Raw genomic sequence first — 72,089 nt, 5'->3', positions numbered from 1 at the left:
GGCGGAAGGAGATTTGGGGGAGTCATTCACACCCAGATTTTATTTCTGACACCTCTTTCCTGATCGAGGCCACCCCAGGGGCTTCGCCGCCTGAGGCCGAGGGGCAAACACCTCTCTTCCTTAAGGGCATTGAGTTTGTTCAGTCTGTTCCACTTCCTATTAATCTCACATCGTAATGAGTGAAGAAGATCTCAGGGCCCGTCTACATTGGTTTAGCACCACTCGAACTGTGGCGGCTCAGTGTTGTGGAATCATGTGGACTTTAGTTTGACAAAGCCCTGAGCCTCCTGCACCAAAACGTGTTGATGCCTCGTCAAACCACAGATCCCAGCATCCTGTAGAATGGAGCCATAACAGTTTAACTGGGGTAGAACTGCATTTATTCCACAGTGCAGATGCATCAAACTGCACAAATTTTACAGTGTAGATCAGTGGTTCTCAACCTTACTAATGCCGTGACCCCTTAATGCAGTTCCATATGTTGTGGTGACCCCCAACCATAATATTGTTTTCGTTGCTACTTGAAACCTGTCATTTTATTACTGTTATAAATCGTAATGTAAATATCCAATATGCAGGATGTATTTTCATTCACTGGACTAAATTGAGCAGAAATACCCAATATGCCCAAATGTGAATGCTAGTGGGGTTGGGAGGGGGGGAGGATTGATTTTGTAATTTGGGAGTTGTAGTTGCTGGGATTTATAGTTCACTTATAATCAAAGAGCATTCTGAACTTCAGTATATATATATTTCTATAAGTAAAATGACTGTTGTTTACTTCAACAGCGAGTTAATTCTATAGCACAAATGCACTGTAGGCCACATCGGCACTGACCTTCTCGGTCAAACTATAACTGCCAGGATTCCATAGCCTTGAGCCAAAGCCATTCACATGGGCTCAAAAGGCCTTCGTTCGACAGTGTGGAGTCACCCTATGACTAGGGAAGGCACATCTTCATTGCTCTGCCCTTTTGGGGTGTTTGCTCAAAGAGACTGGCATTGGCCGGCTCCAAGCATCCTGTGCATTCTTCCCTGGGATGTCTAGTTTGGCTCTGAAAAGAACAATCTGCAAACAATCTTTGACCCTTTGGGTGGCCCTTCCTTCCCTGGACCCTTCTGCCTTTCCCTCTCCTTCTTGGATTGTGGTCGCCAGAAACGGGCACAGAATGGGACTGTCACTTCCCTCCATCGAGACAAGCGATTCCTGCTGATGCCGTCTAGAATCACATTGGCCTTTTTAGTCACAGCTTCACACCTTGGGCACATTTTCCATTTTGCAGACTACTAAGAACAGGGTTCGCTACTATCCACACTTTTGCATTTCCACAAGGAGCAGATCCCCCAGCGAAGCATTTTAAAACACACACACAAACTATTCTTCTTAACAAAATTTAACAAACTTTATTGGCACAGCCATGTCATCCTGGTCACAACATGATCTCAACATGACACAGTTTAATGACACACACATTTGCACAGACTACGATCCCTTCCACACGGTCCCATTTCCCAGGATCCTATACCAAATAATCTGTTTATCCCAGATTATCTGGAAGTGCAGGCTCATATAATCCAGTTTAAAGCAGATAATCTGAATTTGGATCCTGGGGAATAGGGCAGTGTAGATCCAGCTTACATAGTAGCATTGTTGTCTTCTCTCACTTCTTTCTCGTAGGCCCCCATCTACACTGCCACATCATCCATTTTGAACTGCAGTTAACCTGAATTCTAAAACTGGATTATACGGCAGTGCAAATGAGGCCTTTGGCTCCATCTATACCGTACATTGTATGCAGTTTGAACTGGATTATATACTCGGTACAGACATATATGGATGAGTCTACATTCACCATACAGTGCAGATCAACCTGCATGAAAGGGTCAGTGTGGATGGGGCTGAGTTGCAGGTCCTGGGCAGTTTGGGTCTCCCTCCCGAAAGGAATCTAAGGAAACACCACATTAAAAAGAAATGGGTACATTTATTCTAGTCAGACATTAAAGGATACAATATTAGACTATACAAATCCACAAGATAAAACTACAATACACAGACTAGGGGGCCTCTCTCACTGCGCTGTCCAAGGGCGTCTCTTCCCCTCCAGCGGCTGGGCTGTGAGTCCTGGGATTTGCAGAGGAGGGAGGGGGGCCTTGGAGACCCTCCTCTGCCAGAGAGGCCTGGGCCTCCCTCCCCTGCAAGCCCCGGATCCACAGGAGGCAGCCAGAGCAGCCAAAGGGGAAGAGCAGCGCTTCCACAGGGCAGGGGGATCCTCTCCTATACAAGAAAGACAATCATATTACATGGTAAATAACAACAAACATACACTTTAACATTTTACAAGAGAACGAGATATACAAACACAGTTATCGAAGTCCTGTCTTCTCTCTTCTTGTTCTTACAGGCGCCAGTCTGGGTCCCTCAAAGTCAAGCGTCCCACAATGGTTAGGGTCCCTCGCTGATCAGTGTCCCTTGATGTTCATGTCCCTCGATGGGTCACTGTCCCTTGGTGTCCTCCGTCCAGGAAGGCCCTGCAAGAACCACAAGCGGTGTCAGTGGGGAGCACTGTCCCTCCTCCTCCTGCTTCTCCTCCATGGCCCCCATCAGCTAGGCCTCCTTCCACGTGAGTCCAGGTGAGGCGGGGTGAGTGGGGGGCCCAAGGTGAACCCAAGGGGCATCAAGGCCCATCGGGAGACACAGCTCCAGAGGAGGGGGGATGGCCACCTGCTTGACAGGTTTGTCCAGGCAACTGGCAGCCACTAATGGGCCGGCCTTCCTCAGAGGCTACACTGGTAAATACAAATGCAATTCCAATGCGGCTCCTGGGGAAAGCTGGCCCATCAGTGGCTGTCACTTGCCTGGAGAAACCTGTGAACAAGGACAACCTCAAAGTAGTCACTCACAGTCTAAAGCAGTGTTTCTCAGAGAGTTCCAGACAGCAGTTTAACCCGGAACAATGACATTTTAAAAACGCGAATGTTCCCCTGTTCTAGTTCACCTCCCCACTTCCCCCAAAGTGTGTGCTTTCCTGGAGGGGAGGGTCCACATGCCCTGCCAGGTTTTCCCACAGGAAACCAGGACAAAGAAGAAAACTTCTTTAAATATCCCTTTAAAAGGAAAATAACTCACCCTGCCACCATTTGCCCTTCTCTGGAGTTCTCCTGGGTCATGCCAATGGTGCACCAAGGGGGAGGAGGCAGGACAGGAGCAATTTTCCTCCCCTTCCCCCTTTGTGCATTCTCTGGAGAACTCCAGAGAAAGGAAAATGGGGGCAGATTGTTTTCCTTTTAGAAATGCAGTTTTAAGAGGTTTGGGGAGGGTGTGTCTTACATTTCTGGGGCTCCAGGAGCCCAAGAAACCCGAGGTAGATTGTATAGAGAGGAACTGGTTGTCACGCGGCGCAATCCTCAATCCCTTCTACACAGCTCCCTCAGCTGGAAAGACGCAGGTCTTCTGAATGACCCATGTCTTTCCAGCAGTTAAATTATCTCGGCACAAAGCAATCTTCATTTAAACCCGTCTCTTTTGTGGGATGTTGTGTGTCTCCAACCCTTTTATTTGTCAAATTTGAAGGTGCTGCCCCCTATACAGTAATCTTTGAACAATCATTCAAAGATTACTGTATAGCTTTGGCAGTGAACTGAGGCTGGTATGGGTCTACACTGAGCATATATATGAGCATATATATTTATATCTAGAAGTTCAAACTGCATTATTTGGCAGCATAGACCCAGCAACAGGTAACATCTAGAGTGATTGGATCAGGTCTTCAGAGGCAGCTTTGGCTCCTTTCTTCCTCCCTTGAGCCCTGACTCTGGATATAAATACCTGGGGATGAAGTCCCTGGTTCCCTTGGTTGAATGGTCCATTCCTTTGGAGAGTATCTTATAGGATCCCAGACGTTTCTGTGCAAAGGCATAGGCTTGCACTGCGTGATGCAGAAGGATGCCTTTAGACCAGAGTTTCTCGAACTGCTCCTCCAGATGTTTTGGGGCCCATCCAGACAGGCCCTTTATTGCGGAAACTTCCACAATAAAAAGTGGACCAGATGACATTCCGGTCAACCCGCAATTAATTCACCACAAACCAGGAAAAGCTTGGTTTCTGGTGAATTAATTAGATAGTGGATTTATTCCATGCCTTCTTGGACGGCGTGGAATAAAACCACTTCTTCCGGTGTCTGGACTGCAGTTCTTGGAATCACATTTGTCCAATCAGTGCATCCCACCAAAAAGGCCAATTCCATTAGCGGTGCAACCGCCTTTCACCAAGTGGAGTGTGGCCTCTCGATTTCCCAGGACAGGTGGGGGCTGTGACCCTGTGACTCTCCTCTTGACCCCTGCCCTCTTGACCCTTCTGACTGGGTGGAGACAGGGGACAATGGGGTGTTTGAGGGGAGGAGCTCAGGAGGAGGGAGGCCTGGCTGCGCCTCGAGGGCAGGGAGAGGAAGGGCGGCACCCCTGGGCTGGGCAAGGGGAGGGAAGTAGGGAGGTGCCCTTGGGATGCCACCTTGGGGGGAGGAAGGAAGCGGTGGTGGCATCCCAGGTCGAGAGGGAGGGGTCAGGGTGGGGGAGTCCGGAGGTCAAAGGAGGCGGGGCCCAGCCCAAGGGTTGGAATGAAGGCCCAGGGAGCAGGTGGTGGCCCCTCCCCTCCAGGTCCCCCAATCCCCCACAGAACAGAACAGAACAGAGCTCAACAGAGGGGCCTGAGGAGGCCCAAGCTGTCTTCCTTTTCTGCTCTGCTCCAAGGGACCCTGGTGGCAATGGGGCCCAGAGCGGGGGTGGGCCTTCTGCAAAGGGGCAGGGATTCCCTGGGCCAGGGCTGGGCAGACTCCCACCTCCTTAACGCTACTTCCCTTTGGGGCTGCGGCAAAGCTGGAGCAAAGCGGAGGTCTTCCTGTGACACGCGGGGAGATCGTGATGTTCCTGCAAAGGACAGAGAAAGGAGCTCTGGGTGAAGGAGACTCCTTTCTTCTTTCCTCAATTCCTTCCTCCTTCTCTCCTTCCTCCCTTCCTTGCTTACCTGTCCATCAGGCGGGTGGGCGCTTGATGTACTCTGGGGGGTACCTTTCTCGCCTGCAGCCTGCCACCAAGCGCCGAAAAACAGCTCGCAGCCCGTGTCGGGAGTGGAGGGCGGAGGCCCTGGCGAGGATGGCCTTGGTCTGCCAGCCAACTCTCCTGACTTCAAGGTCATGTTGGGCAAGGAGATCAATCAACCCTGGAAGGAAGAAAGGAAGGGAGGAGGTCAACAGGTGAGGGACGGCACACGGCCTCCCCAGGACCCTCTCTTCCAAGGCCCAGTCCCTCTTGGGCTGACGTACAGGCCTCGTAGGTGCAGGTGTTCCTCTCAGTGCAGGTGTTACTGTTCTTGTGAAGCACGTGACCTGGAGAGAAGGAAGGAGGCAGAGAAGAGAGGGACCATCTCCCTGAGCAAAGACCATTCTGGAGCTCCCTGAACCCAACACTACACTCAAGGGAGGGGGACGCCCAGGAGGAGGCCGGGGAGGGGGCTTTGCAGGCGGAAGGAAGGGAGAGAAGGGGAGGGAAAAATGGGAAGAGGAATCTGATCTTTGCTCTCCCCTCAAAAGGCTCCAGGTTCCAGAATGAGCTTCAAGAGCCTTCTGCATCTCCCAAGGTGGAGGGAGAGAGGTCTTCTGGGGAAGAGGGCACTCCTGCTGCCCCAGAGACTGAGCCAGGAATGGGCACAAAGGGGGCCAAGGCCTCCCCCCCCGGTCCCTTACCGAGCAACATGGCCGCTGCCTTCTTTGCCGAGGGAAGCTTGCTCTTGAAAAAAGGCAGGCAGCCATATACCTGCTCCTCCAACTCACTCCTGGAGCTGCAGTGCTGGATCTGGAGGAGAGAGAGATGAGGCAAAAAGAGGGGTTCCCTATGCCTGCTGGGCATAAGGCCCCCCGAATCCCCGGCTTCAGTACGGGAGCTGACCAGGTGCTTGGAGATCTTGTGAAGCAGCTCCTGCAGGATGAAGGTGTCTCCCGCCAGAACGCTGTCCTCCAGGTGCCATTGCAGGACCTCCGCCATCTCCCTGAGGGTCTCCCTTGCAGTCTTCAAAGAGGAGGAGGAGATGGAGGGAAGGAGTCAGGATCACTTGGAGGGCAAGTGACCTCTTCCTCGCTCCCTTGACCCCTGTCCTGAGCTCCAAGGCCTTGAGGGGCCAGTGCTGGGCCTCCCTCCCACCTTGGCCACCTCCTCGTCCTCATCCTCCACGTGAACCAGCACCGTCAGGAGGTCGTGGATGGTCTGGCCCTCCTGATGTTGATGTTCTGGGCGCCAGAGAAGATGCTGGAAACATTCCAGGGCTGCCTTCCGGATCTTGGCAACCTCCTGAAAAAACGAAGGAAAATAAAACTTTCTTTCTCCCCCTTTCTTTGTGTGAAGCCCCTTCTCGGGGCTTGGGAAGAGGGGGAAATCTACACCCTCCCCAAAATGGACCAGGGGCCAAGACTCACCTGGTGGAAGAGAGGGCGGCATCCGGCAGCCAGGGGAGCCTTCGTAGGGCCCTGGTCTTCCTTGTGCAGCAGGGGCCCCAGCTGGCCAGCCAGGCCCAGGAACTCCAGCACCACGTCGATGTGGGGGGATTGCAGCCCCCCGAGGACCCCGTGCAGGAGCTCCTGGAGGCTCATGGTCTGCAACGAGAGAAAGGAGAGCCATGCCTAAGAGGTCCCCTGCAGAGAACGCCTAGACACAGGCCTCCCCCTTGTTTGGGGAAGGGACCTCCTAGGACCTTCTGTATCACAGTGGTTCTTCCTACAACCGCAAGAGCAAGGTCTGCTGGATCTAGGCTCAGCTGGCCCTCTGTGTGGTGTGTGGAGCCGGGGCTGTGCCTGACTTACCTCCCTGTAGGTCTTGCACAGAAGGAGAAGGCCCTGCCTGCTCTGATGTTGTACGGCCAGGCTGTGATGTTGGAGCCAGGTCGTGAGCAGTGCCCAGGTCTTCTCCGGGGAGTGTGGGCACCTGCCAATGTGCAGCAGCTGGAAGAGAAAAGGAGAAGTGTGAAGAGCTGGAGCCAGGAAGGGAAGCACTGCCTCTCCTCTCCTCGACTCCCCCGCCCTATCCTAAGGCCCCCTTCCAGCCTAAAACCCAGGTTGACCAACCCTCCTCACCTGAATATAGAAGGCCACCACTCCGGCCGAATGCTCCAGCGGCGCTTCTGTTTCCCAAGAGGAACACAGGTGCTGGAGCAGGGAGGAGGAGGACTTGAGGAGGCTCCTGGAAGACAAGAGGGACCCCGTGATGGAACCCAGCCAGAGAGACCAGGCTGTGCCTTCTCCCTGAACCCCTTCCAGCCCTTGGCTCCTTACCGCAACTGGAGGGCCATTCCCTCAGGGCAGATGCTGACACCCAGGACACCCTCTTCAGCAGCACGATGATGATCTTCACCAGTCCTCTGCAGGAAAATGAAAGAAAAAAGTTTACTTCCCAGTGGAGGGTTTGAGTCCCCTATCTGGCCACCCAAAAGGCCTGGGAGCCCCACTGAGCCTTCTCCCCCCTCCTTACTCTGGAGGAACGTAGGTGCTGCTCCAGTTCCTGCTGGGCGCCTCCAACCCAGGCCTTGTGACCTCGATGTAGTTGGTCACCAAGGCGAGCAGAAGCTCCAGGGACCAAGCCTCCAGGCGAGTGCTGTCCTTGATGTATCTCACGATCTTGCCGATAGCCTGCGGAGAGAAAGAATGAGGGTTACATGCCAGGAGGGCTCCTGCTGAAGGCCAGGAAAGAGGGCCCGCTCTCCTTCCCCGGCCCCCCAAAGACAGGGTGCGGAAGGGGATGTCCTTACTGTGGCCGCATCCAAAGTGGGGCTGCCCTGTTCCTTGCCCTCCCCGGCCAGCCAAGGGCCCTCCTTCACCTTGGCCAGGAACAGGTCGAGCGCCGCCTCCACAGAGCAGTAAGGTGAATTGAGAACAGCGCACATAAATTCACCACACTCCCTGCGAATGAAGAGAGGGAAGAGGGAGCCAGGGTCAGGGTCAGCCTTGTCTCCAACCCCATGGGGACAGGGGAGTGGCACCCCCAGGCCCAGCTCTCTTACCTCCCGTTGGACTCCAGATAGTGGTCCGTGGCCATCTTGAGATGTTTGCGTGCCACATAATCCACAGCCGGCATGGCCTCTGCAGAGGAGGGACTGCGGAGCAGCTGGCACAGACGGTGCAGGTGTTCTTGCGCCTGTAAGGAAAGAAAGAAGGGAAACAGTGGCACTCGGGAGACATGGAAAGTCTCCTGGGACCAAAAGTGGAAGGAGAGGGATGGTGAGTGAAGATGTGTAGGATGCCTGTTGGGAGGCATGGGACATTGGGGTCCCAACATATCTTTCTTGTGGCTAAAGAGAAGTCTACCTGAAGGCCGGACATCTCTAGGAAGATGTCACCTGGAAGATCTATGCAGGAGACCCCTCTCTGCGTCCTGAGGAAGGCGTTGGGCGATGCCTCCTCGGTGGTTGTCCCAGGACTTGTGGGGGGAACTCTGGGCCTTACCTGCTCTACGTCCATGGAGGACCATCTCCGAGGCTTCAGGGCCAGATCTTCCCCTTCCTCATGGCCCAGGGAGCTGGAAGAGAGGCATAAGGAGGCATAAGGAGGTGAGGCCTGGTAGGCCAGGGACTGAGTACAAGGAGGGGTGCACGGTCATCCCTCCCGGCAAAGAGCAACGCACCTGCTTGAACTTGGGAGAGGGTCCCACACCTCATCCTCCAGGCTGGGGATATCAGCTAAAGTTGCCTCTTCAGGGTCCTGTAAGAGACAATTAGATAGAGAAGTGAAATAGGGGCAAAGGGGAAGGAATGGGAAGACAGCTCAGGGGAGGAAGACTAGAGTAGGAGGAAGAAGTTTAAAGGAGGGGCAGGGAGAGGAAAAGAGGAGGGGATGCAGAGGAAGGAGCCCCCCCTTCCTTTTCCCACTTCCTTCCCTTCCTTCCCTTCGATGTCTTCTCAGGGGGCTCATCGACACTGCAAGGAGAGAGAGAGGCAACAAGACAAGATCAGAAGACATCCTCTCCTCTCTCTCAGCTGGAACCCCCCCCCCCCCACCAAGCCCCCTAGAATAAGGCTACAGTCGGAGGCCCCCTTGGCCTCAATTGAGGGAGGGAGGGAGGGAGGGGATGTCTGCCTGCCATGTGGCCCTGAACCTGGGAAGGGATGTACCTCTCATTTTCGAGGTCCTGGGCCGCCCCCTCCTGCACGAACAGCTCCGAAGGAATACCAACCTTTTTGGAGCCCTGTTGAGGGGGAAGAAGAGGGAAGTGAGGGCTGTGCTCTTTGCCAAGCCTCCCTCGCTCTTTCTCCCTGAGAATTGGACTGAAACCCCCAGCCTTCCTCCCCAGTGACACACTGCCTGGGGCTGTTGGGACTTGCACTCCAACTACAGTTGAGCACTGTAGGAGGCCTCTTTAGCAAAGGGCAATCTAGAATTCAAGGGGTCTTGGGATGGCCCTGAGTCTGAATCCATTTCCAAAGGACGAGGAGAGGCAATCTCCCCCTTTTCCAGCCTCTTTCTTTCACTCACCAACTCCCTGGGTAGTTCTTTCTGTGGAGGAGTTGGGATTGTCTCCGAGATGAAGCTGCTAGAAAGACATGGGAAGAATGCAACGTCCTGGGAGGGCCCCCTCCAGATCTCTGGGCGCCAACCCCCCAACCCCAGCATGCCCTCACCCCAAAAACATGGACAGGAGGTACCTCTCTGAAGTCTTGGAGATGGCCAGGCTCCCCCTCGCCACCACCAGGCTGCTAGCCTCCAAGGGGGGGTCCTCTCTCTCCAGAAACTGCAGAGAAAAGAAGGGGGTCTCAAGATGTTATTGGAGAAGGGCTTTTTCTTCTGCCACAATCTCTCTCCTTCCATCCCATTCTTTCTCTCAGGGCTTGAATCCCCAGACAGTGCTGGACTTCAACCCCCAACATTCCTCCGCATTGACCATGTTGCCAGAGGCTGCTGGGATTTGCAGTCAAACAACTCCTAAGGGCTCCAGGATTCCCACCCGTCTTCAGAGAAGGCCCACCTGGGGACCAAAACCGAATAGCCTTACTTTCTTGGATACCGACCACTGCCTTGGCCCAGCTTCTGTGAGAGACAGGGAGCAAATCGGATGGAGGAACCCAGAAGAAAAGTGGTCCATCTTCTTTTTGACTTTACCCAAGTCAAAAAAGAAGCACAATTAAAGCTCTGGCAGGCCATGCAAAAAGAATCTGCGAACCCCACCTCCTCCAACGTGAACCATCTAAACTGGGTTCAACAGGTCTATGGCTACTCCACCACCAACATCAAAAGAGCTCCAAGACTGAGAACGAGCCATGAGAGTAAAGACAAAGATCCACCCAGAGGAAACGTGTTCTTACAAAACATCAAAGGAACCACTGACTACAGAGAGAGAAGCCGATGAACAAACACAACCTACAAACTATCTACAGACCCACTAAGGAAATCCAACAAATGCTACGTTCAGCAGAGGACAAGAGGGATCCTCTCACCTCTGCAGGAACTGCCGTATACCATGCAGCTGTGGACAAATCTACATAGAGACCACCAAATGAAGCATTGCCCAGACACAAATCAAGGAACATGAAAGGCACTGCAGACTAATTCAGCAGAGCACCTGATGAACCAACCTGGGCACAGCATATTATTTGAGAACACAAAAATGCTGGACCACTCTGACAACCACCATGTCAGACTACAGAGAAGCCATTGAAATCCACACGCATGTCGACAATTTCAACAGAAAGGAGGAAACCATGCAAATGAACAATATCTGGCTACCAGTATTTAAAAAACTGTAAAATCAGGACAGTAAGTAAAGAACAACACTCCAAAAACAGGGGAATTCCAGACAGGAAACAATCAGAGCCAGCTAAGCACCTCCTAACAAAGGATTCCCCCAGGCAGGAAACAGCCAAGCCTTGAGCTGCAAGGTAATTCAATGCCAATCGAGGTGATAATTTTCAACATTCACACTTGTCTCAAACAGACAAGAGTTCTTTCTCCCACACGAGACATTTCACGGACATATAAACCACTTGCCTTGTTTCCAACAGACCTCACAATCTCTGAGGATGCTTGCCACAGATGTGGGCAAAACATCAGGAGAGAATGCTTCTGGAACACGGCCATACAGTCCGGAAAACTCCAATCAACCCACTTCTTCAATGGCTTTGCCCAGAACTAGACACAGGGTTATTCCAGGTGAAGAGGTCTGACCAAAGCAGAAGGGAGTGGGACTAGGACATCCCTCCATCTCAACACTGGGCTTCCATTGATGCAGCCTAGAACAGCCTGGACTTGGAAAGCTGCTGCAATATACTCTTGACTCATGTTCACTTTGCAGCCTGTGCCGTCCGATGGAATTAGCACTGAACTGGTTTTTAATTTTAAATATTTATGACTGTTTTATAGTATGATGTTTTTGTTTAAAATATATTTTTATATTTTTATAATTTTATGTCTAATTGCACTGTTCAACCTATGCTGGAACCCGCCCTGAGTCCCCTTGGGGAGATATAGCGGTATACAAATAAAAGATTATTATTATTATTATTATTATTATTAAATATTTTATTTCTCAATATTATTCACACATTAATAGAAGTAGTTTCATCGTGCCAGCATTCTTGCAAAAACATATCAGAAAGGCAAATGTCGCTTTTTCACCTGATGACTTCAACCAGCATTATAAATATTTGCCCAAACCAAAAGGCATTTCAAAATCCCCCCCCTCCTGCTGAGGGGAGCGGGTAAGCATACATGTAAGACGTCTACTGACATTGTTCTGTAGGGATATATGTGGATTAACTTTGTTATACTTGCTCCCCCCCCCCTTCCCCTGTCCTCCCCTTCTCCTTTCACAATGTTATTTGTACAACTTGCAAAATCCTAATGAAAAATTATTCAAAAAAAAATGAGAAGGTTCCTGAAGTCAATCTCCAGAGGAGACTATATGTGGCATCTTAGTTACTTAGATCTGGACCTAGGCAATAATCCACCCTTTGAAATTATATCTGGAAACATATTGGTAGCTAATTTGAGTCTTATCACATAAAAATAATATGATGACTTGGGCTAGGTTTCATCAGTAGTTTGGCTGCTGTATTCCAAACGAGGTGGTGTTTCTCACTCACTCTTCCTAGTCCAGATCCATAGCTAATATCCTGATCCCACTATGCTGTTAACAGCACTATATTCTATTTCTGCTACAATGAAATTCTAGGATTTGCAATTTATGGAGAGGAGGAGCTGTGCACTCTTATTCAGGGAGTTCTTAGGCCTCACTAAACTATGAAGCCCAGGATGCTATCATGGCAATTAAAATAGAATACAGCACTAGAGCAGTGCAGTGTGATAAAGGAACCACTTAGATGTCACTACAACATGGATAATGATAGAACAGCCAGATTCCTTTCTGCGGAACCGAATTGACCTATGAACCCACTCATAGGTGATTAGAAGGTGACCCAGATGACTCTCCCTGCCTTTTGTCCAGCCAGAATGTGTGAATGAGACCCCTCCAGACACGTGTGAGCTAAGCAAGCTCACATGCCCAGTGGGGAGGGAGCAGAGGCAACAAGGGACCCCAATTTATGTGTAAGACCTTGCTGCAGATTATCTTGAAGGGACAGTGCATCCTGCTTGGTTGGGCTTCAGGAGATATCTGTGGGATGGGACTCTGCCAGGCTGGCAATATGGTGGCTCCACAGAAGCCAGTTGCCACAGTGGTGAGAAGAAGTAAGGGTCTATCCCTTTCCCCCCGTCCCTCCAGCACAAACCCCATCTTCATGGCAACACACACTCACCACTCTTTTCTTCTCTCTAGTTAAAAGGACTATGGTCTAGAACAGCAAAATTGATAGGTATTTCCCTCAAAGTGAGTGATGGGAGGGCGAGAATGCATTGATATGTTGAGGGAGGTTTTCTCCTCACGTGTTCAGTTGGGGAGGTGACCCCCAATACCTACGATACCACTGCATGTGCAAAGCCATTCTTTTGCTGGGGAAGGAAATAAACCTTGAAGATGACAATATAATACAGCTATGATGGCACACCAGGAAGATCTAATGAGAAACTAAATGTGTCTGGCTATTTTCCCAGTGACCATCGGTATGCCCTAAATTACTTTAATGCCCCCAAAAATGATACTCTACAGACAAGACTAAATTAACCAAATTGAGTTTACTGAATAAACAGGGTGAAATAAAACAAGGTATACTGAGGTATCTGAGGTAACAAATTTGATAGAGTTAGAACAGTGAAATATAAACTCTGAGGTAACAAACTATAAACTCTGGGGCAAATATATTCTAATCTAAAATCTATAAACTTTGGCAAATGTAACTATTCTATTACATGTATATGAACTATCTATCTATAAGGCAAATATAACTATTCTATGGCAAATATGTGATAAGGATGGCCTGTTCAAATTGCTAGGCCAGACCAGACACTATCTGGCTAACTAACTTCAAGCTATGACCAACAAAGAATGCCATAAGAAGTTCTATCACCAGCCCATTCTGGCTCTGAGTCAGAATGGGCTGCACCAACTGAGCTCGGCCTCTAGGGGGAACCTAAGCTTCTCCCCTAAACTTGGCAAAATGGAACAGTCCAACAGGCAAACAGGGAAATAAACAGGCCGAGACTTCACAACAGCCTCCATGTCCATTTAAGATTAAGATGAGATGGTTTTTAAAAGAAAGTAGCAATAAACTATTGTGCCACATACTAAGCGATTCAGGAGGGTGTCATTGGATGCTTTGGACAATTTGTTGAATTCCGAAAGTGCACAACGCCAGTTTGAGACCAACCAAAACTATCATTGCAACATAACCGTGTTAGAAGGTCTTTGAGCTCCACTAAAATTCAGTTGTATCTATTCACACTGTCCTAATGCAGATCACATGAATAATATACCTGACTCTGTTTTATTTATTATGCTTGTTTTTTTTCCATAGGAAAAGTTGTTCCAATGTATTTCAGTTGTGAAAGTAAGTCGTTCATGTTTTTAAAAGTTGGGGTTTAATGCAAGCTCTGAAGTAAATCAGTTGAAGACCAGTGTTTCAACTTAGTTCATTGGCTTACTTACACATTTCGATAATATTTCAAGAAATATGGGGTTCTGAAATAACACAATCTTTTTGCAGTGTGGGATTTTAAAAAAACCCTCATGGGTAAGAAAAGCCACACTATACATATTTTTATCACTTAAAAAGATGAACTGTGAACATATTAGGAATTTGTGTCCTGGGAATTGACTTGTCCATGCCTGTCAAGGTGAATGTTGTCACTCAGAGACAGGATACCGAGGGAGGTATCTTTAGGCACAGTAGCCTCTGAAGATGCCCTGTTGGAGACTCCTGTCTTAAAGGCCTTCTAAATCAAATATTAATATATTTCGATACAACAAATAAGTCAAACCTTCACTCCTGATGAGGTTTTGGATTTTAAAGATTCTGACTGTTTACAAAGATCTGGAGTTTAATTTTACCGGTGAGACACCTGCTTGTGCTTGTGCTCTGTGCTGAGAACATTTTATGCTGGGTTTGTATGGTGACATAAAAGTAATATTTTCAAAAACATGAAGTATTACCACTAATCCCAAATATCTAGCTCTGTGATACATTTTTCCTTACATCTGATCCTGAGCTCTCAATTCTCTTTATTAGTACCTGTAATGTACAGTGTGGAAAGTATACATCAGGAAGTTGAAGAGAACTGTGTACAGTTCTCATTCCTATCTGCAAATCTGCGAGGTGTATTTCTAACTGGCTTTGTGGCTGTAATGAGGAACAAGGACCTTCTACAAGAGCTAGTGTTCCAGGTAAAGATATTCTCGTTGTGCGTTAGGCTCTTCCTTTGGGGTTAAGGGTTTCCTCATCATTTGTTTCCAGCTCATTGTCCCTCCCTTCACAAATCCTTTGCCATATTGTCTTTGTGGATCTCTCCCATTAGTGTCTTTCCAACCCAGTGTCATATTTGGAGGCATTCAAGATTAATCTCCGCTTCCCATTGTCAAGTGTAGTTCCAACCAAAAATATATCTTCTTTAGCTTTGGGGGAAAAAAACCCAGGTTAACATTGTCACCCCTGTGGTGTTTGTTTTGTTGTTTGTGCCCCTGTTCAGAAGATCTTGCTTCACTTTCTGTCCCTGGGATAACTGGATTTTGAAAAATGTGGCTTGTCTTGGAAACAAGGATTGGTGATGAAGCTTCAATGGAGAGACCTTTTCCCCTTGATGACTCTTCCAAGAGTGCATTTCCCTTCCTGGGGGTAGATTTCTCTCACGTCCGTTTGTTACAACCTTGTTCTTGCTTGAGTGTGCTTGTAACTCGGGGACTGCCGTCACCCATTGACTGGAAAATGTGTAAAAGTTATTTACAAATTCCTTTCTCCTTTGAGAGAAAGAGTGAGAAAGTCACCCTGCCAAAAGAAATTCATTACATTGTTTTGTATTTCAGGACAAAAAGTTAACTTGCAACCCCCACCCTGCTTAAAAAAAAAACATTTTGACCTAAAACATTTTCATTTAGAAACCATTGCACTTTAACACAAAATGCACAAATACAGCGTTCTTTGCATTAAGGTTATTGTGTTTTTTCCCTGCAAAATCCAAGGTACTTTTGGTGAAAAATTAAAATCTCCAAATATGAAGAATAATTGAAAAATTGCAAAAAAAAATGAGTATTACATTATTATTATTATTATTATTATTATTATTATTATTATTATTACAGTCTTTTCTAAATTGCTGCCTTTCGCCCAATCCTGGGACTCAGGGCTAACGTTATAATTCTATTAAAATGCAAGTGTTAAGAACCATTGAAAGTATGCCATGAAAAAGAATAAGAGCAGTGGAATGAAAACATTTGCAACTCTTTTGTTCTTGCAATGGAGGATGAAATATGTGCAAATTTTCTTCTTTGCACCACAGCAGTCATTGTTGCTCTTTTACAGAATATTATTCCATGGAAGCCCCTTCACACATCCTTCAAAGGAATCTTATCGGCAGGAATGTTTAGGAGATTATCTGATTTATAATCTTTTTCAGTTCTTGTGGGTTTTTTCGGGCTATATGGCCATGTTCTAGAGGCATTTCTCCTGACGTTTCACCTGCATCTATGGCAAGCATCTTCAGAGGTCTTCTGGAGCTGGGAAAAAGGGGTTTATATATCTGTGGAATGACCAGGGTGAGACAAAAGGCTTTTGTAAGTTGGGCTAGGTGTGAATCTTTACAACTGACCACCTTGATTAGCATACAATGGGCTGACAGTGCCTGGAGCGAACTCTTCTTGAAAGGTGATTAGATGTCCCTGCCTGTTTTTCTCTCTGCTGTTTTAATTTTAGAGTTTTTTAATACTGGTAGCCAGATTTTGTTCATTTTCATGGTTTCTTCCTTTCTGTTGAAATTGTCCACATGTTTGTGGATTTCAATGGCTTCTCTGTGTAGTCTGACATGGTGGTTGTGAGAGTGGTCCAGCATTTTTGTGTTCTCAAATAAAATGCTGTGTCCAGGTTGGTTCATCAGGTGCTCTGCTATGGCTGACTTCTCTGGATGAAGTAGTCTGCAGTGCCTTTCATGTTCCTGGATTCTTGTTTGGGCGCTGCGTTTGGTGGTCCCTATGTAGACTTGTCCACAGCTGCATGGTATACGGTAGACTCCTGCAGAGGTGAGAGGATCCCTCTTGTCCTTTGCTGAACGTAGCATTTGTTGGATTTTCCTGGTGGGTTTGTAGATTGTTTGTATGTTGTGTTTCCTCATCAGCTTCCCTATGCGATCAGTGGTTCCCTTGATGTATGGCAGGAACACTTTTCCTCTGGGTGGATCTTCATCTTTACTCTTGTGGCTTGTTCTTGGTCTTGCAGCTCTGAGGTGGAGTATCCATTGGCCTGTAGAGCCCAGTTGAGGTGGTTCAGTTCATCTTGGAGGAGGTGGGGTTCGCAGATTCTTTTAGCACGGTCTGCCAAGGCTTTAATGGTGCTTCTTTTTTGACTTGGGTGATGGTTGGAGTTTTTATGTAGATATCTATCTGTGTGTGTGGGTTTTCTGTAAACGGTGTGACCCAATTGTTGATCAGGTTTGCGGATGACTAAGACATCTAGAAAAGGCAGTCTTCCTTCCTTTTCTTTTTCCATAGTGAACTGGATGTTAGGGTGGATGCTGTTAAGATGTTCCAGGAACCTGTTGAGTTCTTCATCTCCATGGCTCCAAATGGTGAAAGTATCATCCACATATCTGAACCATATAGTGGGCTTTTTGGTTGCTGTTTCAAGAGCTTGTTTTTCAAATTGTTCCATGTAGAAGTTAGCTATGACTGGGCTGAGAGGGCTCCCCATAGCTACGCCATCTTTCTGTTCGTAGAATTCATTGTCCCACTGAAAATAGCTGGTGGTGAGGCAATGGTGAAACAGCGCCGTGATGTCTTCTGGGAACCTCTGGTTGATGAGTGCCATGGTGTCTGCAACTGGGACCATGGTAAATAGAGACACCACATCGAAGCTGATCAGTTTGTCATTTGGATTTAGCTTGAGATTGCTGATTTTTTCAATGAAGTGGGCTGAGTCCTTGATGTAGTGTGTTGTGAGCCCAATGTGGCTTTGTAACTGTGCAGCAAGAAATTTGGCTAAGTCATATGTGGGGGACCCAATGGCACTCACGATTGGTCTGAGTGGGGTGGAGTCCTTCTGGATTTTGGGGAGTCCATAAAGCCTGGGTGGAAGGGCTTCCGATTTACATAGCTGCTGTCGTATGTCGAAGTTGATTGAGGAGTTTTTAATTAGAGTGTTGGTTTTTCTGGTTATTTTGGAGGTTGGGTCTTGCTTAAGTTTTCTGTATATAGTAGGGTCCAGGAGTTTTCTGATCTTCTCCTTGTATTGCTCTGTATGCATGATGACTGTGGCATTCCCCTTGTCTGCTGGCAGAATGAGGATATCAGGATCTGAATTTAGGTCTCTAATGGCTTCTCTTTCCTTCCTAGTAATGTTACTGGAGGGGAGTTTTATAATCTTTTTGGCAGGAAAATTAAAACTAGCCAGTGGCTATCTATTTTATGTTTACATCAGTTCTCTCACATGAACTGATTTAAAGGACAGAACCAAACCAAATTCATCCTCAAAATTACTCAACACTCCTTCATGCTCTTGATTCAGATTTCATCACAAAGCAACCCTTGCTTTCATTTGTGTGCCCCTAAATCCCTGCATTTAGGTCCATGTAACTGGTTGGCATTGACATTACCTTTTTCTTTATGCTATTAGCTGGAGGAGTCACTTGAAACCTCTGGCCAATGCAAGCTGAAGGCAGACAAGCCAGAATTGCAAGATCTGGTGGAGAATTTACAAGATCACAGTGGAGTCATCATCCCTGAACTTGCAAAGGCAGTTGTTTATTTTCTAGAAGCCTTGGATGGTAAGGATCACAATGTCCAAAATACAGTGACCATTCGAATGTATGTCACTAAAAGACCTTTCAGCCCATGAGCCTCTTCTGATTCCGTTGTACAGATGTTGATCTTGCAGATAACTGCTGCATTTCAAATCTCAAGCTGCTTGAAATTTCTCACAGCTCTCTCATGGCCTATTCTCCTAGAGTTTCTCACAGATTTGCCCAGTTACTACTGTGAGAGGACAACCACTCAGTGAAAAAGAGGTTTCTCTTCATTTGCATGTCCCAGCATGCTAGAGCAAACTATGGCTCTTTCTTATCATATTGCTGATAAGAATAATCTTGTCAGCTCTCTGCTTCAGCCATTCTGCCCTAGTATGGAACCCTTTCCTTCCATTGATTGTTTTGCTCTCTTTCTCAGAACTGCAAGAAGAACAATTGATGCTCTTGGAAGAATCTGTGGAAAAGAAGATTGTGCCCAAGCAGCTGGAACTGGTAAGTGAGAACTCTAATCACACATTCCCTACATGTTTTACCAGACATGTTAATATTTATTTATTTATTTACAGTATTTATATTCTGCCCTTCTAATCCCGCAGGGGACTCAGGGTGGATTCCAATGTACACATATATATGGCTAACATTCAATGCCAAAGATACACAACAGATATAGACAGGCAGTCAGAGGCTATTTAACTTTTCTGGCCACCAGGGGAGCTTTCGCTTTCATCGTCCATCTGCGACACTGATAAAGTACTTCCGTGTTCCCCGCATGCTTTTGCTGGAGTGCTTTGCTGGTGTCTTTTTTATGGCCTTGTAAATTAGTTAAATTAGCCTCCCCACATTAGGTGGTACCTAATTTTCCTACTTGACAGATGCAACTGTCTTTTGGGGTGCAAAGGTCGACAACAAGCTACACAATTGGTCGGAAGTTCACTCTGACCTGGGCTGGCTTCGAACTCGTGACCTTTTGGTCAGAAGTGATCTTAATGCAGCTGACACTCAGACTTAATAGATAGTAGATACTCCTTTTACAAAACTGAAATAAATGTGAATTCTGTGGAATCCTAGGATTTGCAGACAGTTTTAAGTTTTAATGCAGCAGCAACTAACAAAAAAAAAAAACACCACAGGATTCCATATGATGCATCCATGCCGATTAAAGTGGAACGATGGCACTATAACTATGTGGTGCAAAAGGGCATGAGTTCATATGAGCCTTCCATATACCTCTGCCTTTCTAAAATGTAAAATGTAATTTGCCTGCAAGCTTCTCAGCACTGGCAAAGCTAACTATGGCAAAAGAGTTCCATAATCAAATTGTGATATATGGCTGTACACTATAGTTTTTCCAAAGAACAACAATGATTTTTTATTTACAATGAATATTTTGACTTGTGTGGTTTGATTTTGCTTCTTTTATGTTTCCAAAGATCGATATCATATTAGAAAATATTCTAAGCAACGATGAAAAGAAATTTACTGTAGATGTCCAGCTCTTATCTGAAGAAGAGATGCTTATAATGGGAGCAATGATTGAATTGAGTGGAGTGACCATTCAGAAAACCCAAGCTCATCTTTCAGGAACAGGAGAGCCTGCAGCTTTGGTGCCCTTGTTTGTGGTTCTTTATGTGCTCTCTCTTCTAACTAAGCAAGAAGACGACTGAATTCATCATGATATCTGCATGACTAAGCTGTACACATTTATCTGGGAAAGTCTCATTTATTTCCAAGCTTGAAAATATATATTTTGGGTTCAACTCCCACAATCATGGGTTGGGCAAATTGCAGTTCAGAAAAGTAACTTTTTCCAGACTTTCCTCAGTGCAGCTTAGTTCTGAGCAAAACCGTTATAGGGTTATATTGTAGTGCAGATACGTATATACGGCCTTGCTCTTAAATCTTCTTTGCACTGTATAGCCTTCTTTTCAGTCACATTTCTCTCTTGGAATGAAAATTAGTAGTAATAAAATAATTTATTTTCTTTGCAAAAGACCTTAGGTTGCATGCCTCATTCAACCCTTACTGTGCTGTTACAGCTGTACCAGAAGCTCCCACTTTATTTGCCTTGTATTAAGTCTTTGCTTGCAGCCAAGGTTTGGGATTTTGCAGAAGGGTGGCTTCCTGTTAAAGTTTGTGGTTATAGGACCGGCCACCTGTCCATCATCATTAGGTTCCTTAGTTCCGCCCCCTTTTGGGTTTTCAGAAGAGAAGGGAGCCATTTTTAATCAGTTACACACAAGGAAGCTAGTCTATAGGACACAGACAGCTCGTCCCGTAGGAAAAGCTTCATTCCTGAAGATCATCTGGGGATCATCCGGTGATCATCTGGGGATTATTCAGGGAAACAGGAACAGAAGGAAAGGATCCCAAAGGCTCTGGCTGAGAGCTCACAGCCTCTCAGCCTCACAGCACCAGAGGGGAAAACAGCCCTGAAGTTCCCACAGGACAGCATTACAAAACCACTGAATTCCAGCTGAAGTATCTTCAAGCCTTGGCTGGTAGGTTTACTCGATGTCCAGACGCAGTTAGGATCGGTAGTAAGACCCAAACCAGCGAGGCCCAGATAATAGACAGCCTGGGAGAGATTATAAAGGGTTCTTCCTCATGCTGAGAAAGTACAGTTAATCCAAGTCAGTGCCAGTCTCTTAAAGACTAGAATAAGAAAACCTTGAAGTGTTGTTTGAAGATTTGTTATTTGTTCCTTAATAAAGTCTTTGTTGTACCATTAAAGACTGTAAAGACCATCACTTCAGGAAATCCCTAAGAATCTCTCTTTGAGGCACCCCAGCTTCCCACTGGGTTTAAAGTATACGTCCTATAGAATAAAGACAATTTGTTCAGACCCAGTGCACGACAGAACACTTACCATTTGCAATATTCCTTGTTCTGGTAGAAATTATATCTCCTGATGATGGTAGCCATCATGACCATCTATCTCAAATAGCCACTGCAAATTATGGCTAATTTTCATTTGAAGTAGAACCATCCAGTCTCAATTAAATGGGATGGATAGATAGCTAGATTGTGGATGGTCATATGCTTGTTTTACCATGTTTCTCACACCAGAAACGACTTGCAGTTTCTTAAGTCGCTCCTGACACGACAAAAAATGTTGTAAACATGAAAACACCATACAAGTCCTGCATGTATGACATGCTTCTTCTTTCAATATCCTGACTACTTTAAAATTACCCTATTTCTTTTATTCTGAGATAATAATAACAACAACAATAATAATTTTATTTTTATACCCCGCCTCCATCTCCCCTAAGGGAATGGGGCGACTTACAACGGATGAGCCCAGAGAGCACAAAGTTAAAAACATAACACCATAAGATGCCATCAAAATAAAACCAAATAAAAACATATGACAATAAAACATAACATAAAAACAGTACCATACAGAACGATAAAAGTGCTGAGTTCAGAGGGCTCTGGGTTTGTGCAAATTCCTAGACAGAGCTAAGGGAAAGTGCAAAATTCAGAAAGACAGGGCTGGGAGGATAATGTTCATGGGCATTAAAATGTCAGGATTGTAGAGCGGAGGGCCATGTTAAAGTGCAGAACTTAGGTAACATTGGGCCAATTTTTTGGAACTGCCTAGTCACACTATTCCTCCTTGTAAACATCTCTACAAATGGGGTGCATCTTTATATACATAAATTTGTTTGTATATATGAATAAAACTTTTTTCTCTGTTGCTGTTACTGAAATTGGTGTGCATCTTACAATCAATGTTATTTTAGAATCAAAACAGAGGTGTTTTGGTGGTAATCGGGCCTTATATAGCCTCAGGATGGTGGGCAGGGTTATCACCAAAACATTTTAGATTGTAGACAGTTCCAAACAGTGAATTGTGTGATTCACGGAGACCACGAAGAAAATGTGTGTGTGTGTGTGTATGTTTGTTGTTCATTCGTTCATTCCTTTCCAACTCTTCGTGACTTCATAGACCAGCCCACGCCAGAGCTCCCTGTTGGCCGTCACCACCCCCAGCTCCTTCAAGGTCAATCCAGTCACTTCAAGGATGCCATCCATCCATCTTGCCCTTGGTCGGCCCCTCTTCCTTTTTCCTTCCATTTTCCCCAGCATCGTTGTCTTCTCTAAGCTTTCTTTTCTTCTCAAGATGTGGCCAAAGTACTTCATCTCTAACTCTACTATCCTTCCCTCCAATGAGCAGTTGGGCTTTAAGATATATATATATGGATGGAGCTACACTTAAAAAAGGTATACAAATTAAACTTAAGGACAGACCTATAGAACTTGTCTTGTTCATAACTTTCAGATTGCCTTTATTGAGACAGACACAGTGCTGTCAAATTGTATTAATGAGACAATGTAGACACAACCTGTTGGTCATGGTGTGCCTAAGAAGCCAATTGTTTTCCCGAAAAGGGGATGAATTTTAAGCTGAAAATGAAACTAAATTCAGAGTCTTGAGGTTCACTGCTGTTGCCTCTTCTTAATTAGCCCAAACACCCTCAGAGATTTTTTTGTTTTTAAATATTACTTGAAGAAGGGAGGGGATCAACTGGGCGATCTCCATTGAAGCTGCGGAGATTTGCTGGAGCATATGGGCTTGAGTCAAACGGCTGAGCTGGGGGTGTATGCTCATGTGCAGGGACTTGGGGGCTATGGAGTGTGGGCTACTGCTGGTTCTTGCACAAGGGAGGTCATGGGGATGGAGGCCATTTCCAATTCATCTGGACTTCCATCCTTGGGAAACTGCAATTCCCACAGATCATGCTATGTTTTCTTTTAATTAGGGGTGGGATTGGGGGTCTTCAATAACAAAGGGAAACATCTTCAGGAGAAGCAGGCAGCTGGGATTCAATGTGTTCAGCTTTGGCTTCTTTCACTTTCCTTCCTGGAATAAACACTGGCACTGCAGCACATGGCAAGGGCCCCCTGGAGGACAAGAGGAGGAACTGACTCACTCACCTGGGAAAAGGCACCTGAACACCAGGGAACCCTGGGAGATGTAGTTTGACAGGCCTTCTGCCTTCTTTGCCCAAAAGTGCCAGAAACAGAGAGGCAGCTTGGTGAATTGGTTAGAGCTCTGGACTCAGGATTAGTTTGACCACACGCCGACATTTGTGGTCCAGTGTGATGGAATCCCTGGGAGTTGTTGTTTGCAAAGCATTTCACTTTCTCAGCATTCTTTAACACAGAAGGCTGCAGACCTTGCAAAACTGCAACTCCCAGAATTCCATAGCATTGAGCCATGACATTTGCAGAGCAGATACACCCTTAAGAGAGAGGAATGTATTTTGTTTGTAAGGACTAAAGGTTCATCTACACTGTAGAATTAATGCAGTTTGACACCACTTTGATTGCCACGGTTCAATGCTATGGAATCCAGAGATCGATAAAGTGGAGAGGCACCAGAACGTTTTGACACTGTAGGTATTCTAAAATACCACCCAGTTTTTAGACTTATTATTATTATTATTATTATTATTATTATTATTTCTACCCGGCTTTATCCCTCTAAAAAAAACTGCATTCATTTTACAGTGTAGATGCATTCTTCAAATCCTTGAATGATTATTAACAGTGCCGGCTAATGTCATCCCGCTTGCATGTTTTGCTAGGAAGTTACTTTGGAAGAGTCTTTAGTAACAGTCACAAGACCAACTCCCTGGAAGTAAACAATTAATAAAATAGTTGCGTTTAAGTGTTACTTTTTTACATTAGAGCTATTGAAAGTAATGTATGTTTGTTAACATAGTCACTTGAGCTGCAGCATGCGCTGGAGCTTGACCCGTGCCATCTTTCTTCTGCATTATTTGACAGTACGATACAATAAAAGGCCACCTGGACTCTTCCATATATATCTCCATAAGTTAAAAGACTGTCTTTAACTTCAATAGGGAGTTAATTCTATAGCACAGATGCACTTTAGGACTCAGGCCCCATCTGCACCAAGCCTCTCAGTGAAACTACAACTCCCAGGATTCTATAGCCTTGAGCCAAAGTCGTTCACATGGGCTCAAAGGGCATTTGTTCTATAGTGTGGTGTCGCCCTAGGACTAGGAAAGCTACATATTCATTGCTTTGTCTTTTTGGGGCATTTGCTCAAAGAGACTGGTATCAGCCGACTCCTTGCATCCAGTGCGTTCTTCCCTGGGATGTCTAGTTTGGCTCTGAAAAGAACCATCTGCAAACAATCGTTGACCCTTTGGGTGGCCCTTCCTTCTCTGGACACTTTGGCCTGACACTTTCCTTCTTGGATTGTGGTCTCCAGAAAGGAACACAGGATGATCCCAGTGCAAGCATGATGGGACTGTGGCTCCCCTCCATCGAGGCATGAGACTCCTACTGATGCAGCCTAGACTCGCATTGGACGTTTTCGCCACAGCTTCACAGCTTGGACTAAGGAGCCCAGGTGGCGCAGTGGGTTAAAACCCTGTGACAGCAGGACTGAAGACCGACGGGTTGCAGTTTCGAATCCAAGGAGAGTGTGGATGATCTCCCTCTATCAACTCTGGCTCCCCATGCAGGGACATGAGGGAAGCCTCCCACAAGGATGATACAGCACCAAAATATCTAGGTGTCCCCTGGGCAATGTCCTTGCAGATGGCCAATTCTCTCACACCAGAAGCGACTTGCAGTTTCTCAAGTCACTCCTGACACGAAAAACAAACAAAGCAACCATCTAAAATTCACGATTTCTGACATAATGGGAATAGAAAGATTTTAAAAAGAGAATCAGAACAAATGTAGCAAAATAACTGTATTCTCCGATTTTAAATATAAAAAATTGGACTCTTGTGCATCCACTTATGTTACTGCCAACATAAGAACAGGCACCTCTTTTCTTGAAATGTTCACTATCTTTAATACAAGCAGTTTCTCAAGTCGCTCCTAACACAACAAAAAAAAAACACAAAAAAACAAACAACACCTTGGACACATTCTCCATTTGTAGACTACTAAGAACAGGGTTCGCTACTATCTACAATTTTGCATTTCCACAAGGACAAGATCCCCCCAGCGAAGCATTTTAAAACACACACACAAGCAGTTCTTAATGAAATTTAACAAACTTTATTGGTACAGCCATGTCATCCTGGTCACAACATGATCTCAACATGACACAGTTTAATGACACACACATTTGCACAGACTACGATCCCTTCCACACGGTCCCATATCCCAGGATCCTATACCAAATAATCTGTTTATCCCAGATTATCTGGAAGTGCAGATTCATATAATCCTGTTTAAAGCAGATAATCTGGGATCAGATCCTGGGGAACAGGGCAGTGTGGATCCATTTTACATGATAGCATTGTTGTCTTCTCTCACTTCTTCCTTTTAGGCCCCACCTACACTGCCATATCATCCATTATGAACTGCATTTAATCCAAATTCTAAAACTGGATTATACGGCAGTGCAAATGAGGCCTTTGGCTCCATCTAAACTGTACATTGCATGCATTTTGAACTGGATTATATGTTCAGTACAGACATATCTGGATGAGTCTACACTCACCCTACAATGCAGATCAACCTGCATGAAAGGTTCAGTGTGGATGGGGCCTGAGTTGTAAGTCCTGGGCAGTTGAGGTCTCCCTCCCCAAAGGAATCCAAGGAAAGCGCCACATTCAAAAGAAACGGATACATTTATTCTAAGCAAAGATCTTTTAACACTAGACAGCAGACATTATAGAAATGGTTACAGAAAGTAAACAAAACAGACTATAGAATAATATTAAGTCACAATTGATGTCAGGGTTGCCCAACATGACAACCCTGGTTACAAAGCCTATACAACACAGACTATATGCCATGGCTCCATCTACACTGTCATAGAATCCAGTTTGAACCGCAGGTAATATGTATTCTGAAACGGGATTCTATGCCAGTGTCAATGGAGCCTAGAACCTTATCTACATTATCATTTCATGTAGTATGAACTCAGGCTGGATCTGCACTGCCCCATATCCCAGTTTCTGGTCCCAGACTATCTGCTTCTCCCAGGTTATCTGGCAGTGTAGACTCATATAATCCAGTTTAAAGCAGATAATCTGGGATCAGATTTTGGGCTATAGGGCAGTGTAGATCCAGCCTACATGGGAACATTGTCATCTTCTCTCACTTCCTCTTCTTAGGTCTCATCTAGGGTCCTTCTACACTTCCCTATAATCCAATAATAATTCCCTATAATCCATTCTAATTCCCTATAATATCAAGGCAGATAGTCCACATTTTCTGCTTTGAATTGGATTATCTGAATCAATCAACACTGCAAAATAATCCAGTAGAAAGCAGAGAACCTGGATTTTATAAAGCTGTGTAGAAGGGGCCCTACACTGCAATATAATCCAGGTTGAACCACAATTAACATGCATTCTGAAAATGGATTATATGGCAGTGTAGATGGGGCCTATAGCCTTACCTACACTGTCATTTCATGCAGGTAGAACTGTATAATATGGTCAGTGCAGACTCAGGCTGGATCTACCCTACCCTACTGGATTATATGAGTCTGGCAGTACAGACTCATATAATCCAGTTCAAATCAGATAATCTGGGATCAGATCCTGGGAGAGAGGGAAATATAGATCCAGCCTCATATGCAGCTCAACCTGCATGGAAGGGTCAGTGTGGATGGGCCTGAGTTGCAGGTCCTGGGCAGTTTGGGTCTCCCTCCCAAAAGGAATCTAAGGAAAGTGCCAGATTAAAAAGAAAAGGGTACATTTATTCTAATAAGACATTAAAGGATACAATATTAGACTACACAAATCCACAAGATAAAACTACAATACACAGACTAGGGGGCCTCTCTCACTGCGCTGTCCAAGGGCGTCTCTTCCCCTCCAGCGGCTGGGCTGTGAGTCCTGGGATTTGCAGAGGAGGGAGGGGGGCCTTGGAGACCCTCCTCTGCCAGAGAGGCCTGGGCCTCCCTCCCCTGCAAGCCCCGGATCCACAGGAGGCAGCCACAGCAGCCAAAGGGGAAGAGCAGCGCTTCCACAGGGCAGGGGGATCCTCTCCTACACAAGAAAGACAATCATATTACATGGTAAATAACAGGAAACATACACTTTAAACTTTTACAATAAAGCGAAATATCCAAACACAGTTATCGAAGTCCTGTCTTCTCTCTTCTTGTTCTTACAGGCGCCAGTCAGGGTCCCTCAATGTCAAGCATCCCTCGATGGTCCCTCGATGGCCAGGGTCCTTCGCTGATCAGGGTCCCCCAATGTCAAGCGACCCATGATGGTCAGAGTCCCTCGTTGATCAGGGTCCCTCGATGTTCATGTCCCTCGATGAGTCACTGTCCCTTGGCGTCCTCCGTCCGGAAAGGCCCTGCAAGAACCACAAGCGGTGTCAGTGGGGAGCACTGTCCCTCCTCCTCCTGCTTGTCCTCCATGGCCCCCATCAGCCAGGCCTTCTTCCACGTGAGTCCAGGTGAGGCGGGGTGGGTGGGGGGCCCAAGGTGAACCCAAGGGGCATCAAGGCCCATCGGGAGACATAGCTCCAGAAGAGGGGGGATGGTTTGTCCAGGAAAGTCACAGCCAGTAATGGGCCAGCCTTCCTCAGTGGCTACACTGGAAAATACAAATGCAATTCCAATGCAGCCCTTGGGGAAAGCTGGCCCATCAGTGGCTGTCACTTGCCTGGACAAACCTGTGAGCAAGGACAACCCCGAAGTAGTCACTCAAAGTCTAAAGCAGTGTTTCTCAGAGAGTTCCAGACAGCAGTTTAACCCAGTAACAATGACATTTTAAAAACGCGAATGTTCCCCTGTTCTAGACCATGGTTCTAGACCACCACCACCACCCCCCAAAAGTGTGTGCTTTCCTGGAGGAGAGGGTCCACATGCCCTGCCAGGATTTCCCGCAGGAAACCAGGACAAAGAAAAAAAACTTTAAATATCCCTTTAAAATAAATAAAATAACTCACCCTGCCACCATTTACCCTTCTCTGGAGTTCTGGGTCATGCCAATGGTGCACCGGGGGGGGGGGGGGGGGGGGCAGGACAGGAGCAATTTTCCTCCTCCTCCTTTCATGCATCATTGGTACGACCCAGGAGAACTCCAGAGAAATGGGGGGCAGATTGTTTTCCTTTTAGAAAGGCAGTTTTAAGAGCTTTGGGGAAGGGGTGTCTTACATTTCTGGGGCTCCAGAAGCCCAAGAAATCCAAGGTAGATTGTATAGAGGGGAATTGGAAGTCGCGCGGCACAATCTCCGGTCCCATCTACACAGCTCCCTTACCGGGAAAGACACAGGTCTTTTGAAAGACCCATGTCTTTCCAGCAGTTAAATTACCTTGAACAAAGCAGAGTTCTCCTGCTTTGTGACAAATGCATTCGCGTTTATGTGGGCCGTCATCTGGACGCCTCTCAGAAAAACGCAGGAGGGCGCACGTTTTGTGTCCTATCTGGATAGCCCTTCAAATTGTGCTTCTCAACGTGTGTTGGAAGTCAGTCCAACACACGTTCCAACGTGTGTTGGAAGTTTGCTGAAATCCCAGTCAGCTTACTAGCGATTAGGATGATATGAGTCAAAGCCCAAGAGCGCTTCCAGAGAGCTCTTTATCCTGGGAGCATCTGCGATTAAAATACGTGGATATTCCTGGGGGCCTGTCTACACCCATCCCTGAAAGTGCATGCTTTCTGGGGTGGGTGTCCAGGTGTTCTTCCGGGACCGGCCCAGCAGAACATCTGCAGACCCTAGCCTCCTACCCCACAGCCCCCAAAACCCTTTTAAAAGTAAAATAAACTTACTTAAATTTATTTTACTTTTAAAAAGGGGTTGGGGGCTGTGGGGGAGGAGGATGGGATTCCCATAGTTTTCCGGACTAATTTAGTCCGGAAAAATGACTGTAGTCCAGACACCGGAAGTAGTGGGTTTATCCTACAGCTTCCAAGAGGCACAAAATAAATCCACTAACTAATTAATTTTCCACACACCAAGGTTTCCCTGGTTTGTGGCAAATTAATTGAGGGTTGACCAGAATGTCATCTGGACAGCTACCCCTTTTTTTGCAGAAGTTTCTGCAATAAAGGGCCTGTCTGGAGCCAAGGTTGCCTCTGAAGACCTGATGCAGTCACCCCATATGTTACCTGTGGCTGGATGTGTGTTGCTAAATAATGCAGTCTGAACTTCTAGATATTCCCCAGGAAAGGAGGGGGCTGTGACCCTGTGACCCATGACTTGACCTTTGCCCTCTTGACCCTTCTGATTGGGTGGGCAGAGGGGGCATTGGGGGTGTTTGGGGGGAGGGGCTCAGGAGGAGGGAGGCCTGGCTGTGCCTGGAGGGAAGGGGGAGGAGGGGCGGCACCCATGGGTTGGGCAAGGGGAGGGAAGTGCCCTTGTGGGGATGCCACCTTGGAGGGAGGAAGAAAGCGGTAGTGGCATCCCAGGCCGAGGGGGAGGGGTCAGGGTGGGGGAGTCCGGAGGTCAAAGGAGTCTGAGCCCAGCCCAAGGGTTGGAATGAAGACCCAGGGAGCAGGTGGTGGCCCCTCCCCTCCAGGTCCCCCAATCCCCCACAGAACAGAACAGAGCTCAACAGAGGGGCCTGAGGGGGCCCAAGCAGTCTTCCTTTTCTGCTCTGCTCCAAGGGCCTCTGGTGGCAATGGGGCCCAGAGTGGGGGCGGTCCTTCTGCAAAGGGGCGGGGATTCCCTGGGCCAGGGCAGGGCAGACTCCCGCCTCCTGAACGCTACTTCCCTTTGGCGCTGCGGCACAGCTGGAGCGTAGCGGAGGTCTTCCTGTAACACACGGGGAGATCGTGATGTTCCTGCAAAGGACAGAGAAAGGAGGACTGGTTGAAGGAGACTCCTTTCTTCCTTCCTCAATTCCTCCCTCCTTCTCTCCTTCCTCCCTTCCTTGCTTACCTGTCCATCAGGCGGGTGGGCCCTTGATGTACTCTGGGGGGTACCTTTCTCGCCCACAGCCTGCCACCAAGCGCCGAAAAGCAGCTCGCAACCCGTGTCGGGAGTGGAGGGCGGAGGCTCTGGCGAGGATGGCCTTGGTCTGCCAGCCAACTCTCCTGACTTCAGGGTCATGGTCGGCGAGGAGATTGGTCAGCCCTGGAAGGAAGGGAGGAAGGTCAGCAGGAGAGGGACGGCGCACAGACTCCCCAGGACCCTCTCTTCCAAGGCCCAGTCCCTCTCAGACCCACTTACAGGCCTCGTAGGTGCAGGTGTTTCTCTCAGTGCAGATGTTGCTGTTCTTGTGAAGCACGTGACCTGGAGAGAAGGAAGGCAGCAGAGAAGAGAGGGATCATCTCCCTGAGCAAAGACCATTCTGGAGCTCCCTGAACCCAATGCTACACCCAAGGGAGAGGGATGCCCCAGAGAAGGCCGGGGAGGGGGCTTTGCAGGCGGAAGGAAGGGAGAGAAGGGGAGGAAGAGGACCCTGGTCTTTGCTCTCCCCCCCGAATAAGGCTCTGGGTTCCCAGAATGAGCTCGAAGGGCCATTCTGCATTGGCCCAGGGTGGAGGGAGAGGGGTCCTCTGGGGAAGAGGGCACTCCCGCTGCCCCAGAGAGTGAGCTGGAAGCCATGAATAGGAACAAAGGGGGCTAGGCTCCCCTCCCCCCGATCTCTTACCGAGCAACATGGCCGCTGCCTTCTTTGCTGAGGGAAGCTTGCTCTTGAAAAAAGGCAGGCAGCCATACACCTGCTCCTCCAACTCACTCCTGGAGCCGTAGTGATGGATCTGGAGGAGAGAGAGAGATGAGAGATGAGGTCAAAAAAGGGGTTCCTTATGCCTGCCGGGCATAAGGCCCCCTTGACTCCCAGGCTTCAGGACGGGCACTGACCAGGCGCTTGGAGATTTTGTGGAGCAGTTCCTGCAGGCTGAAGGTGTCTCCCGCCAGAACGCTGTCCTCCAGGTGCCACCGCAGGACCTCCGCTGTCTCCCTGAGGGTCTCCCTTGCAGTCTTCAAAGAGGAGGAAGAGTAAGAGGGAAGGAGTCAGGCTCACTTGGAGGGCAAGTGACCCCTTCCTCCCTCACTTGACCCCTGTCCTGACCCCTGTCCTTGAGAGGCCAGTGTTGGGCCTCCCTCCCACCTTGGCCACCTCCGCGTCCTCATCCTCCACGTGAACCAGCACCGTAAGGAGGTCGTGGATGGTCTTGCGCTCCTCATGTTGATGTTCCGGGCGCCAGAGAAGCTGCTGAAAGCATTGCAGGGCTGCCTTCCGGATCTTGGCCGCCTCCTGAAAAAACGAAGGAAAAGGAGACTTTCTTTCTCCCCCTTTCTTTGTGTGAAGCCCCTTCTCGGGGGTTGGCGAAATGGGGAAGTCTACCGCCCCCCCCCCCCCAAATGGACCAGGGGCCAAGACTCACGTGGTGGAAGAGAGGGCGGCATCCGGCAGCCAGGTGAGCCTTTGCGGGGCCCTGGTCTTCCTTGTGCAGCAGGGCCCCCAGCTGGCCAGCCAGGCCCAGGAACTCCAGCACGACGTCGATGTGGGGGGATTGCAGCCCCCCAAGGACCCCGTCCAGGAGCTCCTGGAGCCTCATGGTCTGCAAAGAGAGAGAAAGGAAGGCCATGCCTAAGAGGTGCCCTGCAGAGAACGTCTAGACACAGGCCTCCCCCTTGGTTGGGGAAGGGACCCCCTAGGACCTTCTGCATTGTACATTCTTCCAACGACTGCAAGAGCAAGGCCTGCTGGATCTAGACTCAGCTGACCCTCTGTGTGGTGTGTGGAGCCGGGGCTGTGCCTGACTTACCTCCCTGTAGGTCTTGCACAGAAGGAGAAGGCCCTGCCTGCTCTGATGTTGTACGGCCAGGCTGTGATGTTGGAGCCAGGCCATGAGCAGTGCCCAGGTCTTCTCCGGGGAGTGTGGGCGCTGGCCAGTGTGCAGCAGCTGAAATAGAAAAGGAGAAGTGTGAAGAGCTGGAGCCAGGAAGGGAAGCACTGCCTCTCCCCTCCTCGACTCCCCCGCCCTATCCTAAGGCCCCCTTCCAGCCCAAAACCCATTCTGACCAACCCTCCTCACCTGGATATAGAAGGCCACCACTCCGGCCGAATGCTGCAGCGGCGCTTCTGTTTCCCAAGTGGAATACAGGTGCTGGAGCAGGGAGGAGGAGGACTTGAGGAAGCTCCTGGAAGACAAAAGGGACCCCGTGAGGGAAGGCAGCCAGAGAGACCAGGCTGTGCCTTCTCCCCGAACCTCCTCCGGCCCTTGGCTCCTTACCGCAACAGGAGGGCCATTCCCTCAGGGCAGATGCTGAGGTCTTCTAGCATCTCCTTGGAGGTCTCCTTGAAAGACACCCGGGCCACCCTCTTCAGCAGCACGATGATTATCTTCGCCAGTTCTCTGCAGGAAAATGAAAGAAAAAAGTTTACTTCCCAGTGGAGGGTTTGAGTCCCCCATCTGGCCCCCCAAAAGGCCTGGGAGCCCCACTGAGCCTCCCCCCCTCCTTACTCTTGAGGAACGTAGATGCTGCTCTGGTCCCTGCTGGGCGCCTCCAACCCAGGCCTTGTGACCTCGATGTAGTTGGTCACCAAGGCGAGCAGAAGCTCCAGGAACCACCCCTGCAGGCGACTGCTGTCCTTGATGTATGTCACGATCTTCCCGATGGCCCGCGTCGCTCTTGCCTGCAGAGAGAAAAAAGGAGGGTTAAATGCCAGGAGGGCTCCTGCTGAAGGCCAGGAAAGAGAGCCCCCTCTCCTTCCCAAGCCCCCCAAAGACAGGGTGCGGGATGGGATGTCCTTACTGTGGCCGCATCCAAAGTGGGGCTCCCCTGTTCCTTGCCCTCCTCGGCCAGCCAAGGGCCCTCCTTCACCTTGGCCAGGAACAGGTCGAGCGCCGCCTCCGCGGAGCAGTAAGGTGAATTGAGAACGGCGCACATCAATTCACCACACTCCCTGTGAATGAAGAGAGGGAAGAGGGAACCAGGGTCAGGGTCAGGCTTGTCTCCAACCCCATGGGGACAGGGGAGTGGCACCCCCAGGCCCAGCTCTCTTACCTCCCATTGGACTCCAGATAGTGGTCCGTGGCCATCTTGAGATGTTTGCGGGCCACGTAATCCACAGCCGGCATAGCCTCTGCAGAGGAGGGACTGCAGAGCAGCTGGCACAGACGGTGAAGGTGTTCTTGCGCCTGTAAGGAAAGAAAGAAGGGAAACAGTGGCACTCGGGAAACATGGAAAGTCTCCTGGGTCAAAAATGGAGGGAGGGGAATGTGTAGATGTGTAGGATGCCTGTTGGAAGGAATGGGGCATTGGGGTCCCAACATACCTTTCTTGTGGCTAAAGAGCAGCCTACCAGAACATCTCTAGGACACACCTGCCACCTGGAAGGTCGATGCAGGAGGCCCCTCTCTGCGTCCTGAGGAAGGCGTTGGGCGATGCCTCCTCGGTGGTGGTCCCAGGCCTTGTGGGGGGAACTCTGGGCCTTACCTGCTCTAGGTCCATGGAGGACCATCTCCGAGGCTTCAGGGCCAGATCTTCCCCTTCCTCATGGCCCAGGGAGCTGGAAGAGAGGCATAAGGAGGCATAAGGAGGTGAGGCCTGGTAGGCCAGGGACTGAGGACAAGGAGGGGTGCAATGGTCATCCTTCCTGGAAAAGAGCAACACACCTGCTTGAACTGGGGAGAGGGTCCCACACCTCATCCTCCAGGCTGGGGACATCCAAAAGTGTTGCCTCTTCGGGGTCCTGTAAAAGACAATAGATAGAGAAGTGAAATAGGGGCAAAGGGGAAGGAATGGGAAGACAGCTCAGGGGAGGAAGGCTAGAGTAGGAGGAAGAAGCTTAAAGGAGGGACAGGGAGAGGAAAAGAGGAGGGGGATGCAGAGGAAGGAACCCCCCTTTTTTCTGCTCCCTTCCCTTCCTTACCCTTGATGTCTTCTCAGGGGGCTCATCGACACTGCAAGGAGAGAGAGAGAACAAGGCAAGATCAGAAGGCATCCTCTCCTCTCCCCCCCCCCCCAAACCCCCTAGAATAAGGTTTCAGGCTCAAGCCCCCTTTGGCCTCAATTGAAGGAGGAAAGGAGGGAGGGAGGGGATCTCTGACTGCGATGTGGCCCTGAACCTGGAAGGGATGTACCTCTCATTCTCAAGGTCCTGGGCCGCCCCCTCCTGCACGAACAGCTCCGAAGGAACACCAACTTCTTTGGAGCCCTGTTGAGGGGGAAGAAGAGGGAAGTGAGGGCTGTGCTCTTTGCCAAGCCCCCCCCCCTTTCTTTCAGAGAGAATTGGACTGAAACCCCCAGCCTTCCTCCCCAGTGACACACTGCCTGGGACTGTTTGGACTTGCACTCCAACAACAGTTGAGCACTGTAGGAGGCCTCTTCAGCAAAGGGCCACCTAGAACTCAAGGGGTCTTGGGATGGCCCTGAGCCCGAATCCATTTCCCAAAGGACGAAGAGAGGCAATCCCCCCCCCCCCTTTCCAGCCTCTTTTTTTCACTCACCAACTCCCTGGATAGTTCTTTCTGTGGAGGAGTTGGGATTCTCTCCGATATGAAGCTGCTAGAAAGGCAAGGGGCAGAAGAGGAACTCAGCTTCTCCCTTCTATTCCCCCCAAGAGAGGCAAGCCCCATCCCAAGGATCTTGCCAGCCCATGGGAGGAAGGCAACATCCTGGGAGGGCCCCCTCCAGATATCCGGGCCCCAACCCCCCAGACCCCAGCATGCCCTCTCCCCAAGAACATGGACAGGAGGTACCTCTCTGAAGTCTCGCAGATGGCCACCAGGCTGCTAGACTCCAAGGGGAGGTCCTCTCTCCCCAGAAACTGCAGAGAAAGGAAGGGGGTCTCAAGACTGAAGAAGGGCTTTTCCTTCTGCCACAATCTTTCTGCTGGGATTTGCAGTCAAACAACTCCTGAGGGCTCCAGGATTCCCACCCCTCTTCAGAGAAGGCCCACCTGGGGACCACAACGGAATAGCCCTAAGTTCTTAACAGCAATGCATCAGGGCCATTACTCGACATCTTCAGTATTTCTCTTGGTTCTATAGGAAGCTGCTAGTTAGTAGAAAGCAGGAATCTTTCTCAGTCTTATTTGCAAATACCTCTGATTAAGATTGGGACTTAATACTGTATGTAGGAGCATGATGTCCCATATTCATATCCCAGACAAGCCCTGTACATTTTGGCCAGTGTGCTACAGTGGTCTGAGCTTTGGACCGCAATCGTAGATGCCAGGATTTGAATCTCCACTTTCCCATCAAAATCCACTTTCTTGGTCACAGAGGAAGGCAAAAGCAATCTCCTCTGAACAAATCTGGCCAAGAAAACCTCATGATAGGTTTGTCTCAAGGCTGCTTTAATTCTGAAAGGACTTTCAAAACACCACAGGCTCACCAGATATATGACCGCCTGGAATGCAACCTCTTACGAGAGAGAATTCACACCATCCGCAAAGAACTCGCAAACATAGATAAGGAACTGTTGCACCTCCATATCAACATCCGCCAGAAGATGAATTCTCAGGACTGGGACAAAATAGATAACCTCACTTACAGAAAAATGGAGAAAAACATGGTTGTCCACACCAACAGACAAAAACAAAAATTCCACAAACGCCAAAAGCAACACCCGAAACCAGAAGTGGATACATCGCGGACCATCATCAACCTGACAGACAGACAATTCTCTGAAGACCAAGTATCCATACTAGCGAAAGATGGAAATTTTGCTGTAAGTGCCACCAGTATCCCAGTAAAAAACATCATTGCCAATGTCGAATCAGCAATTTATCGCCTCCCTGAGGAAGAAGCAAGAGGGGAAACAGCAAGGATCCTGAAAAAGGCAGAACTTCCCTCCAGTAACATAACAAGGGAGGAAAGACAAGCCATCAGAGACCTCAACTCAGATCCTGATAACATCATTCTCCCAGTAGACAAGGGGAATGCTATACAGAACAATACAAGGAGAAGATCAGAAAACTCTTGGATCCTACTATATACAGAAAACTTAAACAAGACCCAACTTCCAAAATAACCAGAAAAATCAACATAGAATCAAAGAATCAAAGAGTTAGAAGAGACCTCATGGGCCATCCAGTCCAACCCCCTGCCAAGAAGCAGGAATATTGCATTCAAATCACCCCTGACAGATGGCCATCCAGCCTCTGCTTAAAAGCTTCCAACTCCTCAATAAACTTCGGCATACGACAACGGCTATGTAAATCGGAAGCCCTTCCACCTAGGCTTTATGGACTCCCAAAGATCCACGAGGACTCCACCCCACTCAGACCCATCGTGAGTGCCATTGGATCCCCCACATACGACTTAGCAAAACTTCTTGTAGCACAGTTACAAAGCCATATTGGGCTCACTACACTCTACATCAAGGACTCAGCCCACTTCATAGAAAAAATCAGCAATCTCAAGCTAAATACCAACGATAAACTGATCAGCTTTGATGTGGTGTCTCTATTTACCATGGTCCTGGTAGCAGACACCATGGCACCAATCAACCAGAAGTTCCCAGAAGACATCACAGCTCTGTTTCACCATTGCCTCACCACCAGCTACTTTCAGTGGGACAATGAATTCTACGAACAAAAAGATGGAGTAGCTATGGGGAGCCCCCTCAACCCGGTCATAGCTAATTTCTACATGGAACACTTTGAAAAACAAGCCCTGGAAACAGCAACAAAAAAGCCCACGATATGGTTCAGATATGTGGATGACACTTTCACGATTTGCAGCCATAGAGAAGAAGAACTAAACAGGTTCCTGGACCGTCTTAACAGCATCCACCCAAACATCCAATTCACCATGGAAAAAGAAAATGAAGAAAAACTGCCTTTTCTAGATGTCCTAGTCATCCGCAAACCAGATCAACAATTGGGTCACACCGTTTACAAAAACCCCACACACAGAGATCGATATCTACATAAAAACTCCAACCATCACCCAAGTCAAAAAAGAAGCACCATTAAAGCCTTGGCAGAATGTGCGAACCCCACCTCCTCCAAGATGAACTGAACCACCTAAATTGGGCTCTACAGGCCAATGGATACTACACCTCAGACATCAGAAGAGCTGCAAGACCGAGAACAAGCTACGAGAGTAAAGACAAAGATTCACCCAGAGGAAAAGTGTTCTTGCAATACATCAAGGGAACCACTGACCGCATTGGGAAACTGATGAGGAAACACAATATACAAACTATCTACAGACCCACCAAGAAAATCCAACAAATGCTACGTTCGGCAATGGACAAAAGGGATCCTCTCACTTCTGCAGGAGTCTACCGTATACCATGCAGTTGTGGACAAGTCTACATAGGGACCACCAAACGCAGCATTGCCCGGACACGAATCAAGGAACATGAAAGGCACTGCAGACTACTTCAACCGGAGAAGTCAGCCATAGCAGAGCACCTGATGAACCAACCTGGACACAGCATATTATTTGAGAACACAGAAATGCTGGACCACTCTAACAACCACCATGTCAGACTACTCAGAGAAGCCATTGAAATCCTCAAGCATGTGGACAATTTCAACAGAAAGGAGGAAACCATAAAAATGGACAAAATCTGGCTACGTGTATTAAAAAAACTCTAAAATTACAACAGCAAAAAACAGAGAGGAAACAATCAATGACATCTAATCACCTCTCAACAAAACATTCTCCCAGGCACTGCCAGGCCATCAAATGCTAATCAAGGTTGTCAGTTGGAACATTCACACCTATCTTCAACGGACAAGAGTTCTTTGTCCCACCCTGGTCATTCCACAGATATATAAACCCATTTTCCTAGTTCCAACAGACCCCATTACCTCTGAGGATGCTTGCCATAGATGCAGGCGAAACTTCAGGAGATAATGCCTCTAGAACATGACCATATAGCCCAAAAAAAACCTACAACAACCCAGAATAGCCCTACTTTCTTGGATACCGACCACTGCCTTGGCCCAGCTTCTGTGAGAGACAAGGAGCGAACGAGATGGAGGAACCCAAGGGGAAATGGTGGCCATCTTCTATTACCAAGTCAGAAAAGAAGCACAATTAAAGCCCTGGCAGAGCATGCAAAAAGAATCTGCAAACCCCACCTCCTCCAAGGTGAATTGAACCATCTAAACTGGGCTCAACGGGCCTATGGCTACTTCACCACTGACATCAGAAGAGCTGCAAGACCGAGAACGAGCCACGAGAGTAAAGACAAAGATCCATCCAGAGGAAACGTGTTCTTACCATACATCAAGGGAATCACTGACCACAGAGAAACAAGCTGATGAACAAACACAACCTACAAACTATCTCTAGATCCACTAAGAAAATCCAACAAATGCTACGTTCAGCAAAGGATAAGAGAGATCCTCTCACCTCTGCAGGAGCTGCCGTATACCATGCAGCTGTGGACAAGTCTACACAAATCAAGGAACATGAAAGGCACTGCAGACTAATTCAACCCAAGACTTCAGCAGAGCACCTGATGAACCAACCTGGACACAGCATATTATTTGAGAACACAGAAATGCTGGACCACTCTCACAACCACCATGTCAGACTACACAGAGAAGCCATTGAAATCCCCAACCATGTGGGCAATTTCAACAGAAAGGAGGGAACCATGAAAATGAACAAAACCTGGCTACCAGTATTTAAAAAACTGTAAAATCAGGACAGTAAGTAAAGAACAACACTCAAAAGACAGGGGAATTCCAGACTGGAAACAATCAGGGCCAGCTAAGCACATCCCAACAAAGGATTCCCCCTGGCAGGAAACAGCCAAGCCTTGAGCTGCAAGGTTATTCAATGCTAATCGAGGTGATCATTTTCAACATTCACGCTTGCCTCAAACAGACAGGAAACAATCAGGGCCAGCTAAGCACCTCCCAACAAAGGATGCCCCGAGGATGCTTGCCACAGATGTGGGCAAAACGTCAGGAGAGAATGCTTCTGGAACATGGCCATACAGTCCAGAAAACTCAAAGCAACCTACTAGACACAGGGTTATTCCAGGTGAAGAGGTCTGACCAAAGCGGAAGGGAGTGGGACTAGGACGTCCCTCCATCTCAGGGGTCCACAAACTTTTTAAACAGAGGGCCAGGTCATAGTCCCTCAAACTGTTGGAGGGCTGGATTATAATTTGAAAAAAAAAATGAATGAATTCCTATGCACACTGCACATATCTTATTTATAATATAAAAAACACTTAAAAACAATACAATAATTAAAATGAGGAACAATATTAACTAATATAAACTTATTAGTATTTCAATGGGAAATGTGATTTTGGCTGATGAGATAGGATTGTTGTTGTTGTTATGTGCTTTCAAGTCGTTTCAGACTTAGGTTGACCCTGAGCGAGGGCCGGGTAAATGACCTTGGAGGCCCGCATCCAGCCCCGGGGCCTTAGTTTGAGAACCCCTGCTCCATCTCAACACTGGGCTTCCGTTGATGCAGCCTAGAACAGCCTGGACTTGGAAAGCTGCTGCAATATACTCTTGACTCATGTTGAGTTTGCAGCCAATTAAGACAACTAATTCTGTTTCATATGGACTGTTGTCAAGTCAAAGGTCACCCATCCCATATCATTTCATCTTTATTGCCCAAGTCTGGTACCCTATAGTTCTCCCTGTTGAAATCCATTTTGTTAATATTGGCCCACCTTTTGAATCTCTTATGTTCCTTTTGGTCCCTTTTTCATGTGATTTCTTTTAATTTCATGAATCCGCCATGTAATCATTTATTTATTTATCTATCTATTTATTTAATATATTTCTACCCACCCTTTTTCCGCAAGTGGACCCAAGGCGGCTTACAGCATATAAAACATACAATACAGAAGTCAAAACATAGTTAAAATCAAATAGAATCCTAGAGTTGGAAGAGACCTCGTGGGCCATCCAGTCCAACCCCCTTCCAAGAAGCAGGACAATCGCGTTCAAAGCACTCCCAACAGATGGCCATCCAGCCTCTGTTTAAAAGCCTCCAAAGAAGGAGCCTCCACCACCTCCACCTCTGGGGCAGAGAGTTCCACTGATGAACGGTTCTCAGTTAGGAAGCTCTTCCTAATGTTCAGGTGGAATCTCCTTTCTTGTAGTTTGAAGCCATTGTTCCACGTCCTAGTCTCCAGGGCAGCAGAAAACAAGTTCGCTCCCTCCTCCCTATGACTTCCTCTCACGTATTTATACATGGCTATCATGTCTCCTCTCAGCCTTCTCTTCTTCAGGCTAAACATGCCCAGCTCTTTAAGCCACTCCTCATAGGGCTTGTTCTGCAGACCCTTGATCATTTTAGTCGCCCTCCTCTGGACACATTCCAGCTTGCTAATATCTCTCTTCAGTTGTGGTGCACAGAATTGGACACAATATTCCAGGTGTGGTCTAACCAAGGCAGAATAGAGGGGTGGCATGGCTTCCCTGGATCTAGACACTAGACTCCTATTGATGGAGGCCAAAATCTCATTGGCGCTTTTTTTTGCCGCTGCATCACATTGTTGGCTTATGGACGCAAAGATCTTTTTCACACATACTGCTCTTGAGCCATGCGTCCCCCATTCCGTATCTTTGCATTTCATTTCATTCAATCAATCAATCAATCAATCATATCCTACCCAAAGAAAGACTCTGCGTCTGTGGCGCCACCAACACCGGTTGAAAATCTGAACCACATATTACATAACTGTTGTTTGTATGAAAAAGAAAGGAAACAACATTTATGGCCTTTCATTTGTCATAAAACGAGCTGGGATGCAGCGGCCAAAACCACGTTTATACTAGCTGGTTATAACCCTGTTTTAACAACAAAAGTTGCCCTTTATTTGTATAAAGCATCTAAAAGGAGTATATTGATCAGATTAGTACACAGTGTAAGGGGGACGAGGACATTTGATGTATAGACTTAAGATTAAGGTTTATTTGGTTACAAGTCCGCCACTTTTTCCCTCTGTACTTGTATATTTATATTTTTACTAGACTAGATGTATAATGTATGTTGTGTTTATATCCTGTGTTTTGATGAATTGGCTGATCAATACAAATCGTTTTGTTTAGATAGATAGGTATTTAGATGGATAGATAGATAGATAGATAGATAGATAGATAGATAGTTAGAAGTAAAACTTGAAAAATGTTCCCACATCTACTGAACTTGTCTGGTTTGTAACTTGGGGACTACCTGTATTTCTAAGAGGCCGCCTTCCTTACCTCAAATGCTGGCAGTACTTGGATGAAGCATGTCCGGAGAGAGGGCTCCTCCACGCTGGTTCCTTGTGGCTCCGAAGAGCTGAAAGGGGCAAGAGAAAGCCACAAAGTGTGAGAGACTATGGCAGCCCACCAGAGGTCCTGCAAGCACCTCCCCCCCCCGTCCCCTCCCTCCCTCCAACAGGGACCAGGCTGATGGTCCAGGAAGTCCATGGGGCACCATGAGGGCATCCCTCTTCTCCACTCCGAGGGACTCTAGCAAGGGATTGACCTTTGGAACTGGCTGCCACTGGGAGAGAGGGAGGGAGAGGGAGAGTGCTAGCAACTGGGGTCTGCATGCAGACTGAGTGGCAGGAGTTTGGGATTGGGAGGAGGAGAGGGATTTGCATGTGGCTGGTGACTGGCTGGCCCTTTCCACACTCACAATCAGCTCACCCAATGAGTGCCTATATGCAAATTCCCACTCTGCATAGAAACCACTCCATTCCAAGGGCCCCTCCCACTATCTCCTCCACCAGCCAATCAGCACCCACATGCAAATTCCCTCTCCCCTCACAACCTACCTCTGCAAACTAATCTGCATACAGAACCTTCCCTCCCTGAGGCCCCACCCTCCTGCCCCTCCCACAGCTAAGCCCCTCCCACAGGCTCTTAATTAATGCCTAGACCAGGGGTCCCCAAACTAAGGCCAGCGGGCCGGACACGGCCCCCGAGGGCATTTATCCGGCCCGCGGGGTGTAGAGAAGGTTGAGACGCGGGGTGCGAAGCGGCGTCAAAGCCGCTTCGCCACCCCCCCCCCCCCCCCGCCTCAGGCTTTGCTTCTCCTGCCTCCGGGATAAGGCCTGGCCTTATCCCAAAGGCTGGAGAGGGGGGAGGCTGGAGAGGGGGGAGGCTGGGGGCGAATCGGCGGGCTGCACCTGGAAGGAGGCTGGGTGGTGTGGGCCGGGCCAGGCATTTAAGGGCCCCGCTGTTGCCACAAGCACTTCTCTCTTTCCCTCGCCATGCTCGCACTGCTCTTCTTCCTGCTGCTGCTGCTCCCCATGGCCTCGACGGCTGCTTGCCCGCTTCTTGCTGCTGCTGCCCGAGGCTCTTGTTGCAAGTCAGTGTGGGCCGGCGCGCGCGCCGGGGGAGCCCTGCGGCGTCTGCACTCCGGATGCGCCCCGGGATTGCGCTGCGTGCCGTGGCCAGGAGAGAGGACTCTGCTCCACGACCTGCTCCGCAGACGGGGCCTCTGCTTAGAAGGAGCAGCAGCCAGGAGGAGCAGCAGCAGCAAGAACCCCCCCCCCCCCTCCACGCAGATAGAGCCCTTTTGCCTTCTTCCTTCCAGCAAGCCGGGTCCTGACTTTGGAAGAGAGATCTGCCAGGTTACATTGGCTGCAGATGAGAAAGGGGAGCCACCCGGCAGTCGCCACCCAATGCCTTGGGGAGGCGGCGGGCGAAGCAGCTTTGGGGCTGCTTCACCCACTGCCTCCCCAAGTTTATATTTTACTAGCCGTCCCCTGCCACGCGTTGCTGTGGCCCACATAGGGGTTCTGTGCGGGAGGTTTGGCTCAATTCTATCATTGGTGGGGTTCAGGATTCTCTTTGATTGTAGGTGAACTATAAATCCCAGCAACTACAAATCCCAAATGTCAAGTTTCTATTTTCCCCAAACTCCACCAGTGTTCACATTTGGGCATATTGAGTATTTGTGCCAAGTTTGATTCAGATCCATCATTGTTTGAGTCCACAATAATCTCTGGATATAGGTGAACTACAACTCCAAAACCAAAGGACACTGCCCACCAAACCCTTCCAGTATTTTCAGTTGGTCATGGGTGTTTTGTGTGCCAAGTTTGGTTCAATTCCATCGTTGGTGGGGTTCAGAATATGCTTTGATTGTAGGTGAACTATAAATCCCAGCAACTACAACTCCCAAATGACAAAATCAATTTTTTGAGTGACGGACATACATTGGGTTGTTAGGTGTCTTGTGTCCAAAATTGGTGTCAATTTGTCCAGTGGTTTTTGAGTTCTGTAACCCCACAAACGAACATTACATTTTTATTTATATAGAAGTGTGGGGGTTTTTTGGGAGGGTGGTTGCACTGCAAATAAGATATGTGTGGTGTGCATAGAAATTCATTCATGTTTTTTTCAAATTATAATCCGGCCCTCCAACAGTTTGAGGGACTGTGACCCGGCCCTCTGTTCAAAACGTTTGGGGACCCCTGGCCTAGACTCACACTGGCTCCCAAACTGTTGCATGGAACCATAGGGGTGCCACAAAAAATCTTAACATCATATTTGAAAGGGATTTTAAAATCAATCTACACACAACTCAATATTGGATTGTCTCTAATGAGAAGGAAGGGGGAAATCAGGTTATCTCCAAATCCTTTTTCTGCTTATGCTTCCATCAAATATGGTTTGGGGAATTGAATACTATCCTAGATTTATGTCCTCAGCTGTCAGACATCACACCCTCTTTCAAAACTAAAACAGTGGTTTGTGGTTATAATTTTAAATTTTATCTTCATGTCCAAACCTATTGACTTAGATGTCCAAAGTCTATTGACTTAGACAGAAAACTCAGGCAATAGGAATACATAAAAAGTGGAACCTTTTGGATTCACAATGCTTGGTTTAAAAAATACAAAAAGGCTTAGGGTTCTGCTGGAAATAAATATCTTCTAAGGGGTTCCATGACCAGAAAGGCTAATAATAATAATAATAATAATAATAATAATAATAATAATAATAATCCTTTATTTGTACCCCGCTACAAGAGGCCGAGCCCAAATACAACAATAAAAACAACAGCAACAATAGCAGCACAATAACTCAAAAAACAAAGCAATAACATTAACAACACCCAATGACGCAATTAAAAACAATGGCCGGGCCAAATGTAATAATTAAAATTAAAAGTGCTGGGCATGACAAGGTGGGGTGTTTGAGGGGCGTGGGCATGCAGATATCCTAGATCTCTGATAAAGTGTGTTGGGACATAATGCTAGGAGTTTCCTTATTCTGGGAAGGCACACTGGAACAGCCACGTTTTCAAGCTCCTCCTAAAGATTGCTAGCGACGGGGCCTGCCTGATGTCTTTAGGGAGAGAGTTCCAGAGTCGAGGGGCCACCACCGAGAAAGCCCTGTCCCTTGTCTTGGGAATTACTGCCCCAAACTATAGGCCTCTCTCACATAAAACAATTGTAAGACTCACACTGATTTCAGCATCGCCCAAAAGCTATATATAATAAAACATAACCATAAAATAAGCCCTAGTATGATATTTCATGATCCTTGTAAATAAGAACTGCCCCCATAATAAGTCCCAGTTAAGATCGTCAGCCAGATTGAGGCATTTACTGGTAATACATCCATTACAATACAAGACAGACATATTGTATGCTAAAATATTAATTTGAATATAGAATTAAATATTTATAAATAATAATATTGACATTATATTATGACAATGTAACAGAAGATGAAATGACTAGATTTGATTAAGTATAGATTTTTGTGCATGATAAAACAAGACACCTCCTGCAAATAAGTCTAATGTGTCTTTTGGAGCAAAAAATAGTATCAGACCCAGTCATCTTTCTGGGGAAATTCGGTACATACACAACTTAAACTCTGCTGAAAAAGCCCTCCCTCGATCCCCTGGGCCTTAACCATCGCAGACCAGTTTTTCTGTTCATAGAAACATAGCTACTTCCGGTGGGACAATGAATTCTATGAACAGAAAGATGGATTAGGGTTGTGGATTATGTGGATGACACCTTCACCATTTGGAGCCCTAGAGGGGAAGAACTAAACAAGTTCCTGGACAACCTCAACAGCATCCACACAAACATCCAATTCACCCTGGAAAAAGAAAATGAAGGAAAACTGCCATTTCTAGATGTACGAGTCCTCTGCAAACCCAATCAACAATTGAGCCACACGGTTTACAAAACACACACACACACACAGATAGATACCTACATACTGTAAAAGCTCCAACCATCACCCAAGTAAAAAAAAAGCTCTATTAAAGCCCTGACCGGCCGTGCAAAAATCTGCAAATAGCACCACCTCCAACGTGAACAGAACCACCTAAACTGGGCTCTACAGGCCAATCGCTACTCTGCCACAGACATCAGAAGAGCTACAAGACCAAGAACAAGCCACGAGAGTAAAGACAAAGATCCACCCAGAGGAAAAGTGTTCTTGCCATACATCAAGGGAACCACTGACCGCACAGGAAGCTGATGAGGAAACACAACCTACAACCTATCTACAGACCCACAAAGAAAATCCAACAAATGCTATATTCAGCAAAGGACAAGAGGGATCCTCTCACCTCTGCAGGACTCTACCATGCAGTTGTTGAACCACCAAACACAGCATTGCCCAGGAAATGAATCAGGAAACATGAAAGGAACTACAGACTAATTCAACTAGAGAAGTCAGCCATAGCAGAGCCCTTGAGGAACCACCAAACTCTTCCAGTATTTTCTGTTGGTCATGGGTGTTCTGTGTTCCACGTTTGGTTCAATTCCATCATTGGTGGAGTTCAGAATGTTCTTTCACTGTAGGTGAACTATAAATCCCAGCAACTACAACTCCCAAATGTCAAAATCAATCCCCCACAACCCCACCAGTATTCAAATTTGGGCGTATTGTGTATTTGTGCCAATTTTGGTCCAGTGAATGAAAATACATCCCACACATCAGATATTTACATTACAATTCATAACAGTAGCAAAATTACAGTTATGAAGTAGCAACAAAAATAACTTCATGGTTGGGGGTCACCACAACATGAAGAACTGTAATAAGGGGTCACTGCATTAGGAAAGTTGAGAACCACTGGTTTAACCCATTGCGCCACAACAGCCCATTAATCATTGAATTAATAAACACCTAAGGAAGGGTGAGAACCACTGCACTAGAGAATGAATCCACTTTAAATCTGGCCCCTCCCTAAACGACAAACCCCAGAATTCTGCAAGAGGTAGCAACAGGATTTAAAGTGGATTCATTCTCTAGTGTGATGAGGTCCCTGGACACAGCCTATTATTTGAGAACACAGAAATGCTGAACCACTGTAACAACCACCATGTCAGACTACACCAGTGATTCCCAAACTCTGATCTTCCAGGTATTTTGGACTTCAGCCTCCAGAATCCCTGGTCATTGGTCAAGGCAGCGGAGACTTCTGGGAGTTGAAGTCCAAAATACCCGGAAAACTGGAGTTTGGGAAACACTGGACTACACAGAGAAGCCACTGAAATCTACAAGCATGTGGACAATTTCAACAGAAAGGGGGAAACCATGAAAATGAACAAAATCTGGCTACCAGTACTGAAAAACTCTAAAATCAGGACAGTAAATAAGGAAAACCATCAGGGTCACTTAACACCTCCCAACAAAGGATTTCCCCGGCAAGAAGCAGTCAGACTTTGAAGCTGCAAGGACATTCAATGCTAATGCAGGTGGCCAATTGCAACAATAACACTTGCCATAAGCAGAGAAGAGTTCTTTCTCCCACCCTGTAACAAATGCAACCTCACTTGCCTCGTTTCCAGCAGGCCTCACAACCTCTGAGGGTGCCTGCCATAAATGTGTGCGAAACGTCAGGAGAGAATGTTTCTGGGACATGGCCATACAGCCTGGAAAACTCACAGCAACCCAGTGATTTTGGCCATGAAAGCCTTCGATAACATATTAAATACATAAACTAATACGAATAATTAAGACGAGCCCTTATTGACAAGATCTCGAAGAGAAGACAGGAAGAACATTGGACAACATAAGAAGAAATGACTACCAGCTTTAACGTCAGATTTCAAGGCTACGCTCTATTTTGTTATTGACGTTATATGGAATTTTGAATACTTTAGACAGTGTGTGTAATACTAATTGAGATCAAGAAAGAGATGTAATAACTGTAACAAATGCAAGGCTTCTCTTCTCCCCCAACCCTGTCGCTCTCCCTCGGTGACATATGGTAATATTAGACAACCTTTGAAAAGATCTAATTTAGGAACAAGAACTCCACAAATCCTCTTTTTTTGTTTTGTTTCTCTTTTCGGTACTGTTCCATTACCCAGGTGGAGCCCCCGGTGGGGCAGTGAGTTAAAGCGCTAAGCTGCTGAACTTGCTGACCAAAAGGTCGCAGGTTTGAATTCAGAGAGCAGCGTGAGCTCTCGCTGTTAGCCCCAGCTTCTGCCAACCTAGCAGTTTGAAAACATGTGAGTAAATCAATAGGTACCACTCCGGTGGAAAGGTAATGGCGCTCTAAGCAGTCATGCCAGCCACGTGACCTTGGAGGTGTCTATGGACAACTCTTTGTCTTAGAAATGGAGATGAGCACCAACCCCCAGAGTCAGACACGACTGGACTTAATGTCAGGGGGAAACCTTTACCTTTTACCTCCATTACCTGGACGGAGGCCAAAGGGGGCCTAGACAGAGAGGGAAAGTCCATTTTAGGGGTTGGGGGTTGTTTTCACTGGTTATCACCCCTCCACTCTTTCCATTTAATCAACGAGGGCTATTTCCATGATGGCGACATTGGGGGGGATAACAGAAAAACAGGGGAAATTATTTTACTTCTTCAAATACCCCCCTCCCCATAGACTATCCTTCTCTGTCTAATGTCCCCTGTTGGCCTCCGCCCAGATAATGGAACAGAACCTTCCATTAGCCCAGAAAAACCTACAACAACCCAGAACCTTCTTTACTTATTGTTTGAAAAAATGGAACTTGAACATCTATATAAATAAAAATGTAATGTTCGTTTGTGGGATTAATATAACTCAAAAACCGCTGGACGAATTGCCGCCAAATTTGACCACAAGACACCTACTAACCCAAGGAGTGACCATCACTCAAAAACTTGTGATTTTGTCATTTGGGAGTTGTAGTTGCTGTGATTTATAGTTAACGTACAACCAAAGAGCATTCTGAACTCCACCAATGATGGAATTGAACCAAACTTGGCACACAGAACTCCCATTACCAACAGAAAACACTAGAATGGTTTGGTGGGCATTGACCTTGAGTTTGGGAGTTGTGGTTCATCTACATCCAGAGAGCACTGTGGACTCAAACTATGATGGATCTGGACCAAACTTGGCACAAATATTTCATTTGGCCAAATATGAACACAGATAGAGTTTGGGGAAAATAGACCTTGACATTTGGAAGCTGTAGTTACTGGGATTTATAGTTCTCCTACAATCAAAGAGCATTCTGAACCCCACAAACGCGAGAATTGGGGCAAACTTCCCACAAAGAGCCCCCATAACCAACAGAAAATACTTAAGGTCACCCAGTCCAACTTACTTCACCAGGGCAAGAAAACGTAAACAAAGCCCTCCTGACAAAGAGCCATCCCCCTGTAGATATAGATAGATATATGTGATTCACACACACACAGATAATATCATAGATTTGAAATGTTGAATGTTCATGAGTAGGCAAACCAGACAATCTCTATTATCAATACTGACAAAGAAACAGCAAGAAATACTGCTTACCCAAAGCAGAAAGAAATTACATATATTAGATTCCAACACTTTCTCGTTACTTTATTTTCCAGATCACTAGACTGGACCACAGCAATGCGTGGCAGGGAACAGCTAGTCTATATAAATAAAAATGTAATCTTCGTTTGTGGGATTAACATAACTCAAAGACCACTGGACAAATTGACACCAAATTTGGACACAATACACCTATCAGGCCAACAAGTGACCTTCACTCAAAAAATCACGGAAAAACACAGTAGAAGAGATTTTAAAAGCCAAAAAAATGCATTATAATGCATGCGCAAAACCACATATTTACACAAACACACATATATACACATATTTATTTATTTATTTATTTATTTACAATATTTATAGCCTGCCTTTCTCAGCTATACAGCAACTCAAGGCAAGTTACAGATTGGCATAATTCGATGCCAGGCATTCATAAAAGTGCAATTGAAAACAATCAACATGACAATATAAAACATATATAAAAACCATTAAAATATATAATCATCAGTGTCATCCTGTTAAAAACGTTATCCAGTAACATCTTCTGGCCATTCCATGTTCATCATTCATAGTTCCGTGTTATCTATTCCGCTGCATTCTCAAAAGCTTGCCAGGTCTTTTTTCCGGAAAGTCAGGAGGGAAGGGGCCTATCTAATACGCCTGGGGAGGGGGTTCCATAGTCGGGGAGCCACTACTGAGAAGGCCGTTTCCTTCATCTCTACCAATCATGCTTGTGAGGCAGGCGGGGTCGAGAGCAGGGCTTCCCCAGACAATCTTAAGCTCCTAGATGGTTCATAGGAGGAGATATGTTTGGATGGGTAAGCTGGGCCGGAATCGTTTAGGGCTTTATAGGCTAAAGCCAGCACTTTGAATTGTGCTCAGTAACAAATTGGCAACCAGTGGAGCTGACGCAACAGAGGAGTAGTGTGCTCCCTGAGTGCCGCTTCTGTTAGTAACCTGGCAGCCGCCCGTTGGACCATTTTAAGCTTCCAAAAGGTCTTCAAAGACAACCCCACATAGAGCGAGTTGCAGTAATCTATTCGGGATGTAACAAGAGTGTGGACCACCATGGCCAAGTCAGACTTCACAAGGTACGGGCGCAGCTGGTACACAAGTTTTAACTGTGCAAATGCTCCTCTGGTCACCGCTGAAACCTGCGGTTCCAAGCGATGAGCGATGAGTCCAGGATCACACCCAAGCTGCGAATCTGTGTCTTCAGGGTGAGTGTAACACCGTCCACACAGGCTTAACTCTATGCTCTGTTTGGCCTTTCGACTGACCAGGAGGACCTCTGTCTTGTCTGAATTCCAATTTCAATTTGTTCACCCTCATCCAGATCTTCACAAATATATACACTCACAAAACACATTTGCACAGACACATGCGTGGCAGGGGACGGCTAGTGCTCAATACAAACTTATGGGGGAAAAGCCAAAATGCTAAATTTGGGAGCCAAAAAGCGGGGTGCGACTATTGCATAGTGACAACTATTATGTACGGAAATACATCTCCCAAGGGCTCCTCCCTCTGCCCACCAACAAATCGCCTCCTACATGCAAATTCACTTAAACTCAGAGAACCCACTTACCACAATTTGCATATAACCCCTCTCTTTCAGGGGCCCCTCCCTCCTCTCCCTCCCCCAGCCAATTACCTCCCACATGCAAATTCCCTTAAACTCACAATCCCCTCTTGCCACAATTTGCATATACCCTCCTCCCAGGGGCTCCTCCCTCCTGCCTCTCTCCCTCCCCAGCCAATCACCTCCCACATGCAAATTCCCTTAAACTCACAATCCCCACTTGCCACAATTTGCATATACCCTCCTTCCAGGGGCCCCTCCCTCCTACCTCTCTCCCTCCCCAGCCAATCACCTCCCACATGCAAATTCCCTTAAACTCACAATCCCCTCTTGCCACAATTTGCATATACCCTCCTTCCAGGGGCCCCTCCCTCCTGCCTCTCTCCCTCCCCAGCCAATCACCTCCCACATGCAAATTCCCTTAAACTCACAATCCCCTCTTGCCACAATTTGCATATACCCTCCTTCCAGGGGCCCCTCCCTCCTGCCTCTCTCCCTCCCCAGCCAATCACCTCCCACATGCAAATTCCCTTAAACTCACAATCCCCTCTTGCCACAATTTGCATATACCCTCCTCCCAGGGGCCCCTCCCTCCTGTCTCTCTCCCTCCCCAGCCAATCACCTACCACATGCAAATTCCCTTAAACTCACAATCCCCTCTTGCCACAATTTGCATATACCCTCCTCCCAGGGGCCCCTCCCTCCTGTCTCTCTCCCTCCCCAGCCAATCACCTACCACATGCAAATTGCATTAACTCACAATCCCCACATGTCACACTTGGCATTTACCCTTCCCAGTAGCCCCTCCCTCCTCTCCCTTCCTGGCCAATCACCTCCCACATCCAAATGTCCCTAACAAACCCCTCCTCCCACCCCTCCCTTGGGGCTTGGACCCCCAAAAGCACTCCCTGACAATTAAATTGGGACCCAAAGGGAGCAAGCAGCCCCCTCCTCCTCTGGGGACCCCTCCTTTCTTGGGCCAGGGCTTCCCTTTGGGGGGGAGGGAGGGGAAGGGGCCCCAGGGGCTTACCTTGGAAGAGCCACAGGAACCTCCTCTGTGTTTTCGGGGCCCACGTGGCGGAAATGTGGGCGCCTTGTCCAGGCATTCTGCAGAAGTGGAGGGAGGCAATGAAGGGGGCCCTCCTTGCCAGAGCAGGGCTGGCCCCGGGGCCCCAAAGGGAGCGGGAGGGGAGGGTTCCCCGAGGGAGCGTGGCCCTTACCCTGAGCCATGTCACCAGGGCCGTCCCAAGGGGAGCGCGCGGAGGGGCCTGGGTCGGAGGGGCATCTGTGGGGGGCGGCTCCGGCCGGACCTGCCTGGAGAGCCCTCTGCCCATGATGGCGCCCAGGAAGGCAATGGCAGGGCCAACCGACTCCTGGCCCTTTGGAACCCTCGGTCTCCATGGCAACCAGGTAAACACCTCCGGGCTTGGAACCTGGGCAGGAATGGAACCTTTTCAAAGGAAAACAACCAACAGCCAGGAAATGCTCTTGGGAGGGAGGGAGGGAGGGAGAGTGGCCCTGTGCGCCTGCCCTTTTCCTGCCCCTTTGCCTTGGAGGGCGGATTCAGGGGCCACAGGGCCCCCAGGAGCCCCACACGGAGACCCCCTTGGCTCCTCTTCTGGGAGGAAAGGTTTCTCCCTCCGGCTCTGGAGGCTCCCTGGTTGTTTCCAAGGCCAGAGGCTGCCAAGGGGGTTTGTCTTCAGGTGTTGATATTGTTGTGATACACCATGAACTTAGGCCCCATACACAAGACCATAACTTCTGATGTGTCAATCACAACTCTCATTGTCCTCAAGCACCATGCCTTCCTGGATGATGGGAGTCACAGTCCAACAACATGAAAGGCACTGCAGACTACTTCAACCAGAGAAGTCAGCCATAGCAGAGCACCTGATGAACCAGCCTGGACACAGCATATTATTTGAGAACACAGAAATGCTGGACCACACCAACAACCACCATGTCAGACTACACAGAGAAGCCATTGAAATCCACAAGCATGTGGACAATTTCAACAGAAAGGAAGAGACCATGAAAATGAACAAAATCTGGCTACCAGTATTAAAAAAAACTCTAAAATTACAACAGTAAAACAGCAGAGAGGAAACAACCAGGCACATCTTAACATCTCTCAACAAAAGATTCCTCCAGGCTCAGCCAGGCCTTCAAATGCTAATGAAGGTGGTCAACTGAAACATTCACACCTAGCTCCAGCAGAGAAGAGCTCTTTGCCCCACCCCAGTCATTCCACAGATATATAAACCCATTTTCCTAATTCCAACAGACCTCACTACCTCTGAGGATGCTTGCCACAGATGCAGGCGAAATGTCAGGAGAAAATGCCTCTAGAACGTGGCCATATAGCCCGAAAAACCCACAAGAACCTAGTGATTCCAGCCATGAAAACCTTCGACAATACATCTATGTTTTTATTGGTTTTTATTGTTTCGTGTGATGTTATTTATGCTAACTGTTTTCATTGCTTTTTATGTTGGGGGGCATCAAATTGTGTGATTTGTAAACCGCCCTGAGTCACCTTCGGGCTGAGAAAGGCGGTATATAAATAAGATACATAAATAAATATTCCTGATACCGACAGCACAGCAGACTAAGCTCAATATCACACCAAATTAGTATATCGGGCTATTCCATATTTTTACTAAATGGAGTCAGACACAACTCTCCTCTCCTCCCTTCTTTCAAACACTTCCCAGCTTAATGTGGTGAAGTCCTTTATGTTATGAACACAGTGGCTTTCAACATTTTAAGTGTAGCCTTGAGTGGAATTTAGTAAATGTGACTAAATGGTTTGTTTGCATGTGACTAAATGGTTTGTTTGCATGTGGGATTTTTCTTTGCTACTTTAACCCTAGTTTCCTTCAAGAGACATTCAGAAGCACCAAGATAGTCCCATTCTGTTGCAACAGAAAGCAAGGAAGGCAGCCTTTCTTCGTGCTCGATATTTGAATCTGAGGTGTTGAAATTAAGAAAGAGGCCTCTTACAATCGAGGATCTGAGTTGGATATATCTTTGAGAACCAGAGGTAAGTCTGGTGAAAAAGTCTCTGTTGCACTTGGTCGTGCAGAGCAATTGCTTGGCTTATTCCACCCTCTGTGTAAGTCTCAGCGATTGAATGGCGATGAGGAAGCAAATAAGGGGGATTAATTTAGGATGGGAGTAAGCAATAAAATAGCCTCTAAAAAGAAAACAAGATAATAAGGTTTTGCTAGGTCCCTAATAATAGGAGAAAAGGTCCACTGTAGAGGACTATGATCTCCTTATTAAAAGACATAATCTCCTTTTTCAAATCTGCAAAATAAAGATTTTATAGTATTTCTGGTGTGTGCTGCAAGGATGGAGCTAGTCAAACTATGGAGAAAAATGATAGAATTTCTCAATACAGAACTGGTGAACTAGAACACCAATAGCTTTGTCTGAAATATTAAAAGAGAGGAAATGAAAGTGAATTTGTTCAAGGTTATATGTGCTGCATCCACATTGATGCAGTTTGATACCACTTTCACTGCCATGGCGCCATGGCATTTGTAGTTTGCGAAGATACCAGCACTCAATGGCAAAGAAGGCTAGTGACTTTGTGAAACTACAAGTCCCAGGATTCCAGGGAATTGAGCCACAGCAGTGAAAGCGGTGTCAAACTGCATTACTTCTACAACTTACTGTGGATGATCCCAAAGAAACCATTTATCAGCTATATGTGCCAAAGTAATAGCAAATTTGAATGATCCTCAGATCAAGTGAGATTTTGGATAAACGACTATACCTTGTTATGGTATAATGAAGACCAATACCAAGGTTGTATATGTTAAATAAAAACTCATACTTCTGATCATAATGTGGAGGAGCTAATATAGGTCACCAGTTGAGAAATTAAGTTTGGACCACACCCGGTGTGGTGTGGCTGTGGCTGTGTGTACTAAGATACGCTTTAGCTCCTGTTCCTGCTTTTGCTTTTGCTTCTTACTATCTCTCCTTTGAAAGAAAAAGAAGTCATGCTCTTTGGGTCTTGCAACGCTTACAAGAACTATGTAAGTTTGTTACACCATAAGATTTGTTTTTGATGTAACATTACAAGTTTGTGTTTGCTGAAATGAGTAAAGTTTTCTGTTTTTCCTTTTGCAACTGTGCAAAGTTATTGTGTCTTTGTGGGACTAGACTCAATTCCGCTTGAAATGCAACAGGTATCACTATTATTAATAATAGAGTAGAGAATAATTTATTCAGAAGAGGATTGACAGATGTAGTTTATAATGATCTGCAACTCAGCCGATAGGAAAAGGCAACATTTTAGGATGTGATTGGTTTCTGTTCTGTGATATTGTAGATATAGTAGATGTTGTGGAAATTTAATTAAAACTGTGCATGTAATTTTAAAAAGAAAGATCGGCAAAACAGAATATGAACAGGGTTATTAAGATAAGTAAAGCTGACTCTACCTTATCCAAAATGCTCAGGACGAAAAGTTTTAACTGTGTGTATTTTGTTATATGTATTTTAATAGTGTTGTATTCGATCACTCTGTTTTAACCCTTTTGGGACCCTGTCTTGAGCTGCAAGAAGAGACACAATAACTTTGTACGTGAAACAAAGTTTGTGTACAATAAACCATCAGTAAACAAAGATTTCACTCCCTCAGTCATCCCACTGGGCAATTTTACAGGATTTTCCCCCCAATTCATAATTCTTTGTAAGGGATGCTTAACCTATAATGGTAACCTGATGTATAAAATATCAGAATAACTTGTTCCGATGTTCTAACCTTTTAAAACTCATTTTTATCATATATATATAGAGAGAGAGAGAGAGAGCACATTTTGCCCATCTCATTCTATTAGGACTTCTATGTCTTTTAGCAGAAACTTAATATGGATTCATTTTAGTGGAGCTATAGATTTTTAGAGAGGAATTCTCTATGGAAATTTCTAGTTCCTCCATGACTGGAGGAAGTTGAACATAGAGTCACACAAGAGGACCTAGAGATTCCTAGAGAGAATATGTTCATCAAGTCCATGAATAATCAGATCTGCAGAAGTAAAAACCGTCAATGTGGAGGAACAACTGCATGTTTTGGAGTGCCAGAAGCAAGGCAGGATCTGTCAGGGAACTAAAGCCATTCTCCAGTGTTTGGAGACTCTGATTTAGGAAAAGGCTGGTTCACAGTCTCCATGGTAAAATTTTGTAGTCATCATGATCTCACAGTGTGGCCTGGCTGCTTGAAGATGCACTATAGATGCCAGCACGGAGTAACACTAAGAAAATATAAATATAATAGATATACTGGAAAGTTCCCCTAATTATATTTCAGAACTTTTGACATAAGTTGACTTGAAGGCACATAAAAGCAATGAAGCTGGTATTAACAGAAGTTATGATAGAGAACAACAAACCACTGTTCAGTTAACCTGTTTTTTAAAAATCATAAGTGATCAAGGTGCATACACTTTTCGGTAGAGCTGTTGTCCACATTTGGAGATTAATTGTATTAACTGCATAATTGTACCATGGGAAACAGAAAAGACCACATATTTTCTTTAAATTCCTTTGAGGAGACAAAAGAATTACTATTTCCAAAGCAGAAATCATTCCTCTGCCAATTGCACAATGCAGCGAGGTTCATAATTTTGTTCTACTTATTGTTGTTTCTCTTTTTAGGTCAAAGTTATCTTCCTGAAATGTCATTCTATAAGACAACTAAATCTTTGGCAAAAGAACTGGACCCACAAGGAGATTTGATCCCAGTATGCAGCAGTATAGACCATGAAAATTATCGGCCATTTTGCCTGCTTTACAAAAAGATAAAGACTTCATGGTGGAAGACTGAGCCTTTTCAAAAAACAGAATACAAACTAACCGACGTGGTTTGTTGTGACTGTGATGCTGTAAAAATTAGGTAACATCTAAGATTCAATGATAAGAACATAAGGACAGTGCTGAATCAAGCCAAATACCTTTCTAGTTTAGCATCCTGTCCCTTCTTGGGCTTTATTCATTGATTCTTTTACAAAAGAGGAAGATATTCTTAAATTTCATTTCACAATGCATTTAACTGTAGAACTCATATACTCAAGTATAAGCCGAGTTTTTCAGCATATTTTTAAGGCTGAAAAAGCCCCCCTCGGCTTATATTCGGGCCGGCTTGTACTCAAGTTTACAGGTAATTTTCTTTGTATCTATTTTTATTTTTGAAATTTACCAGTAGCGGCTGGATTTACCACCTTTAGCTTATACTAGAGTATATACAATATATGGCTAATCCAAAACATTCCTGATTTAATATGTCTGTCTTCTCCTCAGTGAATCACTGGGTGGGGACTGGAAAATAAAAGGAAGTTAATATAGGCAGGTTATAGCTGAAGCTTCCGGGCCGTCTTCAAGGGCAGCCCCACGTAGAGAGCGTTGCAGTAGTCAAGGCGGGATGTGACCACAGCGTGTACTACCGTGGCCAAGTCAGACTTCCCGAGGTACGGGCGCAGCTGGCGCACGAGCCTGAGCTGTGCAAATGCTCCCCTGGTCACCGCTGAAACCTAGGGATCCAGGCTCAACGATGAATCCAGGATCACACCCAAGCTGCGAACCTGCGCCTTCAAGGGGAGTGCGACCCCATCCAGCACAGGCTGTAACCCTATACCCTGTTCGGCCTTGCGACTGACCAGGAGTACCTCTGTCTTGTCTGGATTTAATTTCAATTTGTTCACCCTCATCCAGACCATTACAGCGGCCAGGCACCGGTTCAGGACCTCGACAGCCTCCTTAGTAGCAGGTGGGAAGGAGTGACAGAGTTGGACATCATCTGCGTACAGATGACACCGCACCCCGAAACTCCGGATGATCTCACCCAGCGGCTTCATGTAGATATTAAACAGCATGGGGGACAGTATAGAGCCCTGTAGAACCCCACAAGTCAAAGGCTGTGGTGTTGAACAGGTGTCCCCCAATAACACCTTCTGGGTGCGGCCCTCCAGGAATGACCGGAGCCACTGCAAAACAGTGCCCCCGAGGCCCATTTCCGCAAGGCGCCCCAGAAGGGTACCGTGGTCGACGGTATTGAAGGCCGCTGAGAGGTCCAGGAGCACCAACAGGGACACACTCCCCCTGTCTAGCTCCCGGCGCAGATCATCCACTAAGGCGACCAAGACCGTCTCAGTTCCATGTCCCGGTCTGAAACCAGACTGTGCCGGATCCAGATAATCCGTGTCTCTCAAGAATACCTGGAGTTGTGAGGCCACCACGCTTTCCATGACTTTGCCCAAAAAGGGGAGATTGGAAACAGGCCGAAAGTTGTCAAATTTAGTGGGATCCAATGATGGTTAAAAATTAAAAGCATAAGATTAAAAGCATAAGAAAGAAACTTGGCATTCAGAGCTGCTTTGCATTGAACATTTTCTTATACTCCACATGAGAACCTAAGCGACTTTAGGAAAACTCACAAACGTTCATGTTTATTGACATGCATGAAGAGGCAGAAATGTCCTGAAAGGAGGGAACTCTGAACATGGGCCAGCAATCATGTTCAGAACTCTAACCTCTTATCACACTTTACTCCCTTCTTTACAACTGAAAAAAGGTGGGACGAGAACCATCAAAGTTTTCCCGTCCTGTTTCATTGCTCAACCATCAGCAGTCTCTTGTATCCTATGGGGTTCCATGCAGATCAGTAGGATCCCCATGGAAAGCAATGGTTTAAACCTGGCTCACTATATCTTGTATCCTATGGGGTTCCATGCAGATCAATAGGATGCCATGGGAAGATAGGCTGTAAACTGGCGACAGTCTCATTTAATGTAAGAGGCTTTGGGCAGGGCAAGGAATCTCTTGGTTTTTCAATATTGTTGTTTCTTGTGATGAATGTAAAAGATGACTGTATTGCCAGTTTTCACGTGAGTGTGATGGGGAGGTAGAACTCCAAACAAGAGATTTTCTCCCTTATAGGGACAGTATCCTATGCTTTCCCTTCTCAGGGCGGTTCCAGACAAGACTTTAATGTTTGCCCAACTGGATTTTAAAAACCCGATTGGGCCCGCGTTAGAGTTCAAACACCCCCCCCCCCCAAAAAAAAGCTCGTACTTTTGGAGGGGGGGGGGGTCCGGATGCCCTGCCGGATCTTCTGGCAGGGCACTCAGACACAAAAGAAAACCACCAGAAAAAACTTTAAAAGAAAAAAAATACTTGTCCAGCATTTTCCTGCTGCCGGCCCTATTCTGGCACATAGAAATAATGTGCCAGGGGAAGTGGGGGGGAGGGAAGGAGAAAAATCGCTCCTGGCCCCCCTTCTACTGGCACAGCATTTCTACGTGTCAAGGGAGGGTTGGCAGCAGGGAAATGCCAACTGGGTAAATAATTTTTACTTTTTAAGGCTTTTATGGTGTTTTGGGAGGGGGCGGGGCTGTCTTGGGATTTTCGGGCTCGAGGAGCCCAAAAATGAAAGACAGCTGTGTGGGTTGGGACCGGAAGTCACACAATGTGATCCTTGGACCAAATCCACACAGCGCCCACAGTGCTGAAAGACCTGAGTCTTTTCAAGTGTCAGATTACTTTGGACAAAGCAGGGTTTTCCTACTTTGTGCCGAAGGAATTCATTTTTACCTGAGGTGTCATTTGGACGCTCCAGGGTAAAGATTTATTTATTTATTTATTTATTTATTTACGGCATTTATATGCCTCCCTTCTCACCCCGAAGGGGACTCAGAGCGGCTTACAATATATATTTTCATACAATATATTATATTATTAGCATTGTACATTGAGTTTTAGGCACTGTGTGGATGCGCCCTCAATGTGATGAGGTGGATAGTTTTTTAAATTGTTCTGATCCTCAAGCTATCTTTCTTTTTTTTAATGCTTCTTTCAATCACATACCTTCTTCATTTTTAATTTCCAGATGTCAAAGATGGAAGCTACCTTACCATTAAGGTAGAGGTAGATGGAACAGTGGGAGCACAAATTTCTGGACCTGGTATAGCCGATATAGAGGCCAATGTGTCCATGTCCTGTGCAAGGTCTTTGAAGGTGAAAAAGATAGAATTATGTCCCACAATCATCAATTCTGTGAAAAAGCTGTAAGTATATTGAGCTTGTGAACCTGATTCAAAGCCAATAGCCGCTGGGTGAGATCATCCGGAGTTTCGGGGTGCGGTGTCATCTGTACGCAGATGATGTCCAACTCTGTCACTCCTTCCCACCTGCTACTAAGGAGGCTGTCGAGGTCCTGAACCGGTGCCTGGCCGCTGTAACGGTCTGGATGAGGGCGAACAAACTGAAATTAAATCCAGACAAGACAGAGGTACTCCTGGTCAGTCGCAAGGCCGAACGGGGTATAGGGTTACAGCCTGTGCTGGATGGGGTCGCACTCCCCTTGAAGGCGCAGGTTCGCAGCTTGGGTGTGACCCTGGACTCATCGTTGAGCCTGGATCCCCAGGTGTCAGCGGTGACCAGGGGAGCATTTGCACAGCTCAGGCTCATGCGCCACCTGCGCCCGTATCTCGGGAAGTCTGACTTGGCCACGGTGGTACACGCTCTGGTCACATCCCGCCTTGACTACTGCAACGCTCTCTACGTGGGGCTGCCCTTGAAGACGGCCCGGAAGCTTCAGCTGGTTCAGCGCGCGGCAGCCATGTTACTAACTGGAGCGGGTGGCAGGGAGCATACAACGCCCTTGTTGTCCCAGCTCCATTGGCTGCCGATTTGCTACCGGACCCAATTTAAGGTGCTGGTTTTGGCCTACAAAGCCCTAAACGGTTCCGGCCCAAAATACCTTTCGGACCGCATCTTGGCCTACGAGCCCACAAGGACCTTGAGATCGTCTGGGGAGGCCCTTCTCTCGATCCCGCCTGCCTCACAGGCACGTTTGGCGGGGACGAGGGAGAGGGCCTTCTCGGTGGTGGCCCCCCGGCTGTGGAACACTCTCCCTGCAGACATCAGACAGGCGCCCTCCCTCATGTCCTTCCGAAAAAGCCTCAAGACATGGCTGTTCGAGAAGGCATTTAATTAAGTGCTATAACAATGTGGTAAAGATGACTGGAATGGAACAAGGAATATGAGATTGGTTATGATTCCACTATGAGACGAAGCGGATTTTTAGTGTAGTTTTTGTAATTGTTATGTAGTTTATATGTTGTTGTAATTGCCTCTTTGTAAATTGTCTTTTATATGTGTGTACACCGCCATGAGTCGCCCTAAAGGGCTGAGAATGGCGGTTAATAAATGCATCAAATAAATAAATAAATAAATAGCACATGATATCTTGTACATGTTTCTACTCAGATATGATTTGATTCCACAGTCAAGTAGAACTGATTTCCAGTTCCAAAACTGTTTTACCAATTCTTCTAATCTTAGTGTAATCACTTTATCCCATGCACTATCTCGGCCTTGTGACTTCACTGGCTTTCACTGGCAAAAGGGAAGGTGTGTGTAAAATAGTATAGGTTTTTTCATACTTTGATACTAGAATCCATATCCATGATGGTCAAGAAATTCATTCAATAACACCTGGCAAATAATGGAAGTGTTACCTTTAGCTTTTATGTAACCATTGTTCAGTGCAATCTGTACCGTTGCTTATATTTTTGATAAGGGATGTATGTTTTTTTCTGCTACAGAAAAATCGACAGGGATCATGAGTTCATTAAACAATCCAAGAAGCTTAACTACGACCTGTATATTGTGACTGAGGCAGTCGAGACTGTGGAAGATGCAGAGATTGAGGAATCCAGCCAAACCAAAGGCGCCATCTTTAATCAAAACTATCTCAAAATGGGGGTGAAGGTTGGATTAGCATTGCTTCAAACCATTCATAAATTTCAAGGGAGTAAACAAGGTGTCTCCTTTCACACCGATGCCATGTTCCTTGAAGTTGATCCAGGGTTTTGTTTATTGTTTTATCTTCTAGGGCACCAGAGATAGTAAGAAGACAATTCTTATCCCAAAATCTTGCATTCTCGCATTCAGAACCAAGAAACTAAAAGTATTAAAGGAATCATTAGGTAATAGATGTTTATTTACAATGTGATCCTTAACAGAAGTAAATTCTTCCATCCTTTCTTTTCTTGTATGTTAATTCTGAGCATGGGCAGAGCTTGCAATTAATGCATTGCAAATAATTTTGGAGGGGACATTTTCCTTTTGGCAAATGCTTATCTTTTCTATGTGACAAGAAACATTTGATTCATTACAATGCCCATCAGGGCATGGCAACTATTGCTGCTTGTTTAACCATATATACTCGAGTATAAGCCGACCTGAATATAAGCCAAGACATCTGCAAGAACTGGGAAAACCTGTTGACTGATTGGCTTCTCTCCCCCTTCTTTCCCTTTTCAAAACATTCCAGCCTGGGAAGAGAAGCAGAGCAGAAGCAGAAAAGAAAACAAATTGTCTAGCAGAGGAAGATGAGAGAGAAATATATCATAGACTAGCCGTCCCCTGCCACACGTTGCTGTGGCTGAGTCTGGTGGTCTGGAAAATAATTAGCAAGTGTTGGTTTCTAATATATGTAATTTCTTTATGCTTGTGGGTAAACAGTATTTCTTGCAGTTTCTTTGTCAGTGCTGATGTGGAGATTGTCTGGTTTGCACACTCTGAAACATGCACCATGCAAATTGTCCTTCTTTAGGGGCCCCTTTCAAATCTATGATACTATATCTCTCTGTGTGTGAATCACATATATATCATATATATCTATCTATATCTATGGCTGGATGACTCTTTGTCAGGAGGGCTTTGTTTACGGGTTTTTTTTTTTTTTGCCCTGGTGAAGGGAGTTGGACTGGGTGGCCTTAAGTATTTTCTGTTGGTCATGGGGGTTCTGTGTGGGAAGTTTGCCCCAGTTCTGTTGTTGGTGGGGTCTAGCATGCTCTTTGTTGTAAGTGAAATCCCAGTAACTACAACTCCCAAATGTCAAGGTCTATTCCCCCCAAACTCCATCTGTGTTCATATTTGGGCATATGGAATATTTGTGCCAAGTTTAGGCCAGATCCATCATTGTTTGAGTCCTCAGTGCTCTCTGGATGTAGGTGAACTACAACTCCCAGACTCAAGTTTAATGCTCACCAAAACCTTTTAGTGTTTTCTGTTGGTCATGGGAGTTCTGTGTGCCAAGACAGGATCAATTCCATCATTGGTGGAGTTCAGAATGCTCTTTGATTGTAAGTAAACCATAAATCCCAGCAACTACAACTCAAAATGAAAAAAGAGAGATGATAATGGTGGGGTTGGGTTTTTTTTACGTATAATGAGAATGGTGAGAATGTGACTGTGGAGGTTCAATTCACATACACTTTCTCAAGCCATCTGTTTTTACATTCTGGTCTGGAGGAATCCCTTACTCCCTAACATTATTGCTCACTTAACACCTTGGAATTCATTACAAAACAGGCTGGTAGGGCCATTGACATCCATTGTCTTGTACCAATAAAACAATCAAAAACAATTGCTTAATTAAAAACCATTTTATTGATAAAATGCTTGATAATATTCTAAAATACCTACTAATGCTGTCTATGCAGAGGTTAATCAATTTGCATTCAATTATACTTTCTTCTGGATAGTACACTGCCCTACTGGCAATGTTTGCAATCAAATGTTAATCTTCAAAACTCATATTGTTTTTTACATTTATGATTTTTTTTTATTTGCCTTAGGTCTTTCCTACTATTCAGATGATAATATAGGAACCTGGCGTTTTGCTGAGTCAGGTAAGGAAAGTTTAGCAAATTGGTTTAATATTTAATATTTTATTTTTCAACATCATTCACACATTAACAGAAGTGTTTTCATACTGCCAGCATTCTTCCAAAAATGCATCAGAAGGATAAATGTAATTTCTTTACCTAGTGCCTTAAACCAGCATTATAGATATTTCCCCAAACCAAAAGGCATTTCAAAATATAAAATAATTCAATAAAATTAGAAAACCATAGTCTGAAACGAAAGGAACTGAAGTCAATCTCCATGGAACATTATATGTAGCATCTTTAAGCTAATTTGATCTGGACCACAATTTTTAATTATATCTGGAAACCTATTGGTAGCTAATTTGAGTCTTATCACATAAGAACAACAAGACGACTTGGGCTAGCTTTCATCAATAGTTTGGCTGCTGTATTCCAAACCAGCTGATATTTCTCGCGCACTCTTCCTAGTCAAGATCCACATCTACCTGATATCCTTATTCCCACTATGCTGTTAAGAGCACTATATTCCATTTTAACTGCCATGGAATTCTAGAACTTGCAGTTTATGGAGAGGTGTTGTGCAGTCTTATCCAGAGAGTTCTTGGGCCTTATGATGGCACCACCGGGAAGATTAAGAGAAAACTATATGTGTCTGGCTATTTTCCCAGTGACCATCGGTATGCCCTAAATATACTTTAATACCTCCAAAATAAAACTCTAGAGACGAGACTAAAATTAACCAATGAAGTTTACTGAATCAAAAACAAGGTATACAAAGGTGCAGTGAATCAAAACAAGGTATACAAAGGTGCAGTTTGATTCTTGATGGTATAGAATCAGAATAGTAAGGAACAGGTATAAGGTATAACTGAGGTAAACATAGATAACAGGAGGCTATGAGGTATAATGGTGGTATGTGCTTTGAGGTAACAACACTATATTTTCAATGACAAATACAGATGAATTCTTTATAACATATACTATAGACTCTAAGGCAAATACATTCTAATCTATGAGGCAAATATGTGCTAATGATGGCCTGTTCAGACTGTTAAGCCAGACCAGACACTTTCTGGCTAACGACTACAAGCTATGTCCAAACAGAATGGAATGAAAGGTCCTTCCACCAGGCTCTGGGCCAGAATGGGCTGAACCAACAGAGCTTGGCCTCTAGGGGGATCCTAAGCTACTACTCTAAAACTTAGTAGAATGGAACAGTCCACCTCCAGGGAGCAAACAGAGGGGTAAAAACTAGGCCGAGACTTCACAGGCCTCACTTAACTATGAAGCCCAGGCTGCTATCATGACAATTAAAGTAGATTACAGCACTAGAGTAGTGCAGTGTGATAAAGGAATCACTTAGATGTCACCACAACATGGAGAACGATAGAACAGTCAAATTCCTTTCTGTGGGAACCTAATTGACCTACCAATCCACTCCCTGGGAGGTGCTTACAAGATGCACCAGATTATTCTCCCTGCCTTTGTGTGAATGAAACCCCTCCAGAGATGTGTGAGCTGAACATGCTCACATGCCGAGTGGGAAGGGAGCAGAGGCAACCATGGATCCTGCTGCAGATTATCTTGAAGGGACGGGACTTCCTGCTGAGTGGGGCTTCGAGGGGCAGCTGTGGGATGGGACAATACCAGGCAGGCAATATGGTGGCTCCCACAGGAGACAACCCAATTGCCATGGTGGTCAGCAGAAGCACTTTCCCTAGATCCATGAACCTTCTCTGGGTGCATCTACACTGTGAAATGAATGCAGCTTACTTTAAATACCATAGCTCCATACTATGCAGTCCTGGGAGTTATAGTTTTACAAGGTCCACACACTTTTCTGTGGGGCAGCAGAGAGAGACTGAGAGAGAATCGCCACTTTCCCTTCTTCCCTGCTTTCTTGCTTCCGGAACTGGAAACACATAACAGATGACATTTCAAAGAGAGGAGGGTTTTTTCAAGAAAAAACATGGGGAGGGATGGTGGGTGGGGCCAAATCTTTACAGTGTGATGGCAAACAAACTCAAAGAATGCTGAGTACAAATGAATAACATGGATACATTTAACAGTGTGATGAAGGTAGGGAAATTTTATTTATTTATTTATTTACTTACTTACTTACTTTGCTTATATACCGCTGTTCTCAGCCCGGGGGCGACTCACAGTGGTGTACAACATAGAAAGAACAAGGTACAAAATTCAAAACACATCTAAAATATCCAAGTCCAGCATTAACAAAAAACATCATCAAAAAACATCATCATTACTACAAAAGCCATTCCGCGTAGTCTCATCGTCCAAACCACAATCCATTATCATTTTCCGTTGTTCCATTCCTTCGTCATTACCAATTATTGCACTTCTTGTTCGAACGCCTTCTTGAACAACCAAGTCTTTAATTTCCTGCGGAATATCAACAGGGAAGGAGCCAGTCTGATGTCCACGGGCGGCATACAGTTGTTTCCCTCTGCTGACATATTTTGCAATTGTATGATTTAAAACAAAGCAATTGTCAATAGTTGATCTACTCTGTCTAAAGCCAGCCTGTTCTTCAGCGAGGATATGTTTTTCTTTTTCCCAACATTCAACTCTGTTCAGGAGATATCTGGCATATATCTTGGCCACAATATCAATTAGGCTAATTAGCCTGTAGGAACCAGGGTCTTTTTTGTTCCCTTTTTTGTAAACAGGGACAACTATTGCCATCTTCCATCCAACTGGAACCTGACAGATGTTATTTATGTGTGTAAATAAGCCTGCTAACAGGGGGGCCCACCAGTCTAGATGTGTTTTAAATAGCTCAGCTGGTAAGTAATCGTCTCCTGGGGCTTTATTGGTCTTCAGGTTGTTTATAATACCTCTGATCTCACCTTCTGTTACTGATGGCCAGAGGGGAAGGGCTTTTATTGATAAATCATCACCTGGTGTCTGTGTCTCTGTGAGTTCTGTGGGAGCAAACAACTGTGAGTAGTAATTTTCCCAGTTTTCTGCAGGAATAGGTATATCAAGTGTAAATTTCCTTTCCTTCAAAATTCTGGCTACTGTGTGCCAAAAGATAGCCGAATTATGACTCTTAGCTGAGCACTCAAGCCCTGTCCAGATCGATATTGTATGATTTTTCTTTTTTGTTTTTATAAGTTTCTTATATTCTCGTCTCAGGGTTAACATTTCGACTTGGGGATGTACAAGATGTTGTCCCTGCGCACGTCTCATTGCCGACCTCAGCTTTGTTCTATGAAGTTGGCATTCTTTGTCGAACCAGGGCGCTCTGCTCAAGTAAGGACCTTTAGGAGAGGATTTTGTGACAAGATGTTCCTTTAGACTACCACAGATGTTTGTAAATGCATTAGAGACTGCCTGCCAATCTGCTGAGTGCGATTGAACTATTGAGGCCCAGTTTGCAATATGGTTTGTTTTGAGGCTATTTGCTATTGCTGTCGTGTCTACTTTAGTCCAGGCAAGTCTTTTGTTTTGTATCACCTCAGTGTTGGCCATACTCCAGTCACCATTTCTATTGGTTGGTCTTAAATCTGAGGGGCCCAGAAATTTCACACACACTGGTTGGTGGTCACTTTCTTCCCTCAAAAGTACTTTGATCTGTGAAAAAAGATTGGCCTTGCCTGTTGACACACATATAAAATCTAAGGCACTACTAGTATGGCTAGAATGGAATGTATATGGGTATACATAATTATGATTGTTGTTGCTGTTCTTACCTCCTAGGATTTGTAAATTACACTTCGCAATCAATGATGCCAAACTTATTCCAGCCCTATTGATCTTTTTGTCTCTGGAGTGCCATTTTGGGTGGTTTTTAATAAAATCAAGTGGAAGTCCACCATATTGGGCTAGTTCATGTATAGATGGGCCCAATTTAGCATTAAAATCTCCAAGTAAAATGATTATTGCTTGGGTATACAAAATACACCTAAAACCATGCCACATCTTTAATATCCAGGGTGGACTGAAAGGCTGATTAAAATGGGATAGGCCTCATGTGGAGCATCATTTGAAAGCCAAACAGTTTAAACACCAGTTCTCTATGGCAGCTCCAAAGTGCCTGAGGCATGGTTCCTCTTTTTCTGATCATTTGGAAGTAAGCCACATTTTCTTTTATTTTTCTATCCCACCTTTCTTTCAAGGTTGTCATGAGTAGAGACAGTCGCATTTATTCTCACAAGACCCATTTTAGGGGATGGTTGGGCTAATCTTTTTCCTAACCAAATTGCATGACTGGGCAAGGATTTCACTTTCTAAGTATGCATGTTTTTAACACTAAAGTGATTATATTTCATATACTAAGGATATTATCCCATCTTAATTTCCCCCCGAAGTGGAGGCCTCAAAGGGCAGCGCAAGGAGGGCGGGGCAGGGGAGCAGAACAAAGGCCTTTTCTCCTCTCCATTCTCTTTTGGCGGTGCCTCCAAATGGAGGTACAGGCCTTGCTGCGGGGGCGTGGCCTCCTCTCCTTCCTCCTCCTCGCCGCCAGATTCGCCTCCCCACCGGGCCTGAGTCCTCCTGCATTGTCCCCTGGGGCCCGGCAGCCACTGCAACGAGGCAAAGGGGGCGGGGCCAAAGGAGGTGGCATCACGACCCCTCGGAAATGGCCAATCGACTCCTCTGGGGGTCGCGACCTCCAGGTTGAGAACCGCTGGCCTAACCCTATGTTAAATTTGTGGAGGATGAGGAGAAGCAATTTCCCCTTTTCCATGCTCTTTCTTTCACTCACCAACTCCCTGGGTAGTTCTTTCTGTGGAGGAGTTGGGATTCTCTCCAAGATGAAGCTGCTAGAAAGGCAAGGGGCAGAAGAGGAACTCAGCTTCTCCCTTCTTCTTTTTTTTAAAATATTCTTTATTGATATTTTCATAAAAGAACACACATGGCATAAAAATCATCAAAGATGATAGTGGAAAGAAAAAGAGAGAAAACACACAAACAAACAAACAAAACAAGAAAAACACACACACACACACACACACACACACACACACACAAAGAAGTGATTTGACCTCCTGGTATCCTCCGGAAATCTTCTTTAAGAAAAATTCATTTCATATTTGAGTCCTTATTTCTCTTCTTTCCACCTTTTTATCTTGATTCAGTCCATAGTTCTCTTTCTTAAAATACTATTCCTTTTTTCTTCTTTTTACAGTATTCATTGACTTCACTCCAGTCTGTTTCTTTTCTTCTGATTTCTCTATTTTTCAATAGTAGGAAGGTGAGTTTATCCAGGTTCCTAATGTCTAGCAATTTTATTATCCAGTCCTCCTCCTTTGGAGTCACATCTTGTCTCCATTCTTTGGCATAGCACATTCTCGCAGCCGTTAATGCCAAAAATAGTATTTTATCTTTATCCTTATCTAGAATTTTGTCATATATCCCTAGCAAAAATAACTCCGGTTTCAATGGTATCTGTATTTTTAACATGTTCTGGATTTCTTCATGAATCTTTCTCCAAAATTTTTTTGCTTTGTCACACGTCCACCACATGTGGAAAAATGACCCTTCTTTATTCTTGCATTTCCAGCATAACGTATTCGTGTTACTGTAGATTCTCCCTAATTTTTTTGGAGTTAGATACCATCTTTGTGCTATTTTAATCCAGTTCTCTCTAAGCTCTATTGCGTATGCAAACTTTAGTCTTTTCATCCATATTTCCTTCCATTCTTTTTTTCCAATGGTTCTTCTTATGTTTTCATTCCATCGTCTCATATAGTTTTTTTCCTTCTTTCTGTTCCAAATTCCATTCTAGCAATTTTTTATATATCTTAGTTATTAGCTTCTTATCCGTTTCCATAATAGTGTCCCAGAATTCATTACCTTGTGCGAAACCTAATTTTTTATCCAATTTAAATCTCTCTTTAATTTGCCAATATTGTAGCCAAGATATTTTTTGTCAATCAGAATTAATTCCTGCTGTTCTTTTATTTCTATCTCTCCTTGTTTATTCTTTAGAATTTCTTTATATATTGGCCAATCATTCCACCCTAGGCATCTCCTCTGTATCGCCTCTAATGGGGATACCCATAGTGGCGTTTTATCGTACAATTTTGGTCTATATTTCTCCCATACTTTTAAAATTGCCGATCTTGTAAAGTGATTACCGAAGTTTTTTTCCCTTTCCTTCCCTTTATACCACATATATTGGTGCCACCCTACTCTTAGATCTACCCCTTCTAGAATTAACAGCTTCTTCTTCTTTAACATAGCCCAATCCCTGGCCCAAATTAGGGCACTTGCTTCATAATATATTTTTAAATCTGGGGTTGCCAATCCTCCTTTTTCTTTTTGCTCAATCATACTGTTATGGTGTATTCTTGGTTTTTTATTATTCCAGATAAATTTTGAGATGTCCCTGTTCCAATCCTTTAGCAACTTCATATTTCTAATTATGGGCAAGTTTTGAAATAAAAATATCATTTTTGGTAAAATTTTCATCTTAATTGATGCGATTCTCCCTAATAGTGATAAATTTGAATTTTTCCACCTCTCCAAATCTTTTTTAATCTCTTTCCATTTGTTTATGTAATTATTTTGTAATAATTGTAGATTTTTTGCTGTTATTTGGATCCCTAAATACTTTATTTTTGGAACTATTTGTATGTTCCATTTTTTATATATTTCCTCTTTTTCCCCTTCTTTAATGTTTTTTATTATTGCTTTTGTTTTTTCCAAGTTTATTTTGAATCCAGCCACTTCTCCATAGTTTTTTATTTCCTCCAGCCAAATTCCTGTTTTTTCTTTTGGGTTTTCTATAATACAAATTATGTCATCAGTAAAGGCTTTATATTTATAGTCCATCCCCTGGATTCTAGCTCCCTCTAACGCCTTTTCCTCTCTAATTCTTTTTAATAGAACTTCTAGTGTTAAAACAAATATCAGCGGGGATAGAGGGCATCCCTGTCTGGTTCCTTTTTCTATTTGTATCTTTTCTGTTTCCTGTCCATTGATAATAATTTTGGCTTCTTGCTTTTCGTAAATAGCTTCCACCGCATTTTGAAAGTAAAATCCCATGTCAATCTCCCTCATTAAGCATTTTTAAAAATCCCAATTGACATTATCAAATGCCTTTTCGGCATCTATGGCCATAAACATTACTTTCTTTTGATGGTTAATTTCATAATATTCAATCAGGTCTATTATTGTCCTTACATTGTCTTTCTGTTGTCTGTGGGGCAGGAAGCCTGCTTGGTCTTCCTCTATATATGTTTCAAGAATCTTTTTTAATCTTTCCGCCAAAATGCTGCTAAATATCTTATAATCTACATTCAGTAGTGATATCGGTCTGTAATTTTTAACTTCTTCTGGGTCCGAATTTTCTTTGTGGATTACTGTTATATTTGCTTGACTCCATGAATTTGGGATTTCTTTGTTAATTCTTATATTATTCATTATTTCTTTCAGATAAGGTGTAAGTTCCTTTTGAAATGTTTTATAATACCCCGCGGACAGTCTGGTCCTGGTGCTTTATTTGCTTTTAGGTTTTTTATTGCCGTTTCTATTTCCTGTTCTGATATTTCCTTATTCAAAATTTCTCTTTGTTTATCTGAGATATTTTGTATTTTTTGTTTTCCTAAATAACTATGTATATTCTCTTTGCTGATTTTTTCATTTTGATATAATTTTTTGTAAAAATTCAGAAATTGATTTCTAATATCTTTCTCTTGGGTGTATATTTCACTTTTGTCTCTTATCTTAGTTATATGTGCTTTCTCCCTTATTTTCCTTAATTTGTTAGATAACCATCTCCCTGGTTTATTTGTGTTCATAAAATAATTTTGCCTTATATATTTTAGTTGTTTTTCTTTCTCTTCTAATTCTAAGTAATCTAATTGCTTACGTAGGTATTCCAATTTCTTTTTTACTTCTTTATTCTTTGGACTCTTTTTTAACTTCTCTTCCTCCTTTTCTAATTCTCTCATAATTTCATTCGTTTTTTTTTTGTTTTCTGTTTATTTTTAAATGATTTCTGTTGTATAAAATGGCCCCGTATGACTGCCTTACTTGCCTCCCAGAGGGTTGATATACTCGTCTATGAATTGTCATTTATTTTAAAATATTCTTTTAATATCTTTCTGCTTCTTTCTATATCTTCCTCTCTTTTTATTAAATTTTCATCTAATCGCCATCTTTTTATTTTATCTCCTATCTCTACTTTTAACTTTAGAGGGCAGTGATCTGAGTCTGTCCTCGGCAGGATCCGGAGACTCTTTACCCTTCCCATCAGTAGTGTTGACGCCCACATCATGTCAATTCTAGACCAATTTTGAAATCTAGCTGAGTAATATGTGTAATCTTTTTTGTTTCCATTTTTTGTTCTCCATATGTCTCTCAAATTCAATTTTTTCATCATTTTCATCATTATATTTGGGAGATTCCCTTTGTCTTTGTTTGTTTGGGGTTTTTTTGTATAGTCTATCTTGCTTCTGTCTAGGTCCCTGTCCATGACCCCGTCAAAATCTCCCAAGATTATTAGTTGATCATATTCTTGTTCTTCTATCTTTTTTTTAATTTTTCCGTGAACTTTATTTTAGATTCGTTGGGCGCATATATGTTGCAAATTAGCAATTTCTGATCTTGTACTTTAATCTTTGTTCCTAGGAATCTTCCCTGCTCATCTTTAAATACTAATTTGGCTGGAATATCTTTATTCACATAGGTTACCACCCCTCTTTTTTTTTCTTGTGCTGATGCTATGAATGCCTGTCCCATACCTTTATTTTCTAAATGTTTTGTGTGTTCTCTCATTATATGTGTTTCTTGTAGCGCTATAATATGAAACTTTTTCTTTTTTAAACTGTAAAAAACTTTATTTCTCTTATTCGGGGAATTTAATCCATTAATATTATTAGAATATATCTTC

At 45.5% G+C, this 72,089-nt stretch overlaps 1 protein-coding gene and 2 long non-coding RNA genes across 3 annotated transcripts; 2 read left to right on the top strand and 1 right to left on the bottom strand.

Annotated features, from left to right (window-relative positions):
* The first annotated feature begins 14,661 nt into the window (after positions 1-14,661).
* On the top strand, positions 14,662-20,344 carry LOC132779623 (gasdermin-A3-like). The gene is made up of 4 exons (XM_067469504.1): positions 14,662-14,805; positions 18,239-18,389; positions 18,787-18,860; positions 19,799-20,344. The coding sequence occupies exons 1-4, from the start codon at positions 14,767-14,769 to the stop codon at positions 20,030-20,032; spliced, it is 498 nt and encodes a 165-aa protein (XP_067325605.1). The 5' UTR covers positions 14,662-14,766; the 3' UTR covers positions 20,033-20,344.
* Positions 20,345-34,747: 14,403 nt separating this feature from the next.
* Positions 34,748-41,501, bottom strand: LOC137097257 (uncharacterized). Its single transcript, XR_010910090.1, has 3 exons — positions 41,437-41,501; positions 34,994-35,061; positions 34,748-34,799 (listed from the first exon to the last, which is right to left on the bottom strand). It is a non-coding gene; the product is annotated as an uncharacterized lncRNA (long non-coding RNA).
* Positions 41,502-53,452: 11,951 nt separating this feature from the next.
* On the top strand, positions 53,453-62,020 carry LOC137097256 (uncharacterized). Its single transcript, XR_010910089.1, has 4 exons — positions 53,453-53,580; positions 56,208-56,445; positions 59,434-59,611; positions 61,154-62,020. It is a non-coding gene; the product is annotated as an uncharacterized lncRNA (long non-coding RNA).
* The last annotated feature ends 10,069 nt before the right edge of the window (positions 62,021-72,089 follow it).

The sequence above is a fragment of the Anolis sagrei genome, chromosome 6 (genome assembly GCF_037176765.1).
Source record: "Anolis sagrei isolate rAnoSag1 chromosome 6, rAnoSag1.mat, whole genome shotgun sequence".
Classification (NCBI taxonomy): Eukaryota; Metazoa; Chordata; class Lepidosauria; order Squamata; family Dactyloidae; genus Anolis; species Anolis sagrei.
This window is presented reverse-complemented; position numbering and strand designations above follow the sequence as displayed.

Excerpts from the sequence above, each read along its gene's own strand:
- LOC132779623 (XM_067469504.1), top strand. The coding sequence starts at position 14,767 with ATGAGGAACAAGGACCTTCTACAAGAGCTAGTGTTCCAG. Across the intron at positions 14,806-18,238 it reads TACAAGAGCTAGTGTTCCAG|CTGGAGGAGTCACTTGAAAC; the intron begins GTAAAGATATTC and ends TTATGCTATTAG. Across the intron at positions 18,390-18,786 it reads TTTTCTAGAAGCCTTGGATG|AACTGCAAGAAGAACAATTG; the intron begins GTAAGGATCACA and ends TCTCTTTCTCAG.